We start from the raw sequence: 72,089 nt of genomic DNA, 5'->3' as shown, positions 1-72,089 counted from the left end.
ATCTAAAACAAATGCCTGTGTCTATGCAAACATGACTCCTTGTAAAAAAAAAGGTGTCAGTTTTGTTGCCAGATAAAAGGGTAAAAAAACAATTATCATTGTACAACCACTTAAACAAACGTCAATTGTTGCAATGAAGTGCTTGTATTCACTCGGTACTGCATCACGTTTAAAAGGTAGGTAAAAAATGTGCAGGCCTGCAATTCCTTGCTCATGCCATTGTGGGCATTGGGGCCTCCACTTGAGGCAGCTCTCAAGAACCCCGTCTCGCGGTCACGTTGGCCGACTCTTCCGCACTGACCAAGACATCTTGGAAGGGCTGAGAGGCCCCACACCTTACAATTGCCGTGCACCCATTCATACTGCTGGATGGAAAGAGGTGTTGGTGGGCGGGGAGGTTGTGGGGTTTAAGAAACTTGCCCCTTGTCTCAACTGCCACGCCAGGAGGTCAAATCGCAAGTGCAGAGTGCGAACCAACTACACCGTAGTGGTGGTGGCGGCAGCATCCCCCATAAGAAGGGGAGCCATCAACTTAAACAAGACACGCCACATTAAATCACATTTGCCAACAAGTTAGGTTAGGTACCCTGATTAAAACAGGGCGTGTGGGGTCAGAGCAGGCTCTAACAAGGCAGCTGGAAGAATACCTCCAACATGAATCGAGTGGGGCAATTTTAAAAGATAAAGATGCTCATTAGAGGGCACATGTGCATGAGGTTCCCGTAAGTCACATCCATCAGAGAGCAGTAAAAGTTTCGTCCATTAGTGCTGTCACGCAACCCCCCACCCCAATGTATTGATGCCAGTGGTTTCCGTCACGTGGGCTGTAAAAGACCTCGTGTGGTTCGGCGAGTATTCCTACAAGCGAACTTTGATCTTTAAGCTTCACCAGGGGTTCGAGCGTGTCCTTTTTATTGAAATGTAACCGGATAAACACGTCCCAGACATGCTAAGTATATTATCCGATTAAAGTGTACAAAAAGTTGTATTTGTTTTAAATGCATTATTGTTACGGTGGAAATTCAATACGTGCTGTAAACGTTTTCACATACGCACAACTTTCACTTGTGAGAATTATAAAATATGAAAACGAGTACTTCACAAATATCTATCCTCATAAAACGTAACCTTGCTTTTGGCTCTTTGAATACGTTTCAATGAAATGAACGGTACAGTAATGTTATAATCATAAATAAAATGAATAAAGCGCATATCTACAAGGTGCCCAGAGCATCGTACATCAAATGACTAAATGGGTCGTTTGCTAAGCGGAGGAAAACTAAAGAGTATAGGAGCTAATTTAGACCACAGAAAGCGAGAGAATAAATAGGCCATGAGGCAGGTTTTAAACACCGTAAATCCAAAAATGCTGTTTTGATCGACGATTAGTCATAATAAAATTTGAATGCTATGCATGTTGAACTTTTTTCACACCGTACATAGCCAACCGTGTTAATCGGAGGTGCGAGTGAATGACAGCAAGCTTAACACACAAAGCAGTTCTCAAGAAATTAATTTTCAATCTAGATTTAAAAGTGCATAGCTCCGGTGGCTTCCTAATGTCTGAAGGAAGAGCGTTCCAGAAGACTGCATGAGCACATCTGAAAGTGCACGATGCAGTACCCGCCTTTGTTCGATGGCTAGCCAAAAGCCGCAACATTGGATGACCGCAGTTCATGTGATGGTTAATGCTCCTTGACGAGATCAGCAAGTTATTGCGGTTCATTTGTGGCAAGCACTTGGTGTGTAACTAATCCTATAGATTGTGTATATGTGTATCAAATTTGAAAACACTTTCGAATTGACCTGCTGATCATGTTAGTGTGTAACAAGTTTTTTTTTTCCTGTTGCGTTGCCCTTTGAATGATACAAGGATGTATTTATATAACTTACTCTGAAGGCACTCATGAATCACCAAGATTACACTTATAATATGGAAATACCACCAATGGAAAATATGTGTTCCGAGATATTTGAGACCGTTTTGGCCAACACAATGTCACAAACGCCACAGCACGCACGAAAATAGCCCTTACATTACAATTTTAGATTCAATGAAAGTGTAATTTTTCGTTGCATTAGAAAAGAAAAAAACATTATCTCAACAATCAACCAAAAAAATGCAACCAATCAACCCTTGAACATAAGTGGCTAGGTGGATCAACAAGAAGGAGACATTCAGCCCACAAAAGAGAAAGCTGTCAACCCCCAGCTAACGGGGAACGAGGCCTTTTACATGGGGAAGAGGCAGTCATCGCTTTATTTTGTTTGATGTCTAACAATTTAGCGATTGTTTTCTTAGATTAATCGTTTCAACATATGTCCCCAAGGCTTGGCGACAGATCACCTGCCAGCATAAGATCAAAGGGTGGCAGACATTTCAACTAAAAAGACAATCCTAAAACAGCTAGATTATTTGGCAATAAAACTCTGCCCACATCTATAATTACACGTACTACATGCAATTTACACATATACACACGCAAATACATGTTTTCAAAGGGATATCCCTCGTTGTATAGGACACCTGATGGAGAAAAGTTATGAAATGTCAGTGTCTGGTTTTCATTATAGGCATTCGGTCCTCAACATAACAACCCCAGGGTGGATGTGGGTTTAGCTATAACCTCAATTTAAACCTTTTGGATGCGTGTCTGTTACCACTCCACATTCAAATCTATTAACAATCAGTGGGGCTAGGGGTGGGAAGACAAGCGAAACTGAAAGAGCTTTTTAAGAATATCACTTAGAAAACTATCACGTGAAAAACATCACATTTACTTTTGCATTGTTCATGCTTTTCATTAATTGCATTTTAATGTTACATGTGACAAATTAAACATAATGTAATCACTGTGAAAGTAAAAAAACATCTTCAATTATAACTAGGATTTGACAACTGTTCAAATAACAATGAAAATCCAACAGGGCAGCTAATGACAAACGCATATTATAAATATGTATTACACCAACCTACGCTTGAAAATATTGTAGTCAATTGCGTGCAGAAGTGTTCTAAGAATATATATATAGGCTTGTTCTAATTCTGCTAATACCCCTGCATTATCACAATGTGTTTTTGATAAAGTACTGCATTTATGGCATAAATATTTGCAATTCAGCTTGCCTCAGAATGTTGAGAGTTGAAGTTCCAATTGCGGGTTGACTCTGCACATAAACAGACAACAGTGGTTGGTCCATGGATAGATTCTCCCCCACCAGAGGAATGTGGAATTTCTACCAAGGCTATAAACAAGATATGAGCAATCCATCAACACACATTTCAATAAGAAATCACTTCAACAATTTGATTTATCATTAATTACTGTAAACTACTCGTTTAGTCAATGAGCCAATAATGTCTGCGTAACGCGCGTGACGTCACTCCACGTCATGAACAGGTGGGATCCTCCACATGGACGCCATTAATAATCATGGGTTGAACAAATTTTCTATTGAATATTTCAGATTTACTGAAAATGTACACCCATCCTTTGACGGCCAAATAAGGCAGTATGTAATATTCAACATATTTCATGGTGAACAGAGCAAGGGGGATTTAAGAAACATGCCAATTGTTTCAAACACAACCGTTGCACCACGGCACTATCACAGACACGTAGCAATTCATGGACATCCGTATGGAATACATTTCGCATGACCTCGATGCAAGCAGCTTAATTCGCGAGATAACTCGAGTGTGATTCTCTGACACTACCGTTTCACTCTTGTAATTCCAACACGTCAACACCTTGATCGATTCCACAAGGCCGCCGTCATTTGTTTATTTGTATTCCACGTAGAATGGCTCTGAACGTGCAAACAGGTTTTAGCGACAGCTCGAGTCTCCTCAGTGAATTCCTTATTTCTGACATCACCGTGATACCACAGCACAGGCTTCCCACTCACATTTTATGAAACAATGTTAGCTCATTTTTCGATTTAAAGCTTTCGTGACTGCAGGGATTCATCTTCTTGTTTCTTTCGGTAAAGTCACGTAAAAGGGAAGTAATAAAATAATAAAAATAAAACATAATAAAACAATTCTCACGACGTTTCGGCTACAACGCAAGCAGCCGTCTTCACCTGAAGACGGCTGCTTGCGTTGTAGCCGAAACGTCGTGAGAATTGTTTTATTATGTTTTATTTTTATTATTTTATTACTTCCCTTTTACGTGACTTTACCGAAAGAAACAAGAAAATGTTAGCTCATATTAAATAAGAGTGTTTTTGTTAATCTAACTTTCACATCGTTGACAATACTGCCATTTTAGTTTATCTAATTTCCCTTAGAAATTGTAAATATGTAAGTTATTTGGTCAACAATACTATCTTGATTTGAAGCTTTCGTGACTGCAGGAATCCATACTCTTTGGTTCTTTTGGTAAAGTCACGTAGGTAGAAAAATAAAATAAAAAATAATATATCACGACGTTTCGATCGCAACACAAGCGGTCGTCCTCAGGCGGAAACAAAATCCAGCAGTGGAACTGTTGAACCAGCGAGAGAGCAGCTACAACAGCTTGTGTTGCGATCGAAACGTCGTGAGAGATAATTTTTTTATTTTATTTTATGTTTCTACCTACGTGACTTTACCGAAAGAACCAAAGAGGATCAATAATACTACTCAATGATATTCTTCTTATATGGATTTTATAGAATATGAATGTTAGTATCAGTAACACAGATTACTCACGCATGCCTGAATCAGATATTAGCATACAAGAATCTACTAAAGAGGGCATTCACTACAGTAAGAACATTGCAATTCACTCCAATATTATACGCACAGATATTCCACACAGTACATTATTTTCAGAAACACAAAATTGGTTAACAAAGAAGACAGCCACTTGTAATGTTGAATATAATACTTTGATTTAAGGTGAATTGTGGGTAGGCAGTCGTGGCTGTTTTCCCAGCGACTCAGGGGGCAATTGTAGATTTTTCATTTTGATGAAACGTTAAGGGGAGTTGTATGACATTTCAAATAACCATGCGAGTGGAACTCAGACCCCCAGTTTCCTTTCATTAATCGTTGTCAAAAAATAAGAGAGCCTAATATGCCTACAGTAGAGTATTAAAATCCCAGAGATGAATGTTGCTACTTTTTAATATATCTTGTGACAATCTCCACCTCTTCAGATTCAGCAAAAAGGTATCCAGGAAAAGTAAAAGTGCAGCCCTCAAATGTCTTAATTACCGCACTGCTGCTCGAAAGGCCCGACTGTAGGCAGATCTAGACAGGCCCTCTAGAGAGTAGTTGGCCTACTCTTCCACACTGCCCAGATATCTTGGGGGGGTATGGAGTACCCTCACCATATGAGCTCTGCCAATCGCCTTACTGTGGTGTACCCATTGATTTTGCTGGGTGGACAGAGGGAGGGAGATTGAAAGAAACTTCCACAATTGTTTCAACTGCTGTGCTGGGAAATGAAACCTCTAGATTGCTGAGCATTACAACATGGCAACATTGGAAAATAATACCTATAAACAAGACCTTGACACTAATGGAGTCAATGATCATGGGAAATGGATCCTTCAGTGATATAGGCTATATTCACTGGTTTCAATGGTGCCTGAAAGGGCATGTCACTGGTTACTGCTGGTATCATCAGTTGCTATTCATATAGCAATACATCATGCAAACACAAATATGTTAGCACTCGTGTAAAGAGCCTGGTAAACATTCACAAGATTGATGTTTGGTTTAAGCAGATTTTTTTTGCGAAGGCCAAATTCTGGCCCCATATGATGTTCTCTCATATTGGAAAAACTGCTTTTTTATGATACTGCGTTGGAAGTGGCGCAGGCATAAGTGCAAATAAGAACATCTCACACCGTCTCTTCATAATAATGCCTCATTATATAACACAATGTTACACCATTTTGGTTCCTGGGTAGTAAGTGTTATTTCGTAATTGCTTATGCCTAAAAAGTATAGAAAATGGCTATTATTCCCAAAAAACTTTGCTTTAGTGACCAGGACAGTGGTATTTTTAAATGTACTTCTTTTCAATGAGAAAACGGGCAAATTTGTGTCTTTTGGTTCACATAAAGTCATAAAAAATATATTAATCAAAATTAACATGTATTTAAACTAAAGTAATAAAAAAAATTACTACAAATTATTTAAAAGTGAGTAGTATTTCGAGATTTACGATTATACTGTAGATCACTTTCATGAATCAGCCCCCAAATGTAGTCTCCCATCATGTTCTCGTACTGTCCTTGGTAGCGGCGTTCAAAGTCCAGTATTTCCTGGTGGAAGCGCTCGCCTTGCTCCTCCGAGTACGCTCCCATGTTCTCTTTGAATTTATCAAGATGAGAATCAAGGATATGGACTTTGAGGGACATCCTAAAGCCCATTGTGCCGTAGTTCTTCACCAGAGTCTCAACCAGCTCCACATAGTTTTCGACCTTGTCATTGCCCAGGAAGCCACAAACCACTGCGACAAAGTTGTTTCAAGCCGCTTTATCCTTACTAGTGAGCTACTTGGGGAATTCATTGCACTCCAGGATCTTCTTTATCTGTGGTCCGACGAAGACACTGGCTTTGACCTTTACCTCAGACAGCTTAGGGAAGAAGTCTTGAAGGTACTTGAAGGCTGCCAGCTCCTTATCTACAGCTCTGACAAATTGTTTCATCAGGTCCAATTTGATGTGCAGTGGTGGCATCAGCACCTTCCGGGGGTCCACCAGTGGCTCCCATTTGACATTGTTCCTCCCCACAAAAAACTCGTTCCGCTGTGGCCAGTCCCGCCTGTGGTAGTGTGCCTTGGTGTCTAAATCTTTTGTAATCATGTTTGTATTACTTTAGTATAAATACATGTTAATTTTGATTCATTTGTTGTTGTTTTTACTTCATGTGAACGAAAAGACACAAATTCTCCCGTTTTCTCATTGAAAATAGGTAAATTTCAAAATATTACTGTCCTGGTCACAAAGGCAAAGTTTGTGAGGAATAATAGCCATTTTCCTTTTGGCGTCCTCTGGTCGAACACCATTTTAAGACTAAGCTCAAAAGAAAGCTGTCTCTGGTTTAGACCAATCAGTTTCAAGGACAATGCATATATTATCAGAGTATGTTTTTTGCTTGCATTCTGACCACAAGTATTGTGGTCAATGCAGACATGATTCCTCGTAAAAAGGTTTCAGTTTTGTTGCCAGAAAAAAGGAAAAAAACCTATTCTTATATTTTGGTACTGGAAAAGAGGCCTCATGATATATATCTTCACTCACACTGGACACCGTGAGAATGCACGTTAATTTATTACTGATTAATATATATATGGAATATATAGAATAGATAGCAATGTTTGATATGGGTTATACTTAATTGATTTGTATTAGTTGTATCCCTTATTGTCCATTCCACGGTTAGACTTGACGGCATTAATTTAAGAAACTACAAAAGACCATCATTGTATTTAATGACATTTGAACCTTATGGTGGGACCCCGGGGTGCCATAAGCCCTCGGCTTTCGCATAAACTGTGTTGCGACATCATTTTATGTTCGTTGAAGGGGAACGATATGGCATTCTATTGCTCTTGGCGAGCTATACACGATGCCCTCACCAAAATTTCTAAGTTTTGTTTATGATTACGGCAATTTTGGCAACGACGGGTGCTCGGTGAAGAAAGAGCGGATTGATTTCTGGTAGGTCGCGGCGTTTATGTGCGTGGTGGGATGGAGTCGCCAAAAAACATTTAATTATGATTTTGACTTCTGTTTATTCGGGACCCTGCGGTACCGCCATTAGGTTCATTTGTACAACCGTTATAATGTTTTTTGAGGATTCCAAGATAATAACTATCGTTGAATTTGTGCTTAGGTTTGGATTCAAAAAGATGAAATATAGCATGTAACAAAAAAATCTAGCTATTGCTACCGCATCTCTCTGCTAGGTCTGTTACCACTATTACCAGCGTTGGCTCCAGCTGCAATCTTACATTTGTTGCCAACACATAAGTCAAAGCACATGCACGATCCGTTATTATATCTTCAATACGGTTCATTTTTTTTAAAACTAAAGACAGACATTTGGGACGTACCAGTGGATTCATAACGTTTGTCCTCGGCAATAAATATGAGGGGCAAAAATAATGTGAAATATATTCGGCATATTTCAAAATCATAAATTGCTTTGCTTAAATTAGTTGAACTACCGATTAAAAGTTTGCAAGCATTCTTGCAAGGACATACTCGAATAAGAATGATTAGAACTTAGTGTATTTTCACACAGTATTTACCATACATGGCCCCTAAATGTGCAATGGTTAGCGCACTGTGCTAATCGCCTGGTAGCCTGCATTGAATTCCCCGCCATGTCGAATATCGGTGGCGAGCAAAACCCTTCACCAACACACGCTGACCAGCATTGGGAAGTGTGGTTAAACAGCCCTCTCAATCAACATATCCTGGAGAGGCCTTCATCAAATAGTGGGTTTGATGAAAGGATATCCATTTTTACTATTGTATAGCACAACACATCAACATCATGAGCCAGAAAAAATCCACTACTGGATGAAGGACTCCCCAAGCTGACGTAATGATTCACCTCGCACCTGCACAGGGGCTGATCACATCGCTCCATCTTCTGTATGGACGTCCTGTCACATTCCATCGCATGGCTGCCATTCTATATTGTTATTATTTATGACTTTCCACCACCATGCTTTATTTTAACGTGCTCTGGCCCAAGCTCTCTTGCTCTTCTTTAGAATTTGTATTACGCATTTGACCTGCATAAGTTCTCCAAATTATGTGTTCCTTTTTTTTCTCTTCTTGGTTCTTTCGGTAAAGTCACGTGAAGGGAAATAATAAAATAATAAAAATAAAACATAATAAAATAATTCTCACGAAGTTTCGGCCACAACGCGCAAGCAGCCGTCCTCAGGCGAAGAACAGGTCTGTCTGGAAGACAGCGTCTGAATGAAACACCCCAGGCTTGGAGCGCATATTTAAGCTGAGTTGGAGGGGGAAGAGCGCCTTGACAAAATAATTTGCATATCAAGAGAAATTTAGCATATTTAAGGGAAATGCATGTGTTCCTCTGTTGCTCAACAAAGTTCCAAGGATGCATCTTTGTCCACAGGTTGTGCACAATGATGAAACACGTGATTCTTTAGGCAAATTGGTGAGTTGCTTTTTTATGATCAAGTTTGGTTTAACGAAGAGCATCTGCTTTTGTCCACCTCTTTATACCATCGTGCTGATTCCAGCCCACGTTCAATTACTCACCTAGACACACATGTTCCGCTGTGTTTTCAAAATCTGTCAAATTGAAAGATATCTCCAATTGTTTTCGTGAACTTGTTGTACATGACCATTTTTCATATTTATCCAGAGGCCAAGTTTGCCGTCTTCTTCATTGTGTTGTTTCTAACATTTCAAAGGTCATATTTAGTTTCATGATTTTGCAAGACCTAGTGTTGGCTGTAGCATTCTAGCATTGAGTTAGGCTGCTCAATCTCTTTTCTGTGCACTTTTAGGAGTTTCATTCCGCACGCGATTTTCTTGGCAAAATAGGTAAATCATTTATAACGAATAGGTGCATTAGACTGTTGGAAAATTGGCAGGAATAAGCTAGATATCATTATTGGGCAAAAAGTACTCAAATTGGGCACATAATGCCGATCGAGCATATGGATTAGATTATATGGGTATGTCAAGGTAAACAAAGACCCATGCTTGTTAATGTGGAGAGGAAGCACATAGCCAATCTTAATTCGTAGCAATCATCGCATTAAGGTATATTAAGTATATATTGGAACAGTGACGACGAGGTTAGCGTACTGTGCTTTGAACCTGGTGACCTGATTTTGAGTCCTAGCCACGGATGGGTAACGGCAGTGGCGAGGGATATCTGTACCAGTCCTAGCCATCCACTCCGTGAACCCGCAGTGGCCAGCGTGGTGAAGTATGGTCAAATAACCCCCACTACCCACACAGCATGTAGGACCCCTCAGCTAGCAATGACATTAACAAAAAAAAGTGCTGCATGGATACATGTGATCTTCAATCCTAGTCTACACAAATTAAGAACAGCATCCATAGTAGAAAATTACAGACAAAACCATAACTTTAAACTATGCAGGGGTATATACAGCCGCTTAACTGGTGTTTTTGTGGGGGGGGGGGGGGAAATAATCTATGGACGTATTTTGTTTCGTTATGGGGCATATGTGTAACCTAGCAGTGATAATGTACTGCAATGTTGTGGAAGCGAGTTTCAAAACCATGTGCACATCATGCACAGCCGGTGTAATGTATTATGAAGCCTCTGGCTACTAGAACTCCTGCGTTCTTTTTGAAGGTACATCAAGAGCATATTAGTGTCACAAAATAATGCCTACGGAGTATATATATATGTTGGAAATCGCTGCTGAAGTATTTTTATTTTTTTACAAATATTATAAACTACATTATATATATAAAAAAAATTACGGGCAGACGAGAGAAGCTTGGATTGTGTTTGAAAAGCTGAACTTGACAATGAAGGGCAACAAAAAGAAAAGTGCCCAAACAAGAAAACCACGTTTTCAGTCGCAAATGAGACTATCGGAGGAGGGAATTTCAAGGTGGAGCAGTACGAGGAAAGAAACTGAAAAAGAAGCAACCTCGACCAGCAGAGGTGTCGAACACCGAATATAAAATGACATATGCTTCAGAAGCATAGACATTAACTAAAACATATATAAAACAAAATCTTCCAAGTGTGCAAAGCGTGGAGAGATAGTTTAATTGAGTGTCAAAGCTTAATGTTCGTGAGATGTTAACTACCTCGACTGGTATGAAGGAGATCATGGGTCCGAACGCCGACCCTGGCACCTGCTGTATATTTTGAGTTTACATGTTCTCCGGTTTTTCCCTCCACATTTAGAAAAATGCGTTGTGATTGCTTGGCTGCTAAACATTTCCACATGATAAGCCACTTTCGTTGAGCTATCACTCGTGGCCAGGTCGCTTCGGAAAAAAAATAGATACATCGCTCAGTGGGTCTTACCTTATGAAAAAAAAATAGTTTACAGTTTAGGTTATAGTTTAAATAGATGTCAGCTTTTACTTACATTGGGAGACAGAAATAGTAACTCGTGGATAAGAGAGCAACACTGCACACCATTTAGTGACATCATCATTCAAACTGTTCAGAAAATTAAGTCGGCTTGGGCAGGATGCGTCACTAGAAGGGACGATGGTTAAGAATACTGTACTGATGGAGTGGCAGCCAGGAGATGGGACGTATTTGAGAGAACGTCCAACGAGAAGATGGAGCAATGAAATCAGCTGGTGTGCAGGCGCTAGGCGGATTACCATTACATCGCAGGATCGTGAGAGATGGATGCGACTTTGGGAAGCTTTCATCCAGCAGTGGATTGACCATGGCTGCTGATGACGGTGATGATGATCACAAACGCAATGGCTGGAAGAAGTGTTATTCCAGCTCAATCTGATTGTATTTGCTAATGCCACCGTTAAAAGCAAAAGCAACTGTCCACGGCTGTATTTGCAACTTGCTTTAAGTGTTAAAAACTTGGTAAAAATTTGACTCCAGCAGCAATTGACCCATTTCCCTCGTATGCGTCACTGGGAAAGTGATGGAGGTGGTGGTGAACCCAAGTGACACGTTTGCGGCTGCAATTGCATCTCACCGGTATAGGTTTCAGAGGTGGGGCCACTGCAAGAAGCACACACAGAACTCGACGAACGCTCTCAAGAATGGAACAAACCCACAGGCAATATCTTCGTAACAACGTACCTTTAATACAACAGAACTCCTTTTAAATTCCTGTTTTGGGCTCGCGGTAACACATTATTCTGTACATTTTGAAATATATATTAAACTTTGTTGCCAGTGTGGCACAAGCACAAAATGAAAAACACTCAAGTTTCATAAATAGGACTGCCCAAAAGAGCAAAACATGTATAATAGGTGATGTTTTGGGTAGTGGACCTTCTTCTTGGCACAGGAATATAATCTCATATGATGCCATTCACCCACCTTAGATCAGGGGTTAGCAACCAAAATAAAAAGGAGCAATTTTTTTCGAATTTCGGTAAAAAAAACCCTCCATATTTCAAGAGCCGCAATGCATGTGAATACGAGCCCAGGGGTCCTTGATGAATAAAGTCACGAAGCAGTCACTTAAAGGGCTCCAGGGCCGCAGTTTGTTAGCCCCTGCCTTGGAGGGATGGGATTCTGGAATGTTAAGAAAGCTGCTTGTTGTCCCAATCAATTAGTCGGCATTGCAAAGCTAATATACACTTTGTCAGATGACACGTGAAATATATGTGTGAAAATAATTTATTCCGCACATAATTAAGACAGAGAAATAATGAGCAGTCTATCGCACGCTTTCAGATGTGCTTCTGCGGCCGTCTAGAATGCTCTTCCGATATTAGGAAGCCAATGCAACAATGCGCTTTTAAATCTAAATTGAAAATAATTTCTTTAGAACTGATGTGTGTGTTTATTTTGTTGTCCTTCCCCCGCACCTCCAATTAGCACGGTGGGCTACATACGTTACGAAAGAAGTTCAACATGCATACATCATCATCATCATCACGATCCATAGGCAGATATCCCCGTAGGTGTTCAATGCACATTTCGTCATTTGTTTCCACTTTTCTCTCCGTCTTGTGCCAATATGCTCAAGAAGTGCACAACTTTCTGGCACCAATCTCGTATGTCGCCGAGCCCTGCTCTGTGAGGTCTTCCTCATTCAGACTCTGTCTTATCGACAGACCTGTTCTTCGCCTGAGGACGGCTGCTTGCGTTGTGGCCGAGACGTCGTGAGAATTATTTTATTATGTTTTATTTTTATTATTTTATTATTTCCATTTTACGTGACTTTACCGAAAGAACCAAGAAGAGGTCTTCCTCTCTTTCCGGTTCCTTACATTTTTCCCGAACAACACACTTTACATTTTCCTGTTGGTGTCCATCTGACATGTGTGTCCAAATAGTACCAGTTTCCTTCTCCTCACTGCCTGCATCAAGCTGGTCCCTCTTAGGGTTCAGCTTGGACGCAGTATCCTTCTGTAGCAATACATACCGACATACGCAAATCTAATCAGGGAAAAACCAATGGAGCAATAATGGACAAAATATAGCGAACAAAAATTATGCACAGTACGTATAAACAAAACGATTTCATGCTTATAGATTGGCATTTTAGCAGCATAGTCTTGATTGAGAACATATGTCAGGTATTAGTTTCAGGATGTAGATACTATGCTATAAAAAGTGCATCTCATCTATAATTACCGAGGTATGGCTGTTTGCTGTTAAGTTTACCCCATGGGCTAAACACCTGTTGCCAAAGAACCAGGATTTAGTAGTCCTTTGCAGTAACTGGTTTTTGCCATTCATGTAATCCATCATGGCATAGTTTAAGTGAGTCATGAGGTTAACTTAAAACAAAGCACAAACCACTCACATTGGAATAGATTATTAATATTTTGAATCCCATAACTGGTCATTGCTCGGGCAGCCGAGCCCAATGGTCAGCATCATCTTCAATTGGCTGGACTTGTGACTGGCTGAAGGAACAGTGGCAAATTGGTTTATCCATTTCCGCTGTGTTTTTAACGTAAATAATGCAAGAGATCAAAACTATGAGCATATCAACAAATACTGACGCACAATGAATTCATGGAAAACTATATTGCACACACACTCTACTCATATCATCAAGAATAAACCAACGGCTTGCTAGATTGTAATTTAGCCTAATACTTAAAGTGTTATATATACGCTTAGAGTGTTATGTTCCCTAATTTCGTTAATTGCTCCAAAACGTAACAACCTAACATTAAAGGAAATTGTTTTCTCTACATATTTCTAAACATTAAGGAACAAGTCGTAATTTTATTTAAATATAGCGCAGACAGTGGTGTAATTAAACTTTCATTAATACTGTGTTGCCACATTTTATTTTACTTAGAAAGCGTTTCATATTGTTTCAAATATGACACAATTACTATAGCTTGCCTATTAAATGGGTAGATACACATTTACTAGGAATAATGTTGCGTGGACGATCACACAGAGGTTAGCACGCTGCACTACGGACATGGCCCCCTGAGTTCGTTTCCAGGCCACCGCTAACATCCGTGGCTTAAGATATCTGAATTGGTCGCAGGACCTCCTTTGCCAACCTGCACCGATCAGCGTAATGAAATATGTTCAAACAGACCTCGCGACCAACAAGGCGTGGGGAGGCCTTCATCCAGCAGCGCATTGACAAATAGCTGTACATTTCCATTTCAATTCATGAACAAGAGAAATTTAGCACCCTTTGTCAATCCAGTGCTGGATGAAGGCCTTCCCATTTTCTGACATTTTTTGACCATGCTGTGTCAGCGTGGGTTGGAGGGTTGAAGAAGGAGGCATATCTAGTTCAAAGATCACAGTGATATTATCCATGGACATAACTGAATTTAGGTTACAGGACTCATTGTGTAGTGCGCTAACCAATGCCCCACTATTCCACTTATAGAATACCCTGATTTTTTTAAACATCAGATACCGCATACCGTGTTAGAGTAGTCCTTAAATCCTTATCATTGTAACGATTTTAGGTTTTTGCATTACAAGTGGGGTATTCGTTTCCATACATGAACACTGTCTAAGTCACGCAATTTGCACATGCCAATAGAGCACAATTAGCTCTTTCAGATGTGGTTTTCATTGGAAGGTCGACCTTTTTAATGAGCTTGAGTGTCAATGTTTCTGGGCTGCGGTAAATACCCCACGAGTGTGTATAATGAGAAGGAAATGTTTAATTACAACGCCATCACAGTAGAGGCATAAGAGTTATTACAGATGTCTAACAGCGCTCCGGTTGAGCGCCGAGGTATTTCTTCGAATTATATTTAAAGAAACAAATATATGTTTAAATATGCATTTTGAGCGTTTTGTTTCGAAACAAAATTCTTTGGATTCTTTACATTTCTTTAATAATGTCCAGATTGCATTTTACATTTAATTGTTTTGTTTATCCTATAATTTTTTTAAAGCTTTCCAGCAGAAACACGAGCTTGTACATTGGACGGAAAACACGCGTACATTCTGCATATTGCTGCACATTGAACATCTGTCTGCATTCCCAGATTTCAGCTCTTAGGAGACATTTCGGAGAGCTTACAAATGGTGTTTAAATTTACCTCCACCCCCACGCCCCTACCTCCCATTTAGCGAACAGACGAAGCTACACGAGCAGTGCACTTTTTTTCACGTGGTCTGTGCTGGGCCGCGTTTGCGTGCGCCTGTGGACTGGCTGGTATCAAGTAGATCAATGTGTTGCGGCCTCTGGCTGTTAATGACCTCTGGCAGAATCACAAGTTAATCACCACGCCGGTCTACCGAGAACACCAGGGTCCGCTTTCCAGATGGTCCTTTCTTGCACTTGCAATTAATTGCCCCGTTTCTAGCGATTGGGGAGTTATGATTGAACCGTATGCCTATTTCACAAGGTGGGCCAATCATCATCCACAGCTCACCACAGTTGCAGGCACGTGCAGCAACTCGGTTCACTGGCGCTTTAAAAAGATGTAATCGTTTCTATAAAGTGCTCAGGTCATTTGACTTATTGTAGTAAGTACATAAAAGGGGGCCTCTGTTCATACGGTGCCAAAAATGCTGATTAATTTGAGGTCACAGTGGAATGCACAAAATTATTTGCATATGCAGAGAGTAACATCTTCCCGATGATGCCAGTACCGACCGAACTGTTGGCCGAATGTGAAGCACCCTATAAAAACCTCAAATATTAATTTTGTTGTTTCACAAAAAAGATAAATGGCCAGTTGTCAAACATGTGCACGAGCCTACAATGTGCTATATAGCTTACATATACACGTGCGTGTTATTTATTCGATGTAGAGAATGTGTTTTGCTACATTATACACAAAAAACCTTAAACTGTTCTCAAAAAGAAGCCATATTACCCCGGGTATCACTGTAAACAGATAATAATTACTTGTGACTAAAAGAGAAAGCCAACATTTAACAATCGCTGGTTCAGACGGGCTTCCACTAGAGGAAGCTCTAGGGAGCCCTTATAGGGATATTTGGACCAACTCTTCCACACTCGCCAAATGTCTCAGAAGGGGTGGACGTGCCGACACTTTACTCCGCCACTAACTGTGGCACACTCGTTACCGCTGAGTAGAAAGGGTTTGGGGGATGGGTGATTGGGGATTTGTATGATGTTGAACTTCTTTCACAGCGTAACCAACAGTGCTAATCGGAGGTGTGGAAGAAACACGTCCATTGCGTCCAACGGTATTGAGCTTAAAAACACAATGTTTAGAGTTGTATTTTTACTGCACCTGTATTTTACATACGTCACTTTGTTGGCTGTATTTTTCTCACTTCCATAATTGCACTTATTACCAAGTGTTTATAATGTTGCCTTAAAACTTTCGTGACTGCAGGCAGTGGCGTCACTAGGGGGGGGGGGGGTGCGGACCGCACCGGGTGGCACCATCAGAGGGGGTGACACCAAAATGACTGTCTATGAAAACATTTTGCGCAGTGTTTCAGCAGAAATGTATTATTTTTTTACTAAAAATATCCCAGTAGTTATAACAAAAACATTTTCCTAAGCCCAGCTTACATGTACTGTATCAATATACCTACAAGGCTAAAACTCGATGCTAATTACCTTTTTACACCTTCTAATGCACTCCGATCAGAGCTGTAATTGTTACCCAACTCACAGTGACGCGTCGAGTCACGTGGTTTCGTCTGCACGCGCTAGAAGCACGCGCGGTTGTTTTCGTCACTGCTCGTGTTTTTATCGTCGCTGATTTTGTCAAATTTTCTCGTGTTTTAGCTGCAATATTGTAGTAATTAGTGTCTGTGAACGTGTATCAATAACTTATTTGAGAATTAAGTGGTAATTAAAGGAAAAGGAGAAGAATAAAAAAGGCTTCCGCTCAGTTACTAATAATGTTGTAACTAATAATGTTGTAATTCAATGTAGAAAGATTTTATAAAACAATTCTGTTGTTAGTATTCATATAATTTAAGAAATATTACATTTATGAAATTTACAACTATATCACATATTATTCTATGATTAAAATTGATAATAAACTTACATGTAGAACAATTATTGATTATATAACTCTTTGATATCTAAATAGAGAAATTTACCATTTTAAAAATGAAGTGGGGGGAAATGCTGTTTCTTGATACATGTTTAGAAATCTAAGTTAAATCTTAAATTAAGTTTTTTTCATTTTAGTCTTTTTACATTTATATTTCAAAAATCACTGTTTTGCAAATATAGATATATCTGATTTAATGTAGTTCATAAATGTTTTGACGTTTTTTTTTACTTAGTATTCTATTGTTTTCTTACCGAATTTTCACTTTAACCACATGAAACTATGTAAAAGTACATTTAGGCTGTACGTATGATATTGTAATTTAAAGGTGTAGTTGTTTCTGCCACTACTATTGCCATTACATTCATTGATATACGGGAATTACGATTTACGAATAACAGTACACAAAACATTACTAAGGATTCTGTATGGTCTGGTACGGGAGGAGGTCCATGGGGGGTGACACCATGAGTGACCGCACTGGGTGACACCAACCCTAGTGACGCCACTGACTGCAGGAATTAATATTATTGGGTCTTTCGGTAAGGTCACGTAGATACGTTCAAAGAAAATAACAAAAAATAACCAAAAAAACTACGACGTTTTTATACCAACACAAGCGGTCGTCTTCAGGAAAAAGGGGGTTAGCTTCCAAGGCAAACTGTTTATAAGGGTTTGAAATGGGCGTAGCCCAAATGTCAGCAGCCAATGATAATGTAAGTGGCGGGCAGCCAACCCGACGGTGGTTGGTTTTCCACCAATCAAAGGGCTGCCAGGTAAAAATTCGCATGTTAATGAGAGATGAGCATGTTAATGGTATATCGCAGAGCCGCAACCAAGGGGTTGGCGTGCGAAGTGACTGTGGAAGCACAAGGTTTAAAATGGGCGTAAAGGACAACTAACATCGGAAGGTGGTAGGATGTGAACATTACGACTTAAACTGGTTGATAACGTCCTTCCAATGATTGCTCAGTTTGTACCCATCTCCTCGTCTCGCTCACCTCGCGTCCACGCAACACTCCCCTCCCCCTACCCCCCTCCCTTGCTCCTCCCCCCTCTCTTACCTATATAACCTCTTTTCGATTTAAAGCTTTCGTGACTGCAGGGATTCATCTTCTTGGTTCTTTCGGTAAAGTCACGTAGAAGGGGAAGTAATAAAATAATAAAAATAAAACATAATTTTATTTTATTATGTTTTATTTCTTGGTTCTTTCGGTAAAGTCACGTAGAAGGGGAAGTAATAAAATAATAAAAATAAAACATAATTTTATTTTATTATGTTTTATTTTTATTATTTTATTACTTCCCCTTCTACGTGACTTTACCGAAAGAACCAAGAAGATATATAACCTCTTACAACGGTATCGCTCTCCCACTTCAGCAAAACATTTCTTGCTGTGGTTTTCCCACCTGATGATGATTGCTGGTGTTGCGATCTAAATGTCGTGATTTTATTTATTTTATACCTACGTGACTTTACCGAAAGAACCAAAGAGTATACTCTAAAATATATATATGCATTTTCTTAAATATTATATTAAAATGTATAACAATTATCTAAATTTGTTAAATAATGACACTCCTGGTATAGTGGACAATATACTAAGGAAATAAAGTATTTATTATCTTTCGATTTAAAGCTTTCGTGACTGCAGGGATCCATATTATTGGTTCTTTCGGTAAAGTCACGTAGAAGGGAAATAATAAAATAATAAAAATGTAAACTAGATTTCTTTTTATTATTTCCTTTCTACGTGACTTTTTAATTTAAAAAAATGTTTTATTTTTATTATTTCCCTTCTACGTGACTTTACCGAAAGAACCAATAATATTTATTATCTATAATCTTAGAAGGCACTTAATTGTAATTTACTTTCATGAATAACAGTGCTATGTTTAATTAATTTGTTCACGCAAGAATGGTGACAGATTCGTTAGTTTGAAATACTATATCAGTAAATTGGCAATATGGTTATTTTGCCTTGATAGATGCTCGTGTTTTTATTTCAAATTGGCTTCAAATCTTCCTCATTACTCTCCTAAATCAAGGATATGTCCATTGCATCTTCATACTGCACGTGTAATGTAGATTTTTTTTTTTTTCAAAAGCTATTTAGTCTGGGATATGCAGGTAAGAAACATATACAGGCAAGATAAACAATGATCGTCTCCATCAGATTGCAGCCCTAAGCCCATTACCGGTAATTATAGTGTTGGAAATTAATCTTTCATCTCCGCAACAATGACTGTTTCCATTACAAGCTTTGTAATTGCTTAGGCCATTGCCGTTTCTGTTGTCCTTCAATGAAGAAGATTGCAATTGGCCCGTGGTGTGGCATGTGAGAAATGTGTTGAACATGCAATAGGGGTTTTGATGATGGGCACACGTTTTGATGCAGTTAAACGTTGGTGGTTAAGCCAGCACAATATTAGTAGACAGGCGCCCATGTGTACGAAGCTCTATCTACAAAAACGCATGTTTAACACGACAGTCTGAAGATACTATGGTTGTCTTCTTGGTTCTTTCGGTAAAGTCACGTAGAAGGGAAGTAATAAAATAATAAAAATAAAACATAATAAAACAATTCTCACGACGTTTCGGCCACAACGCAAGCAGCCGTCCTCAGGTGAAAACCAGGTCTGTCGAGGCGACAGGTTCTCACCTGAGGACGGCTGCTTGCGTTGTGGCCGAAACGTCGTGAGAATTGTTTTATTATGTTTTATTTTTATTATTTTATTACTTCCCTTCTACGTGACTTTACCGAAAGAACCAAGAAGATGAATCCCTGCAGTCACGAAAGCTTTAAATCGAAATTATACTATAGTTGGTTGTTAGAATCCAGTCTGAAGATTAGTATGCTTAACATTGGCTTGTGTTTCAATGCCGCGAGACATGTACGCACCTTTGACTTTACATCTTAGTTCCATGGGATGCTGTCATTATGTAACAATCAGCACACTGGACGTGCCATCCAGAGGTCACCCTTTCTATCGAATCTCCTGGCGTGACAGTTGAAAAAACTTTCTTAAATCCCCCGAGCAACTCCAAAAAAATTTGCTCTGAAACAAAGTGTGTGGGGGGGGGAGGGGGTAGAATTAGGCAACAACGTGGAACCTCGGTCCATAGGCTTTGCTGTGCACTTATCTTCGATGTACTCTTTCAAACCTAAATATTTGGTGCCCCTCCTGCCCGCCTACCCCCCACCATCCCACCCCTCCCCCTCTATTCGTGTAAGTTCACATAGGTGACAAAAGGACCTTTTTAGTTCTTTAAAGATTGAAACCAGTAAGAGGAAGAGTGGGGGGGGGGGTTGTGCGTCCTTAATTGTGTTGCTTTGCCACGATTGTAAAACACAGGAGGTCTGTTCACTTTGGTTTTCCCCCTGGCAGTGCTCGCCCGGCATGCGGGGGGTCTCCCGCCTTCTTGCGCGTGAGCTTGAGCACATGGCTGGGGGAAACGTGCACCCCTCTCTAACCTGCACTGCTTAGTGCTTAGCCCCAATTAGGCAAGGTCTCGGAGGGACACTTGGTTAGCAAGCATCGCAGCGCGCACGGGTGGAGTATATTCTTCCACGCGACACGCCACCCCTCCACCAAAAACATCTAATCATGTTGCAGCTCCTTCGCAAACTCCATCGCGCTGCCATCAATGCCTGCCGCGAGCCTCGCTAACCTTTGATTATGCTCCGCTTATTGGAAAACGGGTGGATTTGTGTTTTTGTTGTTGTTATCAGCCACGTAATACGTATTTAGTAATATAATGATACAGCCGTCACTTGGAAGAGATGAGATTGCAACAATGGTGATATTCTTAAATGTCAGATGATGTAATTCAGTCAATTACTTTAGAGTGAGGTGTGTGACCTGCAGCTGTACAGCTCGTGGTTATCACTACAAACCAAACCGGGCTATCCGATCATTTCAGTGATTAATGACTTACTTTTAATTTTTATTTTATTTTACCAGGTATGGCCCACTGAGCTATATATACCTATTTTTCATACGCGACCTGGCCATAAATGATAGCTAAACGTAGTGGCTTATCACGTGGAAATGTATAGCAGCCAACTTCTCTAAACGCGTGTTTGTTTTATTTTGGAGGGCAAAAAACCGGAGGACCCGGAGAAAAAATCCACACAAGCATGGGGAGAGTGAAATGCAAACTCCAAATATGCAGGCATACGGGGTCGGGATCGAACCCACGACCTCCTGCATACCAGGCGAGGTAGTGAACATCTCGCTACTTACTGATTGGTCGGAAAACGGTGGAGATTCACGAAAACCAAATGTCACTTTTGTTCTCCCTCCGTGTGATTGACGGGGCTTAGTGACGTCACTATCATTCGCCACGTTGTTATGGGCGTGGGATGTGCGGGGCGCGGGGGGGTTCCCATGTTCGGGATGCAGGGGCAGCTGCTATTTTTTTTAAAGAATCCGAGGAATTGTGTAGAATGGTTACGGTTTAGAACAATCTGCTCAGATCTCCACGCAATTACAAGCACTACCTGATTCGAGCCCCATGTTAATAACAAAGCAGACACATTTATACATGCTATCCATGTCGTATGTATCATATAAGCGTAATCTATATGGTGTTTATGAGAGTAAAGTTTTGCTGTTGGGCTTAAGAGAAGGAAAATAATAATAAAAATAAAGTGGATAAAAATAATAATAAAAACCGAAAGAACCAAAGAATATGAATTCCTGCAGTCACGAAAATTTTAAGTCAAAACTTAAGAAAAGGGTTAATGCTCAGGGTTCAGGCATTGGAAACGGTGAGAGTTGATCAAACACGCCAACTGTATGAAGAGCAATATTGAAAAAGCAATATCCTTCACGTGTCTCTCCACAATAAAATAATTTCTTACACAAGCCATCTTGCCCAACCCAACGGCCGTAAAGGAGTGAATCATTCCAGCAGCCTTGATTAAGCACAAGCAAACTATACACCGGTTTTGACATTCAGCGTCTCATCAGCAGACAGGCAGAATCAACGCTGGTGAACTACTGAATGTTATTGGCAAGGACCCTCTTCTTTAATATATGGGGGTCCTACGTTCCGACGAAAAATTATATTGTGAACATTTTGATAGAAAATGTTTTCTCCCCGCACCTCCGATGACCACGGTTGGCTACGTGTATTGCGAAATTAGCTCAACATGCATACATCTAAAGTGGAGCTGTGATCATACCTAAAAAATATCCATTGTTGCCAAAAGTGGATCGATTCAGGGACGTCAGTCAATTAACGCAATAGCGATGCCTTGCATCCATCCACATGTTCAGACGCAGCTGTAGCACTGGGGCAAGCGGATACTCATGCGACCTGGGCTTCATTACTCATGCAATATTTTTCGAGGTCCCCCCCCCATTTCCCCAGCGGCACCCCAGCCCCTCCCCCCCATCCTCCCTTCTCTAACAAAGATCCCCCATATAGCCTTAACAGACTGTAGGGGCAAGTGCTGTTAGCGAGCACCTATGAAGGCCGGAACGGTACACGAGGGGGTGGGTGGCCAGCACCACGCCCGACCGCCTTTGTCTCCCTAGTGGCAATGTTTACACATATTCTTAGGTTTTTTCGGTAAAGTCACGTAGGTAAAACATTAAAATTAATAAAAGTAAAATAAATAAAAAATCACGACGTTACCGAAAAAACATAAGAATATGAATCCTTGCAGTCACGAAAGCTTCAAATCTAGAATGTTTACACACTGCACCAGGTACTCATTTGAGGCTGAGTTGACCTAGGGGAGGCCCGGGACCGGTTCAGATAATCGTCACTGGTGTTTTTACCGTGAGCGGGAATCGAACTCGTATCACTCGATTCATAGCGCAGCGCGCTAACCACTACACTACCGCTCCCCACTCTAAACCCCCCCCCCCCCCCCCACACACACACACACAAGGCGGTGGGGCAAATATATTCCAGAGCTAAGCCCCGGACAGCTCCGGCTAAGAATAAGCTTTGCAATTTGCCCGTGCGTTTATCAACATTAAACAATGTATATGATACATCATCGTGGGTTAGGTATCCTAATCCACGTGGAACGCAGCGTTCAGTGAGTTGCACCGTTCTGCAATATTTACACCCACATTATTGTTGTACGATTCTACTCTCACCAGAGGTCAGTCGCCTCCCTATCACTCTGCTATGGCTACCACAAAGGAGTTTACTGTTCCTGTGGGCTTCCAATTGTTGGTTCATCCCACCCGTGTTGTGGACTCGATCTACCCGCCTCGTCCACACTGCGTTCAACCACGAAGTTGCATCATAACACCACCCTCGCTCACCCATCCACTCACAACACCACCCTGCAGGTCACAGCACTGCCTCGATTTTTGAGTCTTCCCCTCTCGCACGACTCGACTTTGGCGTTCCTTCCCATCGCCTGTTCCCCAAGTTATTCTAACCTTTAACCTTGCTCAAGTCAAGAAACGTGTTGACTCCTTTTTTTAATATGTATAACAACTTTAATTGTGATGAAAAGAGAATAAGCATTATCCCGTACGGTAGTAAAACACGTATGAAAGATGTTGAAACGCCAAATGGACACTCATTGAAAACCATCAAGTCTGCATTAACCACACGATGAGACAAGGCCATGAAGGAGGATGTCTCTGGTGCAGGCCAAACAAATAAAAAGACAAAGTATAAATTACATGTTTTAACATAATCACGTGCGATTAATGCAGCCCTGATGCCTTGCTATAGGTGTATATTTAGTGTTAGAATACCTTGACACTTACTGTTTTATTGGCAGAAAGGATAAAGTCTATTCTTTTCAGCATTTTGATACCGACAATGAAAGGGTCCCAGAGATGTGTGCTGTTTGTTGATGGCCGCTTTGGAGTTGTGCCTGTACTCAGCAACTATTATTTAAAAAAACAAAAGTAAATATACCACTTCACATGCTGGCCATGTACCTTATAAGGCTGACTTAACTATACAGTGGCAGCAGCGACATACGTTGGCTTTCGTTTCCATCCATTTCATTTATTCCTCATTTCTTCAACAGGACGGATCCAATTATTGGGCCGAGAATTGGCATCACCCTGAGGTGCGCACAGCAAAGCGCCTAGCGCTCGTATATTATTAATACCATTACGACTAAATACAGAGAGGGAAGGGGGGGGGGCAGCTATAAAGTTCGGCATGAAAAGAACAAAAAACTGACAAGAGCGTGACGATCTGCCAGTTGGCAGGAAGAGTCGCGCCCCTGCGGGATTGGGAAACACACGCGGACGCGAGCCAGCCAAACACGGTGGCACTTGACTGGCAGGGAAAATCAAAGCACACGGGGGGGGTGGGGGGGGGTTTGGGATTCGGTGATTCAGGAGGCACCACCGGGGCGCGCCTGCAATGCGTGACCCCCTCGTTTTCAAGAGCGCTCGTTTATTACGGCAGTTGCCGTATTCGCTTACCACCCCGCGCGTTGCGTAAACGCCTCTCCACCCCGCGGTCGCCACCGCCAGCGGTCCGCGTTCATCTTTAGCGAGACAGATTTGCCGCTCACTTTGTTGTGCGCGCGCGCGTGTGCGTGTATAGATATTATGTGTGTTAGTATGTGTTTACGGTGTTATTACACGTGACGACGTTCGTTTGTTAACTCGGGAGATCAATTAATTTACACCGAGGATGAGGAACGGGTGGGGGGTGGGGGGCTGTAGGGTTGGCTGAGCCCCCCCCCCACCCCACTCCTCTTTAAAATTGTTACGTTCGAAATAAATGTAGGGACAGCCTTTCCTCACATATGTACCAAGAAACCATATTCCCCGGATTATAAGACGCACCCCCGCACATATGTGTGCCTAGTGTCAGAGTATACAGATGTGGTCACACGCAAGCACGCACATCGACCGGATTACAAGACGCACCCCCGCACATATGTGTGCCTAGTGTCAAGAGTAATACAGATGTGGTCACACGCACGCACGCACATCGACCGGATTACAAGACGCACCCCCGCACATATGTGTGCCCCGTGTCAGAGTTATACAGATGTGTTCACACGCACGCACGCACATCGACCGGATTACAAGACGCGCCCTCGAATTTGCTTTAAAATGCAGGAGGACGCGATGCGTTTTGCGACTCGGAGAATGCGCTCGCTACATAGGGGGAGGGTAAGTGGGAGCTCGGCCAGAATGCATGATAGACGAAAGCAAATCATACCGTTACTCATTCTGTTTAGTGTTTAACATTTGTTTAAAGTTTGTTTAACATTCACGATGTGCCGTGCCCCCCCCCCCTATCCCCACCTTTAAACGGTCACGCCAGAGGTATGGTATGATGATTCAGATGATAATTCCAAAAATCTAAATCAAAACAGAACATATCTAAAGTTGCGGTTTGTCTCGAGCCACGTGGTGCGCTAAGCTTGCGTTTATTTAATTTTCTTCGCTGGTGTCTGATGGTGCTAGGCGGGGATGTGATCGAGGCTTTAATGGTAATCAAATGGGGCTTTGGATTTGGTCAGAGTTTCTTGGTCGTCGTCTTCTAAAGAATCTTAGCAAATCGACGTCGATGCATTTCCTCGACGACTCAAAAAAAAACACACTCATTTCATCATCGCCATCAACAATCAGCCACGATCAATTCACTGCTGTGTTAAAGACTCCCCAAAGCCATCGCCATCATCTATTACTAAGTATAATTGCTAAATAATAATAAGAATAATCCACCCAGAACTTGCTGCACACGAGCCAATTTGACGGGCTCTATCCCTTTGGTGGAACACACTCTCTGGGACGCGTTCCATGGCGCCTCGTTGTTCTCCACCGTTGACAATCATCTCTTCTCGAGACGCGTTTTGCTCCCCACCCCCCAAGCCCACTTTATTTTACTCAATTGTTGTCGTTTGTTGTAGTCGAAATCACCCCCCCCCCCTCACACACAATTCCCCCTTAAAAATGTCACACAAAACGAGAAAACAACGCAACCCATGCCAGGCAACTCTTCCGCTTGTGACCTTATAATTATAAGGTCACAAGGTCACAAGTGGCGTGTAGCGGTGACGTACGTGCGTAGCTTTATACATTGCCGTCGAATAACCTTCGGTGAAAGGGAACATTAAAAACCAATGACGACGCATATTATCATCCCCCGGGCAACTTCCGACTTCCTTGAGCGTTTGTTAAATTTGTGAACTTTGTTCTTGTAGATTGACTACGTTTCCATCTGAGACACACTCCTAAAGTATAGTTACCCCTCCTTCTGTCACTGTTACTTTTTTTATGACCCACCCTCACTGGACATCTGTGAGAAAGAGCTTCATAGCTCATCGGATTTCACCACGACAAATAAAGATTCTGATTCTGAAAGCATTCAACGGGATTTTAGCGCAAAATGTATGACTTAAATAAATGCAGAGGATACTAACCAAAAGAGCAACACATGGATTCGGGAATGTATGCAGGTGAATAACATAATAAAATAGAAAGTGAGTGGGCTTGGGCAGAACACATCGCTAGAAGGAATGATGGCCGACGGTTAAGAACGGCAACAGAGTGGCAGAACAAGGAAGGGGAATGCGTCCGCCTCGGAAATGGGAGCGACGGAATAAGCTCGCGTGCATGTGCTGGTTGTGGATCTTTATATTCCGCGATCACCGCGTACAATCTCGCCATGAAGTGCGCGATAATTGAAAACAAAGGAGGCCACTGGAATTGTGTCACATCCTCCAGCATTCACGCGTAATCGGGGTTCTTGTGTCAAATAAAGCACCGCGGGGAAAAATTGGATAAACCTTTCCCATTCATTTTACACATCGACGTATCATTGCTCGTGGAGTTACAACATCCTCTTGAGCACGTCCATTGGCTCTAGTACTCAGACACGTCGCTTCATTGTCGGATGCCAGCGAGTTAGATCAGTGCTTGCACCAAAGCACGGTGGAGGAGATATATTGAAAAAGAAAATCGAGGAGAGAGGGTGGGGAGGGGGGGGCTGAAAGGGTGCATGTAATGAGGCACAGCCGGCCTGTGGAGGTACGGGAGGAGGAGGAGAGACGAGGCAGGGGGGGGTGTGCAAAGAGAGTGGTTTGTGGGGGGTGTAGTGGAGAGAGGAGGAGAACGGGGAGGTATGTTGCATTGCCATTGACGTCCGCCTGCGTCACTCACCACCCGCAGCTTCAAGTGGCAAAAAGCTCTCGGCAGGTCCCTCCCCGCGCCGACTGAGACCTGCGAAACGTGCGCAGCGCACATGGTTACTGGGAAAGATTAGACGAACAAATGATGCAACTGATCGGGATTAAGCGCAGAGATTAGATAGTAAATCCACATCTGAAGCGGGAAGGTTGTTTTTTTTTCTCTTCTTGCGTTCCCTGCTCTCTCCGTGAACGGTAAGAATTTAAAAGTGTATTTTCTCACGTCTTGTTTTTTTGGTCATTGGAGATGTATTGCTGAGCCTTGTTGGAACAATACGCGCGATTTGTATTGTGCGTATGTGTGTGTGCGAGCGTTTTTTTTAATGCGCAATGTGTTATTTACTCTGGACTGGAATATATATAAATAGCAGATCGCGTTGCAGGGTAATTGGTTTGCATGCCAGATAAAATACCAGCGAAATGAGCAGCTGGAACATCACGCGCGAGTTGGGTCTTTGCATCAAAACCGTTACTTTAAATAAACCACGTGAGATCACTTTCTTGTGGCAGCGTGGTTTTTATTCTTCAAATCCACTCGTCGTCTCCCACGTCCTGTGTAGCAATTCCTATTGAACTTTATAATTTAGCTTCCTATTAAGGAGCATGAAAAGTGATGCTGTAATATGAATTAGTTATGTGATGTGTATATATATTTAATGAGTCGTAAATACTCATGCGCACTTACTGCAACTGTGTTTCCAATTTTGTATTAACTTTTATTGACCGGTCTTGGGAAAAACCGTGACTTTTCTTTTTCACGAACCCATTTTATTTTATTTTGTAAAACGCAGTTCTTGAATCGCCTGCGGCTCAAATTGCACCAAAATAAGTGGCGTCGTCTTAAATTGGCGCAACGCTCCTTGTCCGCTGTTTTTATCAGATACAAAAAAGCCGTCCGCCAACAAGTATACAAGAGGCAAGCGGAGGCGCCTGCATTTTTTTTTCTGAAAGTCCAGATATCGTCTGCATGGTGCAGCCAGCCCCACGCCCAGCTACGCCTGCATCCCTCCAGATCTTGGCGCATCACTGAGCTGCTCTGGACGTCGAGACATCCCCTTGGAGAGATGCCATGAGGGGGGGATGGGGGGAAGCCAATTGAGTCAGCTGCGGCGTCGATTCTCCACCTCGCTTCCTCCTACATGGAAGAGCGATTGAAACGCCTTTGCAACCAGCAGACATCTGCGACCTGATCACATACCAAGCGACGGTCCTTTGGGCGAGCAAGACCTTACAACCACTATAATATGCATCTGTGGTTGTTGCCTCTAATACTCATCACTGCTCACCTTATGGAGTACAATTATGGCCAGAGCATTATAAGACCAAGGAGGAACGCCCGCAGTAAGTTCACCGTGCTGTGTGTGCATGTAACATATGTGGCTCGAGCGTGTGTCTGTCCGCACACCTTACACACGTGTGTACACGTGCATTGCATGTCGCAATGAAACACGGCAGCCGCGCTGGATCGCAATAAGCGGCGCTTGAGTTATTTCAATTCAATAACGATTCAATATATAGGTGTCTGAGCATGTCCCAGCTTGTGCCGGGAAATACGCTAAATCGGTGCACAATGGTTAGGCGTCAATCGATACTGCACATATTTACGCACATATGCGATGCTAAAATACCACATTATTTCAATGCAACGTCGATCTGTATTTCATAGCGCGTGTCAAAAAAAACAGCAAAGGTCAACGTGTCTATAACGAGTGCCGCGTATGATGCACGGTAACTGCCTGAATACCGCGTGGCTCCATGCTCTCGGCTGTTAATCGGTCTCGGCGTTATGGAATATTATTTAAGTGATACGCCATCCAAAACGATGGTGTCACGTCCCTTAATCGTGTTTACCAACAGTGCAAACAGTGACATTTAAATGATCGTTCGCCGCGGTACGATAAAATACATCGTATATCATGCTATTATTATTATTGCTAAACATCATTATCGTCACCATTACAATACGATATTAAATTGTACAATAGTTTATCAATGGGCAGAAGTACACCCGCCAGAAATGTGACTTTCCTTTCAAGATGATTTCCGAAACCAGAATTGATTTACGTTGAAAATTAGTCATACCAAAGCCTGATTAGTATTCCTCACGTTACACATCAATTAGTATAAGCGCATTATTTTATTTTCATTATAATAACCACGATGTAAAGGACATGACTTGTAAATTACAATTGTATATCACCCCCCCCCCCCCACTTTCTCTAGCGTCATAACCGCTGCATGCAATTGGCCAAAAAATATAATGTTGCTTCAAAAATAACAATCATTCGTGCTCAATAGTGATTCGCATTTTACTCGACGATTATTCGTATTGGACTTATTGGTGTGCCACGCGAGATGGGAGGGCGTGGCCCCCACTCATTAGCTGCCGAAGGGGGTCGGGCACCCTGGTTTGTTTATGCGCGGGGCTAGCCCCACACACGCGGCCAGATGCCCTCTCTCACTCGGCGGCTCTTGAACATGTAATTCTCAAAGCCTCCCGTTTCAAGTTGCCGCAATATAAACGGCTTTGTCGAGCATTACGAGTCCACCCCAACCCCTACACATGCTCCGTTGTCGTGAGAGGCCCCCCCTCTCTCCTCCTGCTTCCTAGACCCCAGCCCACACCGTCCCTTCTCCCCTCACTCTTCTCGCTCTCATCCATGGCTTTTAGAGAGCCAGTTAATGACATTAATGGTTTTAACCTCGTCCGCTCCTAGACTTCATGAGCGCAGCGATTTACGTCACTGGGATCCTCGAATCCTATGAACCTGTGCTCCAGAATTCAAGTGGCGAGCGATTCTTGTCTGCCCAGTCGCTCGAGACACTTCAAGTGCATCTCCCGTAACGAAATAAACACAGTTTTTCGTCATCGTCATGTGAGATTTCATGAGCTGTAGATACCCGTGGGCGTGTGGATAATGGATACCCAGGGCTTAACATGATTTACAACTTCACTGCAAACACTGTCTGCCTTCTTTGATTAGTAAATTAATGAGATCATTGTCTCGGCAAATGCCCCCGACTTTTGTAGTGAGAGAAACAGCTGCACTCAAACGTTTCTACTGAATGTTGGTATCGGCAGTGGTTATGCAGAGAATATGATTTAAATCGTGTGGTGCGTGTCTGCTTGAAAAAGTCAATTTAGGGCAATTGCAAATGTTATTTGATTTAGCCCATGTCTTTTGTACAACATAAAATCATTGCTTATTTTTATAGAGTAACCCAACACTACAGTGGCTGTGGTTTGTGTTAGATCGAGGCATTGTTCTACTTCATGACATTGAAAAATGCAATTAATCTGTTTAGTGACATTTCAGAATACACTTGAACGGGAGTAGTTCTTACCAATATAATTGCAGGCCACGGGGAGGCTAATGCTCTATTAATAGTGATGGGTAAAAGAGCAATGGGGAAAGGGATATGACTGTTTCACATTTTCCGAATCATTATTTTAAAATGCCAAATGCAGGGCCGGGGGTGGGAAGTGGGTGGGCTAGGCTAAAATTAAACTTTAGAGGGCATTTCCACATACCCTACCAAATAGACGCTTTCTCCACAGGCTGCAGGTGGTGGTTACTTGGCAACCAATAGCCCAAACAGTTTTGCATGTCTAGCCTTTCAAGGTGCATGGTTTTTCTGTCAGAAACTATTTTATTGGACGAGTTATAAGGTCTATTTATGCACCAAGGTATTTCTAAAGTTAAGTAGGGAGATTGTATATCCCAATTCTCATAAATGTAATGCATTGTTTCCCAGAATTGCATTTTATTGTAGTTTTATTAATTGTCATGACTATTTCATTGTTCGCAATGTTATATTACAAAGCAGCAGTGTTTCTTCATAGGTAATGTAGAGTGGCCTGAACGCATATGGATTCGTTTTGCAGAAATACAAAAAGAGAGCTCAACATATTGCAGCAACTGGTAAAATTAATCAGTGGTTAACATAACAGGTCCTATATCAAAGAATGTAGTGGGGTTTTTTTAATAAATAAAGCACACGACGGCATGTGATACAATTGTGCGAATCAGTGGCCCTAAATACGTGACTATATGAAATATAATGCAATTTTTTCATCATGTAAAAATAACATGCTAAAGGGTGCTAGAAAGCACATTTACAATTACGGTATGTTTGTGTAGTTGTGTCCCGTGCTTTTATGACCCCCCCCCCCCTCCTTAAATGTTTTATAATTTGTAATTATAATGCTGGTGGAGCACACAAGGACAAATATCTCCCGTGTAGCCTGTAACAGACTGTTGTGGCAAGTGCTGCTAGCGAGCATCTATGAAGGCCGGCACGGCACACAAGGGGGTGGGGTGGACAACACCACGTCCGGCCGCCTTTGTCTCCCGAGTGGCGATGTTTACACATTGCGCCAAGTACACATGTGGTTGAGCCGACCTAGGGGAGGCCCAGGACTGGTTCAGATAATCGTCACTGGTGTTGGCCGTGAGCGGGAATCAAACCCGGGTCGCCAGGTTCGTAGCGCAGCGCGCTACCCGCTACACTACAACTCCCCACACACAATTCACTCACACAGAGACATTCTTATGCCATTCTTATGCAAAAGATCACACGCAGAGAGTTGATAATGGGCACATCCGTTTTGTTTACAAAGAGCCACTTTGCAAAATGAAGATGTTGCCTACTGACTTGATTTTGTTTTTTACATTCTCGGACGAAAGGTTCTGGTTGGAAAAGTGTAGCAAGTGTAAGAATCGATTGTGTTTTTATTGGGGTCATTTCAGCCCACGAGGGGATGGCTTTCACTGCAAAATGCCCTTCTCCTGCCCCCTGCCCCGTCTCCCAACCCCCCAACTCCTGCCGCACACACAGGTACTAATTTCAGGCCGAGTCTACCAGAAGGAAGCTGTGGCCAGGTGTAAAAACTCATTAAATGTGCCCATCGTTTGAGTAAGGGAGAATCAGATTTAAACCGGGATTCATGAGAAATGTGGTCAGGCTCAATAACTACGGTGAAATCCATCATTCTGCCACGTAATTTGCCATGTAGAGCTAGTTTGAAAGTACAGGCCAGGAAATTCATAAATTTTACTAAAACCAAAAAAAAATCTACAATAAAACAGACTCACAACATGCCACACCGACTACACTGAGCTATTGAAAGGGCTTGATAAATTAGTTTTGATGTAAAAATTTGAAAACAAATTTGAGGTTACGTTTAAGGTTACACTGATGTTGTGTGTGTGCGTGAAAATGTTAAAAACCCACCTGCAAGATAATGAATTTGACCCTGCTGGGTGCCCTGTAAGTTACAAATGTGGCCCCATATGGCACATGCCTATGTATGTACTTTAGTTCCCTTGCACTCCCTCTGGTCAAAATGTCGTTTGCAACCAGTGCTTCCGTTTGCTTTGAGATGTAAAAAAAAAATCCCATGACACTTTTTACAACAGTAGACCATTGTGACCAATGTTCCATTGCAAACCCACCCATTAAATCACAATTCCCCATAGCCATCTCCTTTGCCCTAGCATTGTAAGTCCTCTTGTGGCGCAAAAACAGTGGTGAATTTCTGGCATGGTACTGCAACCGGTACAAAACAAGGAGAACACGAATGGCTCAAATTCCTCTTCGTACTAATAAAGTGCAGACATTTGTAATGGTAATGTGAATGTGTGTGACGCGTGAAGGAAATCGTGATTGAATTTTTAGAGACGTTAATCAAGGGCCTGCAATCACGTATATGTAAAAGTTTGTTATTAGTTATTCGCAATATTTACAATTCTAAAGAGATACAAAATCCAGTGTTTGTTTGTCAGCACCAATAACACTCCACAATATTTGCCGCTATTCCAATAGTACTTCTTTGTATACCGTATGCGTTTTTATTTTTTGTTGTAGGGTGCTCTTTGTGACATCTGCAACTAGTTTTAGACAATATTCACTCGTGTGCCACAGTTGTATTGCATGGTTTTCATCATAACCCTTTATTTTCACATGCTTTCAGGAGTCTGCATCCTATATTTCATTGAATGTTTTTTTCCCTGTCAAAAACACCCACGGACACTTTGTTTAGATTTTAGCATTGTAAAACAAATGCGCACATTACGTATATCCACATGCATACTTAAACCAATTCAACGTATCAGGTCAATGAAACTTGGAGCTGGAGCCAACCTTATAAATCTAATATCACGAAAACAGGACTTGCACTGCGATGACCTCTCCCCTGAGTGTTATGCCTATCATACTCGATGAGAAACACGTTTTCTATGTGGCTTCCTGCCTGGATTCCTGTATGTCGGCCTGCCTGACGCGCACCCGAGTGCGCATCCACGCTGATGATGTCACCGCGCACATCTGCGTGATGACATCACCCGCTTCCCTGCGCGATGAGCCGGGTTCATGCGTCAGTCACGCCTCTACCCCACCCACCCTCCACGCCCTGCCGTGTATCCCACGGAAATGTGTGGGATACGCTATAATACTATAACTGTACCACAATCGCAAGCAGTTTTGCTGGCTGGCTGGCTCGCTAGCAGGGGGGAGGGAGTAAGGCAGGGGGAGGGGTACATCCAAACGAAGTGTGCGCTGCTCCTATTACACTAAATTGATTTATTGAAAAAAAATCTTGATTAAAAGCAATCTTTCGTATAATTTTGCTATTATATTAAAGTACATTTTTGGGAAAGCACATGTATCGTTGTGTTTCCAAGTAGACCTAAACATTTGCCTTCAGAGGTGCCTGCAAAATTTAATTTCCTTTCAACCCATCACCAATGACATTAAGAAGGTTAATGCTTACCTCATGGGGTATAATGCATCGGGATTTCAACTCCAGGCCAAATGCACAGACCAAAGACCACAGCACATAGAAACGCAATGGATAATCCCATAAATATTTAAATCATAGATGCATTAGTGAGCCACAAAAAAGTCAATAATTGAGAAATAATTATAATTTATACATCAGCCAGAAAATGATGTCATCCTTGCTATTGTGGCAAATACACAAGCTTCTACACAATAACACACCAATCAATATATTTCTATTTGATACAGATGCTTGAAATGTATCACTCAGTTTTCATGTCGCATTAAAAAGTGTGGTGTGAAAATTAGATCATTGGTTGTGACTTGGCTAGAAAAATGTGTGTACTCATTATTTTTTTATTTTTAATATACCATATTTTTAAGACATTGGTGGGCTATTTAAAAATATATATCCATGGGCTTTTACTTTGTTGCACTATATACCACTTTTTTGAATTTAACGGCTTTTAAAATAAAAAAAATGCAGTTAATTCTACGTCGTACAGTCATTAAAAGTAAATGAAGAGCAACCGAGCATGGGGCTCAATATAATTAAACCTTTGCTGCACATTACAAATGTGTGTATTGTATTGAAAATAGAACTCCATGTACACTACCTTACTTATACATATTTTTACCTTTCCGTTTTCTAGAATATACTGCCAGCAGGTGTTTCCCTCTGAGCATTGTCGTAAAAAAGAGGGCAGAATAGATGGTAAGAACAATTAAGGTTTACGAACAAACACACAAATTGTGAACTTTGTCATTAACGTTGCCAGCGTGGGTATTCCCAACCGTTTCTAAAGACGTTATGGGCCAGCATGGAAGATTAGGCCAAAAATACCCTCCGGCGGTGATTCAGTGGAGGCCTCTCTCCAGCCGTGGCGAGAACAAAGCAATTGCCAGGCTCGTCTTCACCTTTAACCTACATATTGCCAGGAGGTCACCAAGCTGGCTTACACGTAAAGTTAACAACCTCTCACGTTTATCAATAACACCATCTTAAAAAAAGGAAACGTGTATAATGGGCAAAATGTCGAGCAATGGCCCTTCTTCGTAACCTATTTAATCTCTTTTGTCAGGCATGGGACTCTCTGGAGTCCAATGTAAATGTGAAGTGGGGTGGGTGTGATCTCGATACCTCGTACGACCTGACTTTGTGCTTGCTCCCGTCTCTACAGCCTCGCTGGCGAATGCGTCAACCAATCCCCTGTGCCCGCTGGGCTGCGACAGCTGTTCCGGTGCCAACGGCTGCATTCGGTGCAAGTCTCGCTTCTTCTTTCACCTGCGGCGCACCGGCATGCGGCAGGTGGGCACCTGCCTCTCCGCCTGCCCCTCCGGCTTCTACGGACTGCGTGGGACCAACATGAGCAAGTGTGCAAGTACGTGTCGCCTGTGCTCTTCAGGGCACCTGGCTCTGTAGCCCAAACCGGGTGTTTTTAAATCATTTATATTAAGTTCACTCGCGCGCTTGCTTGCGCGCTTGCTTGCTTACGACCGTGCAAATCTTTCGGTCGTTTTTTAACCCACTTCCCGTGATCCAATCGAGCTGACATTTTCCACACAGACTCGTTGTGCGTGACAATTCATGTTCGTGAAAAAAAATTTCAAAAATTTTACACTTTTTAGGACAAAAATATTATATTTAATTACCAATTGCTTAATGGTGCCATGCAATCATCTGACCCATAGGTGGCAGCCATCTCAAGCCAAAGGACGAGAGGACTCTAGCCGCCACGCATATAAAGGATTTATAGTGAAAAACTTTGTTTTTACGGGTTATACTTGTTTTAGTTTGTTTTCTTCCTGTGGGGGGCAGAAAGGGAGGGTACGTGGCATCAACCTAAGTCAGGCGTCCGCAATCAAAAGAACAAGAAGAGCCATGTTTTTTTTATTCGGTAAAAAAATCTCAATATTTTCAAGAGCTGCAATGCATGTGAATACGAGACGATGTTCCTTCACAAATAACGTCACCACGCAGTCCTTAATGAGCCGCATGCAGCTCCAGAGCTGCAGGTTGCCGACCCCTGCTCGAAGCGAACCCCGTTCTCATGAGAGAAGAAACCAGAGGGTCCATTATTGGTTCTTACAATCTTAACAAATAATAATGAATTCAGTGCAATTCGCACAAGGTCTCACAAGCACTTTACATGCAGCCTAAGTTATGGAGAAAGCCTGTCTTTAAACAGGTGAGTGTTAAGACGCGGCTTAATGTTTTTTTTTTTACACTGAGATTCCCAAATATACTGAGGAAGATAATTCCACAATCGTAGACCCTGATTGCAAAAAGCTCTGTCTCCGATAGAACAAAATATGGTCTTTGGAATAATGAGTAGGCCAGAATCAGTAGATCTAAAAAAAAAAGTCTGTTTAACAGTATTCAGAACAATAAACATAGATAATGCAAAAAATAATGTAAAGCAATTTTTCAATCCACTGCTGCTTGAAGGCTTCCGCGAGCATTGCTGATCATTGTGGGTTGCTTGACGATACTTGACCACACTGTTTCGTGTGGGTTGGTAAAGGGAGGAAGGGTGGCTCGTGACGGGTTCTGATATCACTCGCCACGGATCTTGGCCACGGCCGAAGATCGAATAAAGGCCAAGGAGTTGAGACCACTGTGCCAGCGCTCCCCTGTTTAATTCCTAATTGAATGGAGATGCTCACTGCTGATAAACATGCGGGCTTCACAATGGACAGAAGCTCAGTATTGAAAGTTGAAATAAAGAGACTTAAGTCAATATTAATCATTGGATTTTTTTTTCAAGAGCAGGTGTCTTGTCTGCGAGTATTGTTTTGAAACCACTGCTAGGAACCCAGTATGGATGCACATTTATTTTCTCAATGGGCCGCCAGGAGATGTACTGATATTAAATTGAATGTGGCATTTGAAATAAAATATTGTACACTTACAGCATGGGTGTGCAAAATGTTAAGCAAAGTTCCTAATCGTTAACTTCCTCTTTGTAACCCATCTCAAATAATGTCAATTTCCTTTGAACTAAATACCACATTGTCAACATGTATAGAACACTTTATTCAGAAACTGTAAACCTATTCATTTCACACCAGACCTCAAACCCAGTCCCATTTTATTTTTGCTTATAATTTACTCATTGTTTGGCATAGTTGGGAGCTGCACAGGTGTAATTTTAATAACATGTTCCTTTGGTGTTTTTGGAAACTATAGTGTATGAGCAGATGTATGCTTAATTTATATCCATGAGTTAGTTTGAAAAAAAAACAAGTTGCGCAGTTCACAGTTAAAGCAGCAGAGGCATTTAAAATACAAAATTTAGCAGATTTGTCTAAAAAATACAGCTTTGCTCAACATAAGCCATGAAAGGCGAACAATGTCCTTTATAAGAATGTTTAATCCGCACAGCTTCTGGCTCGGCTTCATTTCAAGGTTCTTCCATTTTTGTTAAAATCTGCCTTTGTGGAAAAAGTATAAATCCACTTATATTTTGAGCCCGTGTAATAGTGAACCTCAGATATTCAAGGTTGTGTTTTGTATTAACCAGTACTGTAGGTATTGACTTACATAAACACACACATGTCGGAAAAGCACTCTATTTGACACAACCCTGTACTGTAGTTTGGTTTGTGTTCATAGAGAAAAGTTTACAACACCATTGCCCGAAAGAGTTACAATGGAGTAGCTTTAAAGATTTAAATACCAAGAGAGAATAATGTTGATACCATAGCCGCAGTTTTTTTATGTTCAGTTCTCTTTATGCATTTCTTTTTCAAAAAATTCGATTAAATATCCAACATGAATGTTTGGACATCTTTCTCTCTGCCATGCTCTTAATGTAGCAATGAATATAATTGAAATGGATGGATACAAACAGTTTTAAAAACACATCATCCAGGAGGTTTAAAATAAACTAAAATAAACATCTAGAAAAAAATGTGCTTGTGTATAATAGGGATTACCTGTGTTGTTTTATTGTTTTAACCTGAAGTGTAATATATTGACACAATTATTCTAATGTGTTTCTTCTTGCCCCCCCCCCCCCTTTTATATGTTACAGAGTGCAAAGTAGACAACTGTGAAATGTGCTTCAGCAACACGTTTTGTACCAAATGCACAGAAGGTTATTACCTGCACAAAGGAAAATGTTACAACACTTGTCCAGAAGGTTTCTCAGCTGCAAACCAGACCATGGAATGCACAAGTGTTGGTGAGTATTTACATCTTTGTTCACTCATTCACCACAACAATTCCCAGCCACTTACTTTGGTTTCATCTGATACTTTTGCATATGAAGCCAAGCAATATGCTGTAAAGCGTGCATGTTTCGTCACGTTTTTTAAGATGGTAATTATGAATGAGCTACCATACATTCTCATATAATAGGTTTTATGCCCAAAGCCAACATTTATCCACCACTTAAACAAAGTCAGGTTTTCTTTTTCCTTTTCAGTGAAATGCCGAATGTTTTTGGAGGGTTAGAAGCCACAAATTACCACACAATTTTGTGAGAAAAGTAATATTCGCAAGGATGGAAAGGTCCATGCGAAGTTATGTAAGTATTAGTATATAAAGTCAATATTGGTGCAGACAATTTTGGCCAATATTCACGAATTATTTCTGACAATGGGTTTTTTTCATGCAGATAATAAATGTTCCAAGTACACAAATGGGCATGACACACGAGTGAAACGTCTTACGTCCTTTACCTCCCACTTTAAATTGTGAGTTATATTAAACACAGTAATTTTTTTCCCCAGACATATTTCGTAAATACACAATTCATTCATTCGGAATTAATGTTGCTAAATAAAAGCACTGATCTCAGATTTAATTGGCTTTACCCCCTCGTGTCAATAAAACACGAAACAGAAAATATGTAATCATTAACATCCGATGACGTTCTCCCCTGGTCGTTACCATCTCCCATGGCATTTCGATGTAACAATCCATCTGGCTCCTGCATCGAGTTGATTTCATTACTCCATCTCCACGGTGAAAATGTTGTCCTTTGCCTGCGAATCTGGCATAAGCCATCATCGTATGCCCAAGCCCGCTGACTTTCCCTCACATGCAACAGAATGTCGTTATGTTTTGTATGTTCTCTCATACATGTGTGCCTCTGTCTGTCTAAACGAAATCCAAGCTTGTATCTCTCCCTATCTTTTTTTTGCACATTTTTTCAATGTGGCTTTGTCACTATCCATGTTTATGGCCATATAGCATAACACGTGATGTGCACGAATTAAAAACAATTTTTTTAGGCGAATTGACACGTTGCTTTTAAGTTCAGCTGCACAAAAACAATGCAACCTACTCTTGTCTACCTCTTAGTTTCATCATTTCAATTCTGACCGCCCATCAATAACTCTCCAAGCTATACATACGATGCTGGGTTCCAGTTGTGTCCATCAAAAATATATATTTCATTATTTTGTTTTCAATACTTTTTGCACGTGACATTTGTTTTGCTCACATTTATGCAGCCCAACTTTTTAGTCTTCTTATTCAGTCCATCTATCATTTCCGTTAGTTAATTTCAAGATAGTTTTTTTTATATATACAACGACCGTCATCAGCAAATATGAGAAAGTAAATGTAATCTACATTTATACATGTGTGTTTATATGTGTGTGGCTGTGTTGTTTTTATTCAGTTTTTTGGAAAATATCTTACGTCTCGAATAATCTTGGCCAAAGTGCGTTCCTCCTTGTCTGACTCAACCTTTTGGTACCGTCTCAATCTAATCTCACTGTAGCAGTCACAATTCAATAAATGCTTTTTTATGGGGTTCTTTTTAATTCCTCTGTTTGTGAGAGCTTGGATGACTGCATCATTTTCCACCGAGTTAATTTTTATCATTTGAAATAAAATAGTGGAACATGTAGAGGTCAACCAAGCATGTGCGAAAGCCAGCTTTTAGGAATAGGTTTCTGTACCAACTACCGCATCCATAATAATAATATACATCATGCTTTTCAGAAAGACGGGTGAATATTGAATACCATTTTGCCTAGCCTTTGTATACCTTGAATTATCATGTTTAGTGGTATGTACTCTGTGAATACTGTATAACCAATACAGTTATTCACATGCAGTCATCTATGTGTGTGTGTATATATTCCTGATTCTTTTTTTTACAGAAAACATATGAATTCAGAAAGTAAAATTTTTTACTTATTGGTCTTTCTTTGGAATGTCTCGAGAAAAGCATAGCAAACATAAGCCTCACATTTTCTTATTATCCATGTTTATACCTGGAAGCTAACAATTCTAAAAAGAACCACAGATAGTGGGACTTCAATGTCTCATACATTTATGCCTGCTATTTCTTTAACAAGTTGTTCAGCTAGATCTCAGTTGGAAATCAGCTCATACCCAACTGTAAACGTTTTTTAAAATCATAATTAATGATTGATGATTGTACATTGGTAAAACAAAGTTAGCTTTCATCTCTCCAATCTATTTTAGGTTTGTCCCACATGTTATTCGGCTATGATGTCCGGCATTTTGCTCTAATGTACTGACAGGGGGGGTTCATTTCCTGAAGAAGTTTCCAGCACTTGGAGCAAAATGTTGGGCGTCAAATCGAACGAGGCGCAGTACAACCTAAAAACACAACGCAGAGCCAAACGGCACGACCTAAAAAAAAAACTACGCTTGTCTTTTTTTCTTGACTATTGCAATGTCTTGCCCTCCGGAGCCCAGAGCAACCTCCTAAGCAGACTGCAGTCCATCCAAAATGCAGCCACCATGGTGCTTGCTCCCTTGGACTTCTCTTTAGGACCATATCTCAACTGTGCTCATGTCTCTGCATTCGCTTACAGTTCAAACCCTGCATCAAGTTTAACATTCTCCTTTTTGTGTTCAAGCAAGGTTTTAAAATGGCCTGTTCCACTACACATCCAGGAGTTGATTCAGCCACACACTCCGCTAACCAGCCACACACTCCACTGCAATCTCCAAGATCCACCGATCAAGCCCTACTGAGTGTAACCATACTCCAGGCTTCGAACCTGGGGTCCGACCACCCGACTTTTGTTTGTACGGTGCCCAGGCTCTGGAAATCCCTATCCTTCATTGTCAGGAATTTTCAGTCAATGGAGACTTTTAAGGCCTAGCTGAAGACCCCACCACTTGTTTAATAAAGGCCTCTCTCTAGTTCTCTATCTTGACTTTTTAATATTTCTCCCCTCGGCTACTTCTCACTTATAGTCTTCCTTTATATGCATGGTGATCTGACATCCATTGTTTAAGGGTGCCTTTTATGAAACTAAATTATTATTATTATTAAATCCACATGGTGTCACCAACAGAAGCATTCGAGTCCTGTTGCCCACCAATTTGTCATCCTCCCCCCGCACCTCCAATAAACACGAATGGCTGCATACGGTGTGAAAGAAGTTCAATATACGCAGATAATTATTTTTTTCTTTTCTCTCCCCCCACAGTGCACTGCAAGGTAGGCCCCTGGGCAGAGTGGGGCACGTGCACCAAGCAGGGACGCACGTGCGGCTTCAAGTGGGGGCAAGCGCTCCGCACCCGCCACGTCAACCAGCCCCCATCCCCCGACGGGCAGCGCCTGCCCCCAGACGTTGGAAACGCGGCGCTGCCGCGCGCCCCTCCGCTTCTGTCCGGGCGACGGTGAGACGAGCCCCGCGCCCTCGCGCTCAGCACACGAGCGATTCACTTGCGCACAGCCACTGCCTGGGAGCCGACGAGCCGAGCGACGCACCGATGACGAGGGGCGGCGGACGTGGGCCGAGCTGCAGTGCGTTTTGCCACGGAGAGGTTTCCTTTTTTTCGAGCACAGCGGCCGCCCCGGTTAATAATGCCAGAGTATTGACCGTAAAAATATAGGCCGTTTGCTGCACAGTGGACATTATGGATTCTGTAGCGTTATTCGGAAAAGGGTGATTCCACGTGTGCCAGCGTCACAGCCCAAATTTGCCAAATTTAAGAATGACCCCCAAATCACATAATTGGGTATCCATCAGGTAACATCTACTAAAAGCAATTTTTTTTTTACTAAACGGATGATTTTATTTTATCAAGTTATGCCCAATAAGCTATATAGCTCTTTTTCAGAAGCGACCTGGCCACAATGGATAGCCCAATGAAGTGGCTTCTCATAGGGCATTGATTGATAGCAGCCAAATACTCTGAACCCTTGTTTCTAAATTTGGAGGGAAAAACTGGAGAACCCGGGAGAAAAGTCTAAGCGAACATGGAGAGAACATGCAAACTCAAAATATAGAGGCGTCGTCAGGCTTGGGATCGAACCCACGACCTCCTGAATACCAGGCGAGATAGTTAACATTTCGGCACTGCAGACTCAACCTGATTGGAAAGTGCCTGTGTGATATATGATCCATAAGAGTTTTTTTTTGGGTTAGATCGCGTAAATATATAAATGTGTCGTTAAAACCCACCACCACCCGACACAGCCATCTAGTAAGGATTGTCACGTAAACAGAACGTGCCAATTCGTCACTAGTACAGCACACCGGTGTGTTGGAGAGCCAAGCCACAACATTGCAGCCAATCTGTACATGGAAGATTTTGAAACACAAGCAATAGCTTCACGCACACTAAAACCATCTGCTTAGTTTAGATGTGTGGATGACACATTGGTGGTCTGGCCACACAGCAAAGATACACTGAATGCATTTCTGAATCATCTCAACTCGCAAAGCCCATCCATCCAGTTCACCATGGAAGTGGAAGCTGACAAAACTCTACCATTTATGGATATTCTGCTCGGTCGGGGTCGAAATGGTAAAATAACACGCAGTGTTTACCGAAAGAAAACGTATACTGACGCCGATCTGAATGCAGAGTCACATCATCACCCCGCACAGAAATCTGCTCTTATCAAGACGCTCATTAATCGAGCTACGAAAGTGTCAGATGGTGACAGTCTGAGAAGTTATATTAAATATGTTAAAGAAGCGCTGCAAATGAACGGTTACAATAATGCACAAATCAACAGGGCATTGAATGCCAAAACCAAATCAAATAACACGAGCATTGAGAATGCCCACGTAATTAAAACGATCAAAATACTGTACATTGCGGGAGTAACTAATAAACTAGCCAGATGTTTGTAAAAACAAAACATCCGAGTCAGACTTGGCACGGTACATAAAATACGGAAATTTATATCTGATACGAAAGATGTTTTACCGAAGCTATCAACAGAAGGCGTGTACAGGATTAACTGCACGTGTGCTAAATGTTATGTTGGGCAAACAGGACGAATGATCAGCACGAGACTAAAAGAACATGAGAGAATTATTAAATTCTCCCAAATACAACTGTCAACAGTAGCAGAACACACGTGCCCACAAGAACACTCAATTGATTTTGATAATGTTGAAGTTCTGTGCAAAACTAGCTACTACTGGCCAAGACTCATTAGAAAATCTATCGAAATTTAAAAAAATAAAAATAACTTTAACGGTTCGGACAGCTACCGCCTTAGTGCTGCGTGGAAGCGAATCATCAAATAATACATTTAAAAAATAATACATATTTAAATGCATGCCTACAAAGGGCAGCATACTTCAATAGGGATTGCTGTTGGTACGGCTATTTTAATACACACAGTAGACAGGAAGGAAAAGTTAAAAGTGCTCGCATAATGCATAATGTACGTTGCCTCAGTACCCCCCCCCCCCCCCCCCCACTTTGCGCAAGAGCGCAGAAACGTGGTCACCACATCTACACCTTTATATAAGGAACGAAACAGTTAGACGTCTCCACAAATCTGGCTGTTGCCTGATGAAGCTAGTTGTAATTACTAGCGAAACGTCGTACTCAGATTGTAAATGTTGTGGCTTTGCTCTCCAACACACCGGTTAGTGCTGTACTAATACACTACACTACTATACACTCCACTATACACTATACTACACACCAGTGTGCTGTACTAGTGACGAATTGCCACGTTCTGTTTACGTGACAACCCTTACTAGTTGGCTGTGTCGGGTGGTGGCGGGTTTTAATGACACATTTATATATTTGTACGATCTAACCAAAAATCCTCTATTATGGATGATATTGGTCGTGAAAGCCTACATGTTAAACTGGTATATGATGCTTCAAAAAGCCTTATAAAACAGTCCTATTGTATCTTGACTTAAAGGTTTCGTGACTGCAGGAATTAATATAAAAAAAACTACGACGTTTCGTCGTAGTTTTGTTATTTTCTTTGAACCTATCTACGTGACTTTACCCTAAGACCCAAATAATATGAAGTCCTATTTTATATTTTAAAGTACACAGTTCCAGTGGGCTTCTAATGTCAGAAGGAAGAATGTTCCAGACAGTTGCATAGGCAGAACTAAAATCACGTAACGTTATGACCGTCTTCGTTTGGCTGGTGGCTAAAAGCTGCTACGAGGATGACTGCGCGATGGTCTATATTCCTTCACAAGCTCGGCAAGGTATCGTGGTTCGTTTGCGGAGAGCCCCGTGTGCAATAAGCGCAACCTTGCGATGTGTCCGTTGAGCAGCTGAGAGCCAATGCAGCTCAGCAAGCACTGAGCGGATGCGATCGGATCTTGCGGCAACCATCACGACACTTGCCAAGGGATTTTGTACACGCTGCTGCTGTGGCTTGCTCGTGTTTTTGTTCGACATCCCGTAGAGTGACGAGTTGCCATCGTTGATATAATACTGCGCACACGTCACCGTGTTGGTTACATCGTGAGTCAACAGTGCCTGAAAGTGTCGCAGAGCCGCTAATAATGGAAATTTCATGACCTGACCGTATTTGTCACGTGGCGATCAAACGACATTATGGTCAAGTGTGAATCTTGAAATGGCATGAATGCCAAAGCTACTAATTTATGGGCTGCTTATCCAATAAGATTCTATTATTCGTGACATCTGCAGGAGTATGTAAATAACAAAGCAATCCCACTGCGTTCAAGAGATAATTGTGAGCATTGTGTGAAAATACAAGCAGTGCAGATGCCGTGCCAAAAACAATCTGCATACTGCACTGACATTTAAAAATAGAGCATGGTTCATTTTTACTTGCTTGCCAGACTTCTGGTGGGAGGCTTATGTAATTGCGCCCTTCTGTGCATGTCTTTCCACATGTTCGTCCGCATGTGCGCATTACAGTGTCAGCCTAGCCATTGCAACTACACTGGAGTATTTAGCGTATCGCTCAATCTTACCACTTTGAGTTAAACAAAACGTTCATAAGGTTTTCATGTTTTAAAAACACAAATTATTTCTACCCTCATGTAATCAGTAGGAATCCACACTTTGGCTTGGCACATCGGTGCACACGGTGGCCTTTATTCACTTTGAGCTGGAGAAAATCAAGTTTGGTAAAAAAAAAATTCGTAAATAATTAAACAACTCTTCCTAAAGCAGCACCCATAGTGATCTTCAGGCAGATGTGCCAATAATCCCACATGGTTGCCATGCCACATGGTTGGTCTTTGCCTAATGCAGTGTCGTTTTCTACGACTTCAGTGGTTGTCAAAATCAGTGCGTTTCATCGCCATTAATGAGTGCACAATGGTCGGTTGTATAAGAGAGCAGTCGGAGCTTTCATTGGTCGTGTTCATACGTTCTACAACTGTGGACACAAGTGTTGTGTCGCGTTTGAAAATAATTCAGGTGATGTCACGGAGGAAGACTCATTTGAAATATTTCCTGTGAAATTGTTCACTTTTATAGCTTCATTAAATATTACACTTTTTCCATGGGTACAGTATTTTACCACTGCTATTTAATTCATGTTTGCCACAATATTTGGGTCGGCATTGCCAACTGAAATAAATGTGGGACATAGCACGCCCAATGGTGCGGTTGTTACATGGCACTGCGCAAAAATTAATGTTACAAGAAAGTTTTAAACACATGTCAAAATACAACTATTGCACAGTACATGCTAACAGTGCGATATTTTATAATTGACCATTATTACATCGCAACGCAAGTAAATTTTGCGATATAAAATCTTGGTACCACGATGAGAATTTCATTAAAGCAGTCTTCATCTTGTCCATTATTTCCATATTCTAAAACATCATTGTGCAGATCTTCCACTTTCCACACAAGCAATAACTTACACGCTGACATGGACATGTGCTAGCACACTTATGTCACCACTGGCACATGCACAGACGAAGACAAAGACAAAGACCCCCCATATTGCTTGTAACAGACTGTTGGGGCAAGTGCTGTTAGCGATCACCTATGAAGTCCGGCACGACACACGAGGGGGTGGGTGGCCAACACCACACCCGGCCGCCTTTGTCTCTCCAATAGTGATGTTTGCACACCACACCAGGTACTCATTTGAGGCTGAATCGACCAGGGGGGGGGGGGGGGGGCTCCATGACCGGTCAGATAATCGTCACCGGTGTTGGCCGTGAGCGGAATTCGAACTCGGGTCACCGGGTTCGTAGCGCAGCGCGCTAACCGCGACACTGCTGCGCGCAGACACACACACACGCACGCGTGCGCGGAAGCACAAACAGCCCCAGGGAATGCATGTGGTTCAGTGACACAGATGATAGAGGTCAGGACTCAGCTCACCATGCAACAGGCCAGAGGCAGCATACGCACGCATCAAGTCGGCTACTACTGAAACACCGAGCGGCCCCACATTGATAGTGTTCGTGCGCGTCTGGCAAAGGGGCCTTCCGAGGGAAGGCTTAACAATAACAGTGAAGCAGCAAGACGTGCACTTCTCGGAATAGCTAGATAGTTGCACCAAGGCAAAAATGGGAAGGTTAATCCGCAGCTTGTCCTCGCAATCTTTGGCTCTGTGTTAATGGAACAGCGGTTGTTTTACTGGCCACCATTGGCTCTTTCCGCCTGGATCCTGTTACTGTATTTTAAGAAACCTTCCCGGTGAAGTGGGTTAGTTTAACTCGCAGCTTGGTATTGTTGCTGCTTCCACTCTCTTGTTGTGCTCACGTGAATATTGTAACTTGTTACACGGAAGGAAAAAGCAAGAACTGTCAGTAAACTAAATGTTTATTTTTTTTTTATAAACTGAAAAAAAACACTTTTGGGGGAAATGAAAAGATAAATATTGCATCAAGAGCATTGTGCTCGCTATAGCGTACAGCGTAACCCTAGGTGTCCCAGGCCTCAGGAGCGAAAATCCCTTCACGTCCTCTGTAATTGGTAACTTAAACTTTGGAATTCACGAGAGGCTAAGGAAAACACTTTTACACATTTTAACAGCTCAATAACAGGTCAGACACCATCATTTTTCCCGTCAGTTTATTTTCCCGGCGAATTCAAATGCACGTTTCGGTCGCCTTGTAGCAGAAATTCTTAAACGAATGCTCAATTAACTGATAATCAAAAGGTCAATACCTAAATATGTAAATGGGAGAGAATAGGACTCTTAATTATTACAGATCTGTATATTCATATTTGTTGGTGCAGCCCTAGTTCCACCTGAGTCCCACCAAAAGATAAAACACAAGTAGCTCCAGCTATTGAAAATAAGCATTTCATTTTTAAGGGACCCATTTTAATTAAAAAAAAAGTGTTCTCCATTTCTATAATAAAAGCCCCACACTCAATCAACTTCAAAAGTACCAGCCAACACTATTTCGGTCTATAAGTGAATAAATAAATAAATGAAAATGGGAGATAGCAATAACCCAGAACTGATAAAGCATTAGCTTTTGGGCTTGTTTAAAATACATTTCTCCATCTGCTCTGTATCAGACGCTTTGGGGATAAGAACATTAGATGCAGGAAGCAGTGGTTGCATAATCTCAGACCGACTCACTGGCCAAGAGCTTTCATCGTCCGCCTGAGACAGTGAATTTGATTTCTGGGGAGGTTCCAACTCGCAGCTGGTGCCCACCCAAGGAGTGTTCACTGATGTGGTACCAGCTAACAGCCCTCTGCTTGGCTCTCGGTACTGGAGACATGAAATTGGATTAATATGTTCAATCAGTGGTTTGGCCACCTGTTTTCAGAGACGATTGGATTATTTGTCACCAAGGTTGGCAACAGGACATCACTTCTCACTGCATATTTTCTGGGTTGCTGGCAGACTGGAGTAGTCACATGACCAGTAGCTACAACCATAGGGAGAGGGACACTGGATGTTGTGTCCTGGGTCACCTGTCTCGACATGCCGGGCTGAATTAAGCCCTGGCTGGCAAATGTGAAGTGAGCAAGTGGAGCTGGAGTTGAGGGTGACAGGATATTGACTCGGTAGTAAAACAAATCAATCAATTAATTCTGTCTCAAGCTACACCTCAATGAAAGTGCTGCTCCAAAGTGTTCAACGGTGAACCCTAAAAAAATGTCACGATTGTCTAAAATAACTGCATCTTTTTTGATGTATCAATGTACTCGACTGGAAAAAAAAGGTGGCAACGTCGTGGTAAATGATCTAAATGGAGAGGCTTGAGATTGAACGATGCAGTAAAACTGGTTAAGGGTATACATGTATCTGTGTGTCTGTGTGTCGCAAATGAGCTGACTAATCTATCGGTACATTTTGCTAGTTAGACACTTTGAAACCAAAGATCGTGCATCGCTTTGCAAGTGGATGACGACAACAACACCGATGCTTACAAATGACCAGTTTACCAAGTTCACAGGCGTTTGGAAAATACTCTTTTATCCTACGCTCATCCATTTTAACCACCGCCCTGTTTGAATCGCCAGATGCTACAAGTCCGAGGAAGAAACCAAAGAGGAAACGGAACAAACAGCAGAAAAGCCATCAGAAGAGACCAAAACAGCAGGCGGAAAGAGAGGCGGATGCCACACCAGCGAGCGTGTAATGATCCAGAGAGTAAGGGGGAGGCCCTGGACAGTCTTCACTATGCTGCTAAACAGTTGGACTGGCACCTGCCCAGACTATGCACTGCATCTGCAACTCAACAGCGCGAATTTCTTTTTTTTTCGCGCCAAATAGAATCTTTTAGCCTAAGTTGTGGACTTTGAAAGACGGGCAAATAATTTTTTGAACAAATTTATTTATAATCTACCTGTATATATTCGGGTTTTTTTTTTTCTTCAAATGAAATGAGGTGAAGAACTTGACGTGAGATAATGGAGGAGGGAAACTTACTTTAAATTGTCTTGGTTATTTTTGTCGTCTTCTTTCTTGCCCTGGACATTGTGTGAAAAGATGGGCTTTTGTTTCATAAATATAACTGAAACAGGGGCATTTCATTCTCCTGCCCAACCACCCCCCCCCCCTCCCATTATGTTTAATGTTGTAATATTATTTTTAAGTTCGATTAATATGAAGTGGGCCCTATCACTTGATTCCTCATTGTGAAATGTTCTATGCTGCATTGCAATTTATTGATTGCTGGCAACTTTACTGCCATTGCCAAATGGATAATGGCAGTAGAACATTCTGCCGAATATATATTGACAATTTTATTTGGTAATCTTGGGGAACAGCACATCATTTGGGATGGACTCTTAACTCCCGGAACTAGCACAGCATTATTAGGCTGTGTCAAACATGGTCATCTACACACACGGTACTTCAGTCAATTCACGATTAAACATGTGGCAAAACCACACTCTGTGCGCAAACGTTTTCTCAAGCAATTGTTTGACACTCGCATTTGACACTCGCATATGAGATCACTATCATGTTTTGGCTGTGCATCTTTAGGAAGGTTAAAAACAAACATGTTAAATCAGCGATCCGTAGACGATGCTGCTGCTGTGGTGTAATGGTTACCACCACTGGTCTTGCAATCAACAAGTCGCCGGATCCATTCGATCTCCTGGAAAAGGGCAACTTTCTTAAATCTCCCTGCCCCCTACCTCTGTCCAGCCAGCAGTATAAATGCATGCGCCATAGTTGATTTGCAGGCTGTGTGCGGCGGGGTAAAGTGTGTGTACGTCCACCTCGCCCAAGGCATGTGGCCAGCATGGAAGAGTAGGCCAAGTACCTTTCAAAGGGGCTCTCTAGAGCTTCCTCGAGTGGTGGGGCCCTTCCACCAGCAGTGTCGTGAGCGAGCAAACAGCAGTGCGGCCACCTTCACTTTGACTTTCACGCCACAATCTGACATGCCTCGCTTCACTTTACGCACACGCACCTCTGATTAGCACGGTTGCCTACGTATGGGGTGAAAGACGTCCCACATACATACAATCGTAGAGGCGTGTGCATATTGACTTCCCAACATGATTGACGCTCGGAGAACGTTGCACAAATCTCAGCTGCGAGTAAAGAATGTAGTTCGTCGATGATATGGCCAGAATTGCGTGATGATTCAGCAGCTGCATTGCATCCTACTGTGCGGCTGGATTCCTGAATGTGGCTGCAGTGGTACGTGTACACGCCGAGATAACGTGCATTCGATCATTAAAGCACCTTAACCAAACGCTTTACTTTGTTATTAGCTGGGTTGAGAAGCATGTTTCGTTTCTTCTTTTTTCTGTGCGCGCGTGCAAAACACCCGTTTTTAAAGGAACAGCGACGTTCGGCGACATACGCGTGAAGAAACGTGCGCGTGCGTGCGCGTTCGTGTGCGCGTGCTTACAGAGAGAGCGAGAGAGAGAGAGAGCCACGAGACAGAACAAAAAAAACATCTAGCGATTCAGCGCTTGCCTTCTGGTATAGAATACGAATATATAATTTTTTAAGTGAACGGCAGTAAAATATTTAAAATAAGGCGAACGTAATAGAGCAATTGTATGGCGATGAGAATTTAAGCAAGTGGGTGAAAACGTGAACATTTTTACGATATACCATCCGATGGCAATGCATCCGTGTACATCTTTAAACGAAGCTATCATAACCACAGCAGTAAATGTGTGCATTCATAGACAAACTGTTTATGCTTTCCATTTTAAATTGGAGTTGATGGAGCTGGTATTTTTTACTGGTGTAAAAAAAAATCAGCAATCGGTAAAATGTATTTGAATCAATATGTTAATATATATTAAAAGTAACATGTAAAAACTAGTATTTTTGTAGTTACCATCTACAATGTGGCGTTTAATGTATTATGTTCAATCCGAAGCCACTCCGAAAGTATTGCTTTGAAGGTGCTTGTGTATCCCCTTCTCGAGCCTGTTCACATGATGTAATGTGTTGTTTTTTGGTGTCAAACATATTTTTAATAAAGCTGGTGTATATGGCTGGTATTGTTGTTATTGCTCTAGTTCTACACAGTCATTAGTTTATTCATGTATGCTATTTACTTGAGACAGAGTGCACCGTTTAGTGAAGGGCTTTTCCTGCCAGCAGTTGCACAAGCGAGACATTTTAGGGTTTCACCTCTTAACTTTTGACATGTTTTTAATTAACTTGGGAGAGACTTCATTTGAAACAACATCACTATTGAACGCGAGTACAAAATCACGATAAGACACTGCCTGTGTAGTTCCCGGTGAATGAATTCTACAAAATGTCGTGCCTAAATATTGTATAAATAAACAATACGCTATAGAATCAAATGTAAACATAAGCATGCCAAAAACACCGTTTAAAGACTGCACTTTTTTTTACATTTCCGATATTTCGTAGAACAAAAACATTTTGAGATCCGAAGTCCACGGAATTTATAAACATTTCACGAATGGCACTGTGTGCAATGTGGTTTAACTTTTGGCTGGTCGGATTGCGTGCACCAATTCCTGTGGCCACTCGAAGAATGACAGAGCAAAGGGAAGCGTAGCGGTTCGTAGCATCGGACTAATGAATCGCAGTGCCCCACGATGATGGACAGGTGTTCTAGTCCTGCACACAACAGAAGAAAGATAAACGCTTCCATATTCCCACTAACTTCGGCCTTAAGGTTTCAAAGGTCAAAAATTCCCAGGAGCAGCGCACGTCTTTTCTTTTTTTTTAAACCACAAAGACATTGGATGAAAATCACTGACAAATCCCAGAATGGAGTAAAAAATAAATAAAAGGTTACTTCACAATAACACGAGTAAAAATTAACCCTTTCATTTCAAAGATCAGGTTGACCTTAAATAATTAACTTTCAATAGAAATACAATCACACCCGTTATTTATTTAATGTGCATTTTAACGAATTGTGCACGGTGCGAAGGAAATTCGAAGTTTAACATACTGTATGTGAAGCCAATTTTTTTCAAAAACAAATGCAGATATTCCCTCTCTTTTTCGGTACAGTATTGCCCTCCAACGAGCTATGGTATGATAATGTAGGGTCGGTGAGGAAACCGCAGTGCAAGTTGTTTTGCAACAAAAAATCACTGCAATCTTAACAACATTTTAGCATTGTCTTTAATTGCATATTAACAGAGGTACCAAAAACACAGGTGTGATTCAATGTTAATAAGTCTAACTTGCTTTTAAATGCAGCGTTAAACAATAAAGTGTACCTTATGCAAGACGAATGAAAATTGTATTAAATTGTACAAGTATGTATGAAAGAAAAAGAGAAAAGTTAAATTACTTTGAGGAAATAAAAAATATATTAAAAAGATGAATGCAATGTATTTGCAGTTGAAACTTACAAATATCTGGAGATTTTCACATTTTGTTTGTAAATATAGCAACAAATGACAAAATTGTAATTGGAAAAAGTTTAAAACACACATGCATTGTGACTTTATTAACATAATCCCAGACGTCTATAGTAATGCATATTGTATAACTTTATGCCATATTTTAATGTCAACGGCATGTTCACTGCACTTAAATTTAGTGATTGAATTGTAATTGTTTGAATGCATAAAAGTTGACATTTTGCAGAAGATTGCATTTAATGTATCACAATTTAATGGGTATTAGCTTTGGTTGACTAAACGAGAATTGTATCAAAATGCTTCCGTGGAAATACACGAGGGCTTTCTCAGCTCTCTGTAAAAAATGTTATTTACAAAATGCTTTGGCAATTCTGCGCGCAGCAATTTCAGCGATATTACATTTACAATGCATTTTATTTTGATAAACTTTGCGCCATCCAAAGAATAATGGAATACTATTCAACTGACATTTTTCCAAACACCTGTCAAATAAGATTAAACGGTGTTTGTTTAATTTGCAGAATTGTATTGTTTTCCCCCTTGTGAAGGAAGGATTAACAAAAATTACATCCATATGTCATATGAATAATCACTATAATCTTATGCAAACATTCTTTTTATAAAACTCACAAAATGTGCTGTCTATTATAATTGCTGTAAAGATCTCCAAATATTTATCCACTAATTTTAAGATGTATCTCTTTACCGTGTGTTATCGTTCTCCCTAAGGCCTACTATTTGTGATCATCAACATCCTTTTTCTTATGTTGTCCATTACTCGATACAGAATCTTCAATGATAACGATGCCTATGTTGCAACCTCCAATTTCCTTTCCAATTCTGTACCTCATCATTCAACAGATATCTATGAATACAATATTTTGCGCAGTGTCCTATCTGTTCTTGCTCAACGTGGTGTTTGTGGTTTGGGCCAATCTGTTCTCGGATTGCTTTGTAACTTATTCCTCCACTTTCACTGCACTACCCATGGCGATTCCAGTTCATGCAAGAAAATCACAAACACCTCCTCGCGAAAGACTCGACGCAGAATATCACTGGCTTCAATCTTCCGCACAGCTTCTCGGCCACAACCCTAAACCGCATCCACTGCACAAACCGTGGCAGCAGATGCGGTTTATTTGGTGCACAACTGGAAAATGTAAAAACTCTCCACCGTATGACTGTGGTCACCCAGAACAAAACCCTGGAACATATAAAAGGACTCAAAGCCCGATTCACGACTACGAAGGAAGCGGCATCATCACCTCAATACTCGTCCCAACTTCTCATGCAATTATCTGGCTCAACACATGCAAGGTACAATTCTAGTTGTTATTCTTTTAATTTCACTATTTTGAGCTTTCCACGTCCATTTCCTAGATTCCTTATTTTAAAAAGGATTTTTTTTTGCTGACAGTAAACTTTTATTAGGACACTCGCCTCTCCATCCTCACTCCAATGCAAAACTTACCAATCATCTGGCTTCCAGCATCTGAGCATTTTACCTTATATAGCATTGAACTGACCCATTTGGATGTTGTAATGCATTTATTATAATTGTTTAAGAGGGTCATATCTTTAAACCCCTCTATTTATCATCGGCAGCATGACTTGTTATTGCAATATATGAGCAATCTGTAACTTGTATTTAGGCCACATGTCCATGCCACTAATTAAAGCGGCGGTAGTTAGGTATGTGTTTCATGTGTGATTAGTGCGTGTTGCAACTACACATGTACATACATATGCACAAGGTGTATATACACCCACAACCAAAAACAAAAAGCCCTCCATAGCCAAAACAGACCGTTGGGACAAGTGCTTGTTCGCAAGCACCAATGAAGCCCTGAACGGCACACAAGAGCGTAGTAAAGACTGGCACACACACAAACATGTATCTTGCAGGGTATCAATGCTGCAGCATGTGCACCCCCTGAATGGACTTTCCCACAGATTGATAAATACTGACGCACAAGCACAAATAGCGGGATGGCGCTGGCACTGCCCACAGCATTCACTCAGACACAACACCACCAAGCAATCGCCGTTCACCACTAAGTGGCGATGACGTCACCACGGTGCTCGTACCATGCTAGGTGCACTTTGGAGGCGACGTGAAGTGTCGAAGGCCCGCCGGCAAATTGTTCATGGAACAGACACAGGTGCCATGGTTTGACTGGCCGATATGTGACTGGCAATGCACCACTTTTACATCCAGATCCAAAACTGATTTCTTTAGTATTCTTAGGTTTTTTCGGTAAAGTCACGTAGGTAAAAACATCAAAATTAATGAAAATAAAAGAAAAGAAAAGAAAAAATCACGACGTTTCGGAGGCAACACAAGTCTCCGTCATCAGGTGGGACCGTCACAGCCGAATTAGCTGTATCATTATTTTATTTTCATTAATTTTGATGTTTTTACCTACGTGACTTTACCGAAAAAACCTAAGAATATGAATCCTTGCAGTCACGAAAGCTTCAAATCTAGAATGATTTCTTTAGAGCTGCTTTTTGTGTTTAGTGTGTTGCCCTTCCCCCACACCTCCAATAAGCACGGTTGGCCATGTACGATGCGAAGTTCCACATATGTACGACTGTGCTCCCCACTGTGCCAACTTTCTACGTTTTCGCCATATTGATGATACACACAGAGTTAGGAGTTGTATCTTGAATGTTGTGATACTTAAGGGTAATGTTACTTTACGGTGGGGCACAGAGACAATTCAGTCAGACAAGGATAGCACATGACAAGCTCCGCACAGAAGTGTTACACGAACCCACTTTCTGAACCAGTGGCGGCTCCTGCAAAATCTCTCAGGGGGGGCAAATGTCTGGATGATTGATAAGGATAAGGTCCACCCATGCAATGGATAAATTAACAGCTTAAGCATGTAAAGGCAACTTCACTTCTTTAATATTAATGAAAAATAAAGTGACTCTTACAATACATCTTGTTTGTTTCTATACTCACTATTAAAACAAACCACTCAAGTTTATTTTATTAAAGATTCCACTAGGTGGCAACAAATTATATTGTTGGATGAAACGTGCTTACGTATGATGACGTAAGCACGTATGATGACGTAAGCACGTTAGGGCGAGCCCTCCCGGAAGCCATAGAGAATGCATTGCAGCGCCCCCGTTCGAAAAAAAACATCTTTGAATGTAAGTCTATGGGGCCACTCGGGGCGATTCTCAGCTGGAGGGAAATCGCCCAAAAAGAGGCGGTACTCCACAGAACGTAGCATGACGCTAATTGGACTATATCCAGAGGCACAGTGACGGCTAGCGTGACTCTGTGGTTGAATGACATTGGTGGTGCGTCGCCCAATCGCCCTAATGAAGAAACCGCCCCTGTTCTGAACTATTGTCTCCTGCTGCTTCTCGTGACGATGCTGCTGATGTTGCGTTTGCTGCTGCTGCTGCTGATGTGATTTATGTCGGAAAGCGTCTGAATCTTGATTGGCAACCATTGCCTGTGACAATTGCTTCAAACTTGCCCCAGTTAATCATGGCCAGTGTAAACTGGACATTAAGATAAACTCTTGAACACTAAATCTATGTCACATCCCAAGAACCAAAAAGAAGTTCCAGATGTCACACTGGAAAAAGAAAACACTGCCCTTCACAGCATGAACATTTTTACATTTCTTGGACTACAAGAGCGGGTGGACATAATCAAATAATTGGGCCGGTTGTTAGAATAAACAGTTGAGAAGTTATTTCTAAAATATTCGCACAGAAATGTAATATTTTAAATCGTATAGTGATGCCTTAATCATTATTCTATTAAAACAATGGCAAGTGAAAATTACTTAAATAACTTTAAACCATTCAACCTCTTGCAATACGTATATTAATTGTCGACAAAGACCATTAAAACAGAATAACAAAATAATTAGTAGGCAGGCCAACCATGTCAAGAAGCAGGGTATAGAAAAAAATGTCTCTGTCGAGCACACGATAATTATCAATCTGACTCTGCATACTAGGAATGCATTTCAAATTCAATTGTGCCAAGCTATTGTAGACTATGAAGCAGAATTTGACTAGGTGGAAATGGTTGCAGTCGTCCCACTGTTCATAAACCACCGCGTGATTTATGAACAGTGCAGAAAAAAATATATAAACCGTTTACAAAACATGGAGCACGTAGGAGTGGATCACAGAGATGATATGCAGGTTAGGAGCATCATATTGACTGTTACTGGTAGGAACGAAGTGAACCAGCCTACAATATATTATATCGTCCGTCCGATGTCCGATTAGGTGTAGCAACATCGCCCCCTACTGCAAACACTTGGCAGGACCCTACAAACACCTTTAGACTCAGTGAGGCTTTCCTGGCTAAACAAGTGTAACATTCTCTTATAATTCCGTGAGATAGTTTTTAATTAAAACATTTAAATTAAAAACTAACTCACAGTGGCCTAAAACCTACAGCTAGGCCTAAAGCCTAGAACTAGGCCTCAAACTCTCCCTTCGTATCGTACCCCCGCCATTTCATTTTATTATAGCCATTCATTTGTTCGTTCCTACCAGCCCACCCCGCAGGGACCTGTTTAAAAAAATGGCGTGCGTTTGAGCAGGACACGTGGCTGATCATTTGTTAACAGCCGGAAGAGGGAATGGCTGGCGCTCGAGACTAGCAATGGACTGGCAGCTGAAGGGCGGGAATGCAGCGTCGAGTGTTAGAATAGATCGTGCATCGCAGGACCACGAGAGATGGCGGTGGCACATAGCGGCCTTCATCCAGCAGTGGATCGATCGTGCCAGATGGATGGGCGATGATTGTAATAGCTATTTATCATACGTCTCCACAGATATACTATACTTGATTTTAAAATGGAACTTTCAAAGCAACTTTTAGTGGGCAGTGGCGTAGCTAGGATATTTTGCGCCCGGGGACGAACTATAAAATTGGCGCCCCCCCCCGTTTAATCACATACCAAAATGTAATTACATGACATGTAGGCTGTGTGTGGCGGGATATATAAACTTTTAGGTCGAGGTGTAGATTTGTGCAGTAGTTTCAGGCTGCCGCGCCGGCCGCAATAAGTTATAATGTAATGTTGTAAGCCTCATTTTGGCGCCCCTTTACCTTGGCGCCCGGGGACATATGTACCCCCCTGCCCCCCCTAGTTACGCCTCTGTTAGTGGGCTCCTTCAGTAATTGAACAAGCAGCCATATCAATTTCAACCCGTGTTACCATCGTTTTGCTCTGCCATGTTTACACATTTTTCTGAACTTCATCTGGACACACGTCTCACAGCAACACACCCCAAGTCTGTTAAAACGCGTCTTGTGCGGAGTTATTACTGGATACACACCACTGTATCATGCCACCCTTCAGAACATGTTTGGTATGTTTGCCTGAACTTTGATCACCGCCAATTCAAATAGACATTTGACTCTGTAATGGGGAATGCATGGGCTACATTGCAACAACAAAAAAACTGCAGGAAAGTGGCATTTCCATTCACCCCGAGGCCCACAGTAGCTGCAGCAGCCGCAACTATACTGAGAAAGGTGCACGAGGTATTTTTGGCGATATATTTTGTTACCGTATTACATTACGGGATTGCGTCCAGTGCAGAGAGTCACTAGCGAACGCAGTCTGTTCTCCCATAATGCGGCAGTTGCGTTCCTGAAGAACACCACGTTCTGGAAAAATTGCGTTCTAGTTAATGATCTATAATATTCTGGTAAAACACGTGAAATGGGTACGCAGGCTAAACAAAGACTGAGGCCGCGTGGGTAGCATCCAGAAGCATCCAGCAGCATCCCAACCTTACGGGATGCTACACCGAGGCAGCCGTACAACCGCTTTCATTCATCCTCGCGTGACGTAATTCTGTTCATTCAATCGCGTTACATTTAATTCGCGTCTTGAAAACACGCGTTCTATGAGAACAGACCAAACATCAATTCTTTGCTCTTTGGATCTTTCGGTAAAGTCACGTATAAAGATAAAATAATAAATTAAATAATAGCATACTGTAGTATACTGTAGTATGCTATTATTTAATTTATTATTTTATCTTTATACGTGACTTTACCGAAAGAACCAAAGAGTAATCCCTGCAGTCACGAAAGCTCCAAATTAAGATCAATTCTTTGACCGAGCCCCTCCTCAACTCCGTTTCCAGGGCATTTCAAGTCGTGATCTTACATTGCGAATTCAAGTCATGGTTTGGGGTTGACTCAGGCCCATCATCTGACTACGGTGAATATGATGAGCGACAACTTTGTGAGAAACGTCGCAACGTGGACTTTCCCACTGCTGGCTGGGGGCTGCAAAGGGGAGATGAGTCACTCGGGTGCCTCAATGCTCGTTTGGAGCAGGAAACCACTGCCAATTGAATTGTGTGAGTACTACAGGCAGTCCCCGATTAAACCTAGGTCGATGCGTTCTTGGAAATCTTCGTGCAAGGTGAAATTGTGTTAATCAAACGCTAATTTCCAGTAAGAAATCATCTAAATTGGGGAGTGGGGGTGCGTTCCAAGCAAGCAACTCAATCGACACTTTTATCGTTATTACCCATTTATTATGACTATGTTTGGGTTTTAGATTTGAAGTTTTCGTGACTTCAAGGGTCCATACTCTTTGGTTTTTTCGGTAAAGTCACGTAGGTAAAAAAAGATAAAATAAGTTAAATCACGACGTTTCGGAAGCAACACAGGCAACCGTCATCAGGTATAAGTGAGATTCCTCCCCGTAGAGGGAATTAATTCCTGATGACGGTTGCTTGTGTTGCTTCCGAAACGTCGTGATTTCATTTATTTTCTCTTTTTTTTACCTACGTGACTTTACCGAAAAAAACTAAGAATATGTTTTGGTTAATGATTTTCATTGTTGCCTTTTTGTGTATATTTTATGCATGAATGTCATTTTTAACAAGTTAATAAACAATGATTAAGGTAACCCAAAGTAAATAATGCTGTAGTCTGCGTCATTTCAACTGTGATGGTGGAGTGGAGAGAAAGAGAAAACGAATAGGTGCAGAAGGGGTGGATTTCACCAATACGAATTTGTACGCTTTTAACAAATTCGAACACTTTTGCACTCTATATTATTTTGGCAAAACAAAATTCCTCTCACAGAACAAAGGCAGTGCTGTAACATTATTCGAGGTTGCGCATAGACGTTAAACGTACGCTGGTTTAGTCACCCAACGCACAAAGGATGTCTATGCAGATATGATTTTGAATTACGCGAGTTCAGACACTGATGTTGCCACGGTAAAGCGACAGTACAGCGCCACCCAGTGCACAAGGTCGAGTACTGCAGATTGCCTTGCACGAGTAATTCCTGTAGTCCACTGTCGAAACTAAACTATTAAACTATTTTTCGATTTAGAGCTTTCGTGACTGCAGTAATTCATCTTCTTGGTTCTTTCAATAAAGAACAGGTCTGTCTTTCCTACAGACCTGTTCTTCACCTGAGTACGGCTGCTTGCGTTGTGACCGAAACGTCGTGAGAATTTTATCTTATTGTGTTACATTTTTATTCTTTAATATTTCCCTTCTACGTGACTTTACCTATTAAACTATTTTTACTTTACCAGGTGAGACCAACTGAGCTAAACAGCATAATTCTTTTTCAGAAGAGATCTTGCAACAAATGATAGCTGAAGGTAGTGGCTTATCATGTGGAAGTCTATTGCAGCCACATACTCTAAACGCGTTTCTAAATGTGGACGGGAAAACCGTACTACCCGGGAGAAAAGTCTACACAACGTGCTCCTGCATGCCAGGTAAGGGAGATAAGTTCTTACCACTGCGGCGCCAAATGTTGTGGTTACAACCACACACTGTCCTCTGACCATGTGTGTGGTTACATGCGGTGACCGGTGGAAATGAGGCAGTGGGCTAGAAATATTGTATGAGAAACATCGCCCTGATTATTTTTAATCCCCTTATTAAAAATGGTTAGTTTTCTAGATTGAATAGGATTGTTGCTTGCGATTGGTTCTCGTAAAATAATTGATAAAATACATAACACTTGTGCATAAACTTAGATTCGGCATACAGGTAAAACCAGGTGAGAGTGCAACCCCACAAACACGTGCTCACGCCGCGGTGTTGTTCCCGTGTGTAAGACCAAAGATTCGTCCATGAGGCCATCCAGATGTACAAACACAGACATAACGTCAACCGAGATGATGGATTCAGATTGAGCAATCATTGGAAAGTTGTAATTATATTTCGATTTAAAGCTTTCGTGACTGCAGGGATTCATCTTCTCGGTTCTTTCGGTAAAGTTACGTAGAAGGGAAATTATAAAATAATAAAAATAAAACATAATAAAATAATTCTCACGACGTTTCGGCCACAACACAAGCAGCCGTCATCAGGCGAAGAACAGGTCTGTCGGGAAGACAGCGTCATTTCCCTTCTACGTGACTTTACCAAAAGAACCAAGAAGAAGATGTAATTAACCAAGTTAAACTTTAGTTACCGTGCAGTTTACTGATAGACAGACAGCTTAGATTTATCTTCTTAAACATATCCATATTACCAGTCTGTTACCCCCAGCTCCACGCACCACAATCAACATCACCACACGTTGCTTATCATGTTTAGCTTCTTTTTTACTTTAGTTACCTGCTATGTATTTTACCCACCCAGCAGCATCACAAAAGGCGGCTTAATCTTAGTTTGCTTATCTACTTCTGCCATCTACATTACAAAGGCTCAGTTCCAGCAGCAGTACTGACCATCTCACAACTCCTCCTCTCCCGCGGCCCATCCTGGCTCCTCCCCCCTTAGCCAGTATATAAGGTCGTGCCTCTTGGGACTTTTCTTCACTTGATACAGATATTTTGCTGTGACGGTTTCACCTGAAGACGGAAGCTTGTGTTGCCTCTGAAACGTCGTGATTTAATTTATTTGCTTTCTTTTTTAACCTCCGTGACTTTACCGAAAAAAACAAAGAGTATGAATCCTTGCAGTCACGAAAGCTTCAAATCTAGAACTCTGTGTTGTACCCGTGTGTACTAGACTCTGCGCAGTGGACAACGCGGGGCGGATTTAATCAGTTTGCTCATTGATTCAACTACCGTGCAACGATAATTAAGCGGTGACCTCTGGATTGAAAGTTTAGTGTGCTAACCATTTCGCCATGGTAGCACCCTATCGGCTAATATATATAAACAAAATCCAGTTTCTTGGTGTCGTCTTGTAAATATCTGCAAGGACTCCAGCTTGTGTAACCGAATCCTTGTTTATACAAGTGGACTGTTTTATAACCAGCAGTGTCTCCAAAGGCAATGTTATAAGAGTATAACTTTTATGAAAAGGAAAGCAAGCATCCCACACCGAGATTTTTTGTCAATATTTACCAACAAATTATTTTTCCTTTAGAGGATCTCTCTAGACCAGCAACACGAGTAAGAAATTGCAAAGATTCGCGTTTACTTTCGCCTATCATTTATGGCCAAAAAGAGCTCACATCTGCTGCGCTTTAAGTTCATGTTACTGTTTGTTTTAACAGCAGCCGCAAACTCCTCAAATGGATTCGTACGAACTATGAGCAGCATATTATCTTTATACTTCACCGTCAAAAATGATGTTTGAAATAAATATGGGGGGAGGAGGGGTGTGAGAATTGTCAATAAACGAGCAGGATTCAGAAGTGACAGGGCACGTGTACAGTACGCATAATGAATATGGCAAGCTGTTAACTCCCTCGCCGGGTATGCAGGAGGTCGTGGGTTCGATCGCGTCCCTTGACGCCTGTACATTTGGAGTTTGCGTGTCTCTCTCCCCGTGGTCGCGTGGATTGTTCTCCAGGTCCTCCAGTTTCCTCCCTCGACACATTTAGAATCATGCGTTTAGAGTATTTGGCTGCTTTAAATGACCACATGATAAGCTATTTCGTTGAATTTCGATTTAAAGCTTTCGTGACTGCAGGTATTCATCTTATTGGTTCTTTCGGTAAAGTCACGTAGAAGGGAAATAATAAAATGATAAAAATAAAACATTTTTATTTTACTTTTTTTATTGTGTTTTATTTTTTTATTCCCTTTTACGTGACTTTACCGAAAGAACCAAGAAGACTATTTCGTTGAGTTAACATTCGTGATAGCCAGGTCGCTTCTGAAAAAGATCTATATAGCTCAATGGGTCTTAACTGTTAAAAGAAAGTTTTAGTTTTTAAATGTTGCAAGGAACCTGAGGCTACGGCTGTATCGATGCAGCAGAGGGCAGAGAGGAGCAATTTGTGCTAATCCATCGATTTTGTCGCTCCACCGAGAGACGTTGCGAGTTCCCCCATTGACAAAACTCTGCCAAATGTTTGTCAATATTTTGGACACACGTGTAGGATGGACAACAAATTCGGGCAAGTAAAAGGAACTGGAAAGAGTGGAAGACCTAACAAGATATTGGCTTGACGGCATAAAGAGATTAGTGCCAGAAATGTGTGTACTCCACTTCAGCATACTGGCACAAGACAGAGGAAAGTGGACACAAATAACGAAATGTGCAGTGGACACCTCTGGGCTACATGCTCATGGACCGTGATGCTGATGATGATGAATGTTTGGTCACGTGATCCCGATGGCGGTCACCAAATAATACAACTGGCCGAGGCAAATTAAATGTTTTATTTCTGGGACACTATTTTTTTCCAGGGGTGTTTACTTAACTCCGCGATTGGGGTTACCAATCGATCCGAAATCGGTGGTGCTACTCCGCGATGTCGAAACGCAGCGAGGACGATTGCGCCGAAACCCTGAACGCTCGCACGTGGCACCGTGGTGGTGCATCGTGTACAGCTCGTCGAGATGAGTCGATTGCCGCATCGCCGACCATCAACAGACTAAAAACGACTGCATCGAGGACATTATGCGAGAGCCTATGGCACCCCGGGGTACCGCCATAAGGTTCAAGTATCTGATGACATGATTCCACTTGTGCATTCAGGGTGTTGGCGAATTTCCACTGTAAGTAGTTGGCATGGCTGCACAGGTGAGTATGCAAATTGCCTGCAGACGTTTCACGCAGCTGAATGTCCGTCACGTAGGGATGGAACAATTCCGATCACCGTCAACTTGGTGAATTGTCGCGATTCACGGTCCCAATAATTTTTCGATTTAAAGCTTTCGTGACTGCAGGGATTCATCTTCTTGGTTCTTTCGGTAAAGTCACGTAAAAGGGAAATAATAAAATAATAAAAATAAAACAATCAAATAATTCTCACGACGTTTCTGTCTCCTCGACAGACCTGTTCTCCACCTGAGGGCGGCTGCTTGCGTTGTGGCCGAAACGTCGTGAGAATTATTTAATTGTTTTATTTTTATTATTTTATTATTTCAATTCTACGTGACTTTACCGAAAGAACCAAGAAGATGGGTCCCAATAATATTCATGAAATCATCACAGTATTATACGTTGTGGTGAAGGGTAACGCCTCCTGTGTTTGGGTTACACGATCTGGCTACATGAACACCAGTATAGATTGAAAGATCATCATAAACTCGTTCGCATTTTATTCATGTATCAGGAGTTAAATAATCAATACTAAATCAAATCATGACTTAAAGCTTTCGTGACTGCAGTAATTCATATTATTTGGGGTTTTCTGTAAAAGCCATGTTATTATTTTGATTATTTTTTTCTACCTACGTGGCTTTACCGAAAGACCCAAAGAATATAATATTTAATCAACTAAGCGATGGCATCGTGCAATTGATAATACAGGGTACTTGAACTGGACATAAAATGTGCCCAGATATAACTACACCCTACAATGCCATACCCATACGTACACCCCTGACAACTTCATCATCATCATCCACAGCCAATGTCAATCCACTGCTGGATAAAGGCCCTCCCCAAACTGCCACCAACCTCTCGCGTTCCTGCGCTGTAACAATCTACCTGGGGGCCGAGCACATCGGAGGTCATTTGCACGATTCAGATGCATTGCGGGAGCCTCATCTCATTCCTCCACCGTACGCGCCACACCTGGCACTCTGATTTTTCATCGTTTGGCACTCAGAAGGGTGGCTGCATGTGGAAATTACACTGCCGAGGTGGCAGGGTGGCTCAGCTGTGAGCTGCTCAACTTATAATGAAGTGAATTTTGTTTTTCAATTCCCGAAGAAGCTCCCAGTACATGGAGCGAAACTTTAGAAATCGTGCCCAACCAGCACGCGTCAACAAGCCGAAGACAGCAACAACCGCGAAAGTGCCACGCAGCAGCGTCAGTTTCACACACAGTCGGTCGCAACCACGAGGACACGAGAGGGCAGCACAGGCACACGAATTGATCCCCCCCCCCCACCCCGGTTTACGTCGAAGATGCGTTCGTGCACGGTGCGACGACGAATATCAAAACGCTGTAAATCAAAGCGATTCACACAGGGGAGGTGGAGGCGAAGGTCGAGGCGACCGGATACGACACGGAACGGACGATGCCGCCTGAGACCTGAGTGTCGGTTGAGGTGACGCAAATCGGGTAGCTGTGTTGATAAATCGTCGACGTGTTTGCGAAGCGAAGCCAAAAAGGGGACTACCCAAACTGGAGTGTTGCTGTACAAGACCGTAGCAGCAGCTCCAGGAGGAACTTTGATGGAAATAAAATTAAACTCCTTAATTACGCCGCTTTTCAGAAATCGAATTAATCTATGAACAATGTGAACCTCGTTTAAGTTACAAATTATGCCTCTGCGATATATTTTGAGCTCAGCACGAATGTTACTTAGCGGTTATCTGGTTACAGCAAGTGAATTAAGGGGGGGGGGTGCGGGACGTGCATATCACAGGCTCTGGTCACGTACTGATTTTCTGTATATAAAAGAAAATCTACGCACACATTATGCATCACCCACACTGGATTAATTATTTAGGCCCTGCCTGCCCAACACAGCACATTGTTTTACGTATGAACACCGTCAGTGGGGCAATGCATACAGATACCATTTATTTTTAAATGAAGTGTTGCACAGACTTAACTCGTGGTCACAAATAGTTTCCTATAATTAGTTCAACAGAGTACTGCAAATGCGTATGCCACAGAAATTGGGCCAAAACACTGGCTCATATTATTGTGTTAGCAAACCCACATTTTGATTTGTTTACTCACTTCTGATTATAATGGCATACGCCACCCACAAAATGCAGTCCTTTGCCGCATGTACTATGTTCAGATGAAGCAAGCTTTTATTATTGGCTCGGACTTGTGGCACAGTGGTGAGCGCATTACACTACGCAATTAATTGAGTTAAATCTCTGAACACGGCTAACATCAGTGGCGAGCGATATCTGGACGGATCCTGGGAACCCCTCTTCACGAATCTGCAGTTATCCTTGATTACCAATGTGACATGGGGAGGTATTCATCCAGCAGTGGATTTACAAATGTCTGCACATTACATTACTGTATCATTGTTCTTGTAAATGCGGGGCCAGGCGAATTGCCGACTACTTTATATCCACTTGTAGAAATGATCATTGAAATGAGAAAGGTTTTATATAGCATCATTCATGCGAATTGCATCTCGCAACAATTGCCCAAAACTCTCCAGTCCTCTATATATTAAGATATGTTCAGGAAATTAACGAGTGTTCATATGCTCTGAAGGAATGTGGAGCACCGAGAAAAACAACGTGTGCGAGGGGGCAACACTCTATCCCATACAGATGGAAAAGGTGGGGTCCATATTTGCTGCAGCGCATTCTCCTGGTGCGAGGCGATGGTACCAAGACGCTCACGGGAAGGGAGTTTCACAACATTTGTGTGATCAACCAACCCTCGTCTCCACGTGCTGGATCACACGCTACAGCCCGGCAAAGTAGTTCTAAACAAGTTGAGTCGTCTGCACAACACAGGTAAGACTCGAGTCACTGGCTCTCGGGTGTGGACCAATCAAATTTCAAGGACAGTGCATACATTATCAGAGTTGCGTTTTTTTGCATTCCGACCGCAGGTATTGTGGTCAATGCAAACATGACTCCTTGTAAAAAAAGGTGTTAATTTTGTTGCCAGATAAAAGGGTAAAAAAACAATTATCATATTTTGCTACTGGCAAAGGAGGTTCCAATAGTCTATGGGATGCTGTTGAGATTTTTGTATTGACAGAAGTGTATTTATCCTGGCAACTTCACCGAGATGTTTAACAAGTGAAATGCCTTTGGGAATGTGCAGGGCGAAGGCTCATCCATAGCATATTATAATTAAGGGAAAACATTTCAGAAAATTGCACAATATATTGAACTTCCACAAGAAAGTTTTAACAAGGACATTATTTTATATAAATCCCCTCGTTAAATTGTATTCCAGTATTGGATGGATTTCCAAATTATTTCTACCAATATTAACGTACAAATTGGCCCATCAAACAAAGCTACAATCTAGCACCTCTAATGAAGTTGTAATATATTTTTTGTAATCAAAATCGCAAGTATCAGTTACTTGCGATATACAGACATATTCTTTTAGAGTACCCGCTGAAAAAATACAGAAAGTGAATCTGAACTATCATCTTCGTGGCAATTCAGCACGCAGATGCGGAGAGGCATGTCCTGCACGGGATGCTAACAATTTGAGGAGTCAAGCGTTAAATTATGACACCAATTACCATCGCTACCAGCAAAGATAAACGAACAATTACAGAAAGGGTTTATTCTGGGAGACTGCACATGCTACCATGTGTGTGCCCTTAGAGCCAGAGATTGTAGCACGAAATCAATGGCACCTTTGTTTCATGAGCAGAAAGCACACGTTCCGCTATTTGTCAGTAAAAGGACACCCAGGATTTACATAACGCCAAAGACAGAAAATGCCAGCTAGTATCCCTGGAATAGATCAGTGTGTAGACCACACAGGTCTGCATTTATTATATATGACCGATTGAATTAAGAGAAAATGAGGGTTGCATATCGCAGATGTCCTCAGTAGGAATCGGATAGACATTGCATCATGGAATTGGACAGCTGTTTGAATACATTATATTGTCTCCACGAGTATTACTCGCTTTGAGTATTTTTCCTAGATGAATATATCATTTTGGTTTAGCTTGGAACATTTACACGTTTTAGATGAAATATTTTGGCACAACAATAACTGTACATTCTAGATTTGAAGTTTTCGTGACTGCAAGGATCCATACTCTTTGGTTCTTTCGGTAAAGTCACGTAGATGAAAAATAAAAATAATAATAATAATAAAATGAGTTATTTTCATTTTATTATTTTTATTTGTATTTTTCATCTACGTTACTTTACCGAAAGAACCAAAGAGTAATAACTGTACAGATTTCTTGAATTGATTGCAAAAGGCACGAAACTACTTGCTTTTATAGTAAAGGTTTTTTTTTTTTCTTATATCATTGATGGTATTTAACTCCAAAATACACAACATTTAACGTAGTTTTAACTCTGTGGAAGTTCATAAAATTGTCTTTGATCAAAGAAAATCTGTAAAACAACGAACGAAAGTGGTTGTATATGAAAGCATGGTGGTGTTAAAGATGTATGCCATGTGATACACGGCTCTTTGATATGCTCACCACTTAGTTTGCTCAGGAAATAGATACCTTTAAAAAAATGTGTGCTTCAGTGGGAACGTTTTTCTAAAATACTTCACGTAGGTCAAACACGGAACTGGGACAAGGTGAAAATTTTTTTTTTTGCCAGAGTACACATACCTGTATTTCTTAAAAGTGGCAATTTAGAGAATGGTTTCTCATAAAATTATGAAAAAGACACAAAACAAAATAGTGGTAACCCTCCCATTTTCTCACAAACACACTTACATATATTTTGTACACTTGTGAAAATAATTAAATCACTTCGGTTAGAGAATGTGAGGCCAATATCAAGGTTAGCAGTCAACAGAAGCACTCAAGACTGTGATGAAATCTTCACCTCTGCCACATCCTTAATGGCTAATCATATCAGGAAATGTCTTCTTTGGCAGTGATATTTATTCTACGTCTCCCCACGTCTTCCTTCAGGAGGGCTGAATGTGAACAAGCCCTGGAGTTGAAGCCCAGAGAAACCTCCTGGGCAAAATTAGAAAAACTCAGCATAGCATTCTAGATTTGAAGCTTTCGTAACTACAGGAATCCATACTCTTTGGTTCTTTCGGTAAAGTCACGTAGGTATAAAATCAAATAGATCACGACGTCTCGATCGCAACACAAGCAATCATCATCAGGTGGGAAAAGCACGGCGAGAATTTTTCACTTTCTCCACCACTGAGGGAGACATGACAACAGATTCCTGGCAACTGCAGCCAATCCTCCATATCTGGGGAGGTGGCCTTCTTGCTATGCGCAAGGTTTATCAAGCCACTCAGATTTACTTAGTCAGTTCAATCCAGCAAGCCTCACTTGAACCAATGTGAAGGGTACGTGGCGAGGCGATGGCACAGTGGTTGTCACCGTCTGAAATTCCACGTGTTTGCGAGGGAAGACGCATCTACACTTTGCTCTGAATGTCTGATAGATAACGAACATCTCAAAAGCAAAAAGGGCAACAAATATATTCTTGGATCTTTCGGTAAAGTCACGTAGAAGGGAGATGATAAAATAATAAAAATAAAACAAAATAAAATTCTCACGACGTTTCGGCCACAACACAAGCAGCCATCCTCAGGTGAAGAACAGCTGTCGGAAAGACAGCGTCCAACAAATATGTTAAAATAACTCAGTTCCATGTAAAATGAATAATAACGTTTTAACTTTATATTGTACAATAGGAATTTCAATGTTGTAGTCAGGTTTTCCAACAATATTAAGGAATGCTTTGATAATACCATAGATGGTTACCTATAACAAATATTTTGAAAATTCAATGTGTTTCTTATTGCAGCAATATTTGTTAAAGGTCGATAGTTCTTTAAGTTTTGTTTAAGTGTATTTCTTTCACCTCCTCTATGTCTGTATATGTTCAGAAGCTCTCATGACTCAGGTGTTGCCTTCCTCAGTCTTCACTTAAATCCTTTAACAGTTCAGTGGCTTGTTTTAAGAAACATGTTAAAACACACAAATATATTCCAAAGTAAAATGTCCAAACATTTGCTGTCTGCTCGCACAATTTAGGGAGGAAGACATTGCATGGCCAGCCAATAACTTAAAGGAATTCTGTTCCACATCCCTGTTCTTGTAAATTGTTTACACTGCCGCAACCCTTATCACTGGAGCCAGCAGACATTCTCAAAAGAACACACACACACACATTCCTTCACAAAATAGTCTTCACTTTTGGTTACAATTTTTTTTAAATCATTAAGTTGCAATCCTTTTATTGTTTTCTCACATTGACGGAAGGGCCTTGCACTAGAGCCCACCTAGCGGGTATTATTGGCCTACTCTTCCTACTCCTCCACACTGGACAGACGTCTTGGAAGAGGTGGGAGTGCGCACACTTTACCCCACCACACGTGACGTGCCAATCGACTTGCTGTGGTGAGCCTATTTAGACTTGGATGCCACGGTACACTACCTCACGTGGTGTGCCGGAGGTCGTGGGTCGATCCCCACCCTGAAGCCTGTATATTTGAAGTTTGCATGTTCTCTCCGTGCTTGTGTGGATCTTTTTTTTCTCCAGGTCCTCCGGTTTTTGCATCCACATTTAGAAATGTGCGTTTAGAGTATTTTGGCTGCGATACATTTCCACGTGATAAGTCACTTCGTTGTGCAATTATTGTGGTCAGGTCCCTTCTGAAAACAAGCTATCTAGCTCAGTGGGCCTTACCTGGTAAAATAAAAAATATATCTAGTTTCGTTTAAATAGTTTATACTGCTGGGTGGAAAGAAGCGAGGGGATGTAAGAAACTGGCACAATTGTTTCAATTCTAGCCGAGAGAGTGAATCGGACCAGTTACCTCTGGGTTTCAAGACCAGTTGACTCACCGTTGCACCACAGCAGCAAGCTTAGAAATCATAGCATGCGACATTTCTCTTCTGGTTGCATGCATATGCTTTTTTTTAAAGATGCAGTGGTTTTTTTGACGATGGTAAAGTTTACATTTTGTAGAATATTCAATGCTATGTTGTTGTAACGCCTTGGCTGTATTTTATACAGTACTTTAACTCGCTATGATTTATGCCCTTCCTGTCTTTGTGGCTTATATAAGCAATACATTTATTGGTGGTCAGCTTTTATTTACAGAAACACTGTTGTACTTGCATAAGCTATATTGCAATATGACATACAGTACGGAATGTTCTGTAGATATAAAATTGCAACATTAAATTCAAGCACGTTTGTCGACTTGAATAGGCAATTCAACAGCCATAAATATGTTCATGCAGACTGAAAACAAACTATAAACATGAATGAAAAAAATCTCAAATCACACCAAATGTTACACCTCACGATGGCAACAACATCTTTATTTGAGGTCAACATCTTTGATGTCATCAACATCTTTGTTGACGTCAACATCTTTGATGTCATCAACATCTTTGTTGCCATTAACAATCTGTTTAAAGCCCAGGGATGCCCACCAGTTCAACACAGCAGATTTTTAAAACGGATTTTATTTTTTAAATATGATTTTTTTTTCTCAACAATAATACAGAGAACTAGAGGACACACGTTCTCCAATTGACTGACGTGTCCCCACTTAACCGTTGTGATCGCCACCCGTGATCCCAGAGGGGGGAGAAAAGAAAAAAGTCAGCAAAAGGATCAGAGAGAAAGCAGCAAAAATGAACAGAAGACAGAAAGGAGAAGACGAGAAAATCGGAACAAGGATTCTGGAAGGAGATTGCGACATTCTTTATTTTATGTAAGCACCCGTTTGCACGCACGCACACACGTATATATACAGTCCTATCAAAAAAGTAAAAAATAATGCTCAAAAGGTTACTGATATTTGAAACCCCTTCCTTAACCACTTTTTTTCTCCCCCATACCTCGCTTATGTGATACAGAAAAAAGCATGTTCTAGGACACACTCCACATACGAAATAATTTTCAGGACAAACAAATAATTCCCATTTGAGTCATTCTTTTTCGAGCCAAACAGAACAGTGTAAGAATTCTCTACTGTGCAGCCGTGTCTTATGAGACCTCTCATGTTAATATTACTACTCTCGAAAAGGCAAGCACGCAGTTCGTTCCCTTTAGTAGATTACAACCACTCCTGTGTATTTGGTAGTGGTAGCATGGAATCAATGTACGACTGCAGTGGCTGTAGCCAAAAATCTACTAAAATGTGGTTTTTCGCCTCTCCTTGAACTAAACCTCTGAATGACAAACCTGAACCAGCACCTCAGAGGCCTCCAAAGGACCTGCAAAGCCCCATGGGTAAAATGAAGAGTGCACAGTTGTAAGACCTTACTGTTTCAACCTCAAAACTCCACAACTACATGATTCACAGATCAGGTCATGTCCTCGTGATAAAAGCACACAAAGTAGTAACGTTGCAACAAAGTCCCTTTCACACAAATCACAAATCTACCTTTCATCTACCAACTTGCACAGTGAATTTGAAGTGATTGTTTAGCGCTCATTAAGGACAACTTTATACAGTCATAACACAAGGGTGATCTCTCCAGTTTCATCTTTTAAAAGGAATACCAACACAACAAGTATGTGCGTGCTTACAAAGCACCAT

General features: G+C 41.6%; 1 protein-coding gene across 1 annotated transcript; it reads left to right on the top strand.

Annotated features, from left to right (window-relative positions):
• The first annotated feature begins 27,258 nt into the window (after positions 1 to 27,258).
• LOC133344237 (R-spondin-2-like) lies at positions 27,259 to 51,147 on the top strand. The gene is given in 7 exon segments (XM_061554302.1): positions 27,259 to 27,464; positions 28,150 to 28,610; positions 35,231 to 35,431; positions 38,087 to 38,236; positions 41,478 to 41,605; positions 41,607 to 41,670; positions 48,700 to 51,147. Coding segments are annotated over 6 exon segments (759 nt in total). The 5' UTR covers positions 27,259 to 27,464; positions 28,150 to 28,513; the 3' UTR covers positions 48,819 to 51,147.
• Positions 51,148 to 72,089: the final 20,942 nt, after the last annotated feature.

The sequence above is a fragment of the Lethenteron reissneri genome, chromosome 19 (assembly GCF_015708825.2).
Source record: "Lethenteron reissneri isolate LAM-NWPU_2019-01 chromosome 19, ASM1570882v1, whole genome shotgun sequence".
NCBI lineage: Eukaryota > Metazoa > Chordata > Hyperoartia > Petromyzontiformes > Petromyzontidae > Lethenteron > Lethenteron reissneri.
This window is presented reverse-complemented; position numbering and strand designations above follow the sequence as displayed.